Source organism: Nicotiana tomentosiformis, chromosome 2 (assembly GCF_000390325.3).
Source record: "Nicotiana tomentosiformis chromosome 2, ASM39032v3, whole genome shotgun sequence".
Taxonomy (NCBI): domain Eukaryota; kingdom Viridiplantae; phylum Streptophyta; class Magnoliopsida; order Solanales; family Solanaceae; genus Nicotiana; species Nicotiana tomentosiformis.
In genome coordinates, this window is record NC_090813.1 from 140831532 (window position 1) to 140903620 (window position 72089).

Genomic DNA, 72089 nt, shown 5'->3' on the forward strand with positions numbered 1-72089 from the left:
TTGATGTGCTCCAAAGTCAAATAAGCATTTTGCGATCTTTTATGGAAAGCAAAATCTATGATGCTAAGTACTAACATGTTTTCTCTTCGCTCAATTAGAAATTTTGACTTAGGTGAGTTAAAGTCAAATGCTGCTATTTTATTTTATATTTGCCTTCTCTTTAGTGTTGTCTGTGCATTTGAAGAATTTATAGCTTGGCCTATTTAAATTTTTCTACTTAGCTATCTTCACCACGCCGTCTCTTCTTTTTATCTTTAGCATTCATAATTAATTTTACCTTTGAGAAATAACTTTAAACTCTAAACTTTTTGCACGATAACAAGTATTCTCAGTGATTCTTCAAAATTCATAGGTCTTAAACAGTTCTTTCTCAACATTTGATGAGTATCTATCAAAACTAGGGCAATTGAAACACGCTCTTGAAGAAGATGTTCATTTCATCTTGGTGGAGCTTAAGAAATCTAGCAGACCATTTACTTTTTAGTGCAAATAATCTTTATGTATCACTGAACATATTGTGTAAACACGTTTCATCATTTTACTTTCTCATTCAAATATTACAGTGTACTTTATATTAAAAGAGCACATAAATTGGAACGGAAGGTGGTCTCAATCAAGATATTTGGGAAGAAGGAAGATGAATAATTTTTCTAGCAATAGTTGGCTAGAAAAATAGATTTGAACAGACTAGTTATAGACTAGTTAAGAAAACTAGATTTGAACAGAGTTAATCATGAGGAGCATCGTTTATAAGAAATTATTAAATTAGATATAACCAATAACATTTATGTACTTAATAAAATAATAAAAATATAACTACAAATAATATTTTGTATACTATAAGTTCTATTTTTAACTCAAAACGTTTTGAAACTTGTATACAGTTAATAGTTATTATATTTTTTTTATTACAAGCTACATAATGATTAATTTGGGATAGACGTGCAACACATGTATCCAGAAATTAGTAAGTATAATAGATAAAGAAAAGATTTAGAGGAGGGTAAGTGAAAGGATCGTAAATGAAAAAATTAAAAAATCTCCATCGAACACTAAAATATGTCATGAGTTCTTTATTCCTCCACTTATTAGTAGAATGACGATCTTGTGCATAAACCCTTGTCATCCAAAGGGGAGTGAAGAACATCAATTCATTATCATACACCAAAATTTGAGATACATATATTGTTGAGGAGTAAAGCCAAAGGTCTATATAATACTTAAATGACATGATGGAAATTGTTTTTGAAGGGGGTATAGGAAGAGGCTTAATGAAGAAGAGAAGTTGACTCACGTCTAAGGGGATGAAACAAAAGTGACGAATTACATAATTAAAATATTTATAATGATATGTAGTTCAAGAAAACTGTGTACAGTCAAAACCGATTGACTCAGTCGTGCGGACTGGTCGAGACGATGATGTTTCGATCAAAGGGTATCTACATGACAAGCTCGGTCGAGGTCCGAAGCAAGGGCGTCGAGCTTCGAGCTATAAGACCGATCAATGGCAAGCTCGGTATCATTATCGAGCTCATATCCAAATCGAACTACGAGGCAAGGCGGAGATTATCGAAGATGCCTAAACCGACCAACACTCACCCCGAATATCGAGACCCCAAGTCAGAATCGAGCTCGAACCAAGACCGAGGGCTCGATCCAATACCGAGCTCGAGCCAGTATCGAGCTCGCAGACAAGAGCCGTTGCAACCACACTATGGGAGAGAATCTTGGCAGAAATCAAGGAAAAGACAATTTATCGTGGGATCTCCACTACATATTTTTATTATTATAGAAAAAGTAGAATCCCTCTAATATAAAAGGGGGGATGTTAACACATTTACGGCGGACATTTTGCCTGATTGATGAACATTTCCTTTTCTCTATTTCATATTTCATTCCATTTTGCCAAGAAAAGAGATTTTTACATTTCGCTCTATAATTTATATCAAGTTATATCACGTGTCCTTAGAACCATATACAAATTCAACTCTATTCGATTTTTGGGTAAACAGTTTGGCGCCCACCGTGGGGCTAAGGCTAACAGTGATTGTTTGATATAAATCTACAGTACACACCAGCTCACAACTTCAAATCAGCAATGGCTTTACCTATCGACCACGAAGCCGACCTTCAAGATGAAACCAACAACTTGGCACCTGGGGCCGGAAGGCCACTCGATGATGGCACTGAGGTTGAATCGAAGCACCCAAAATTCGAGCCGAAGTACCGTTGGATGCCAATTCACAAATAGCTCTAGAGGCGCATCAGCGTTCCGAACCGGAAAGAAGCATTCAGGGCGGTACTCGATCTGTAGCTCGAGACACCCATAACGTAGAGGAGATCAGAGTCAGCTTACGGATAATCTTTGAGATGTTACAAGTCCAACAAGTAGCGATAGCTCAGTTGCAGAGTCAAACTCAGGCACAAAGCAGACCAGAGCCCAATCCGCTTCGAGAAATTACCCACAGAACGGAACCAGCCATAGTGAAGTCAAATGAGCAAGAATCAGGGACTACTCCCGAAATCACTAAAATGCTCGAGGAACTCACAAAACGAGTCGAAGCCAACGATAAAAAAGTAGAAACATATAATTCTAGGGTCGATCAGATCCCGGTAGCTCCACCAATGATAAAAGGGCTAGATTCGAAAAAATTCATTCAAAAGCCTTTTCCCTCGAGTGCAGCCCCAAAACCAATCCCCAAAAAATTCCGTATGCCCGAAATATCCAAATATAACGGAACGACCGACCCCAACGAGCACGTCACTTCTTACACATGTGCCATCAAGGGCAATGATTTGGAAGATGATGAGATCGAATCTGTATTACTAAAAAAATTCGGTGAAACCCTATCAAAGGGGGCAATGGTATGGTATCATAATTTACCATCTAACTCTATTGATCCTTTTGCTATGCTTGCAGATTGCTTCGTAAAAGCACATGCCGGAGCCATTAAGGTCAAAACCAGAAAGTCGGACCTGTTCAAGGTAATACAAAAAGATAACGAGATGCTGAGGGAGTTCGTATCTCGTTTTCAAATGGAACGAATGGATCTACCACCAGTCACAAACGATTGGGCTGTTCAAGCTTTCACTCAAGGTCTAAACAAGAGGAGCTCGATGGCTTCACGGCGGCTGAAACAAAATCTGACCGAATACCCAACTATTACTTGGACCGATGTGCACAATCGATATCAATCCAAAATAAGACTCGAAGATGACCAGTTGATTTCTAGGTCCGTTACGAAAAGAACTACCAAGCAAAAATCAACCAGAGATCAATACCAGCCATATAGCGGAAACGATACCACTGATGAGTATCCGAGGCCTCTTTAAAATCAACCTCGTATACTGGGGGGCTTTATCATTGAATGCATCTGTGATGATTATCAAGTTCGATGCAAAGGAAGTTACTTCGTTATTTCATGACAAACAATGTCTCAACATGAAACGTTGTAAGAGCCAAATGATCAAAACGAACCATGCTTATATAGTTGGCCCGAGCCCTGACGCAAAACAGGAACACATGTATAATGACTTGCAAAGACAATCTTTTTTACCGATATTCTATGTTTAAGATTTATTATGCAAACAGGATCGAGTTCGAATCATTCACTCGACTGCTAAGCCTACGGGCTACTTTTATTTCGAGTTCGAGCAAGCGCTCACTCGACCATTACGCCTACGGGCTACTTTGACCATTACGCCTACGGGCTACATTGCATCGAGTTCGAGCAAGCACTCACTCGACCATTAAGCCTACGGGCTACTTTGACTATTACACCTACGGGCTACATTGCATCAAGTTCGAATCATTCACTCGACTGCTAAGCCTACGGGCTACTTTACATCGAGTTTGAATCATTCACTCGACTACTAAGCCCACATGCTACTTTTATTTCGAGTTCGAGCAAGCACTCACTCGACCATCATGCCTACGGGCGACATTGTATCGAGTTCGAATCATTCACTCGACTGCTAAGCCTACGGGCTACTTTTATTTCGAGTTCGAGCAAGCGCTCACTCGATCATTAAACCTACGGGCTACTTTGACCATTATGCCTACGGGCTACATTGCATCGAGTTCGAATCATTCACTCGACTGCTAAGCCTACGGGCTACTTTTATTTCGAGTTCGAGCACGCACTCACTCGATAATTAAGCCTACAAACTACTTTGACTATTACGCCTATGGGCTACATTGCATCGAGTTCGAATCATTCACTCGACTACTAAGCCTACGGGCTACTTTTATATCGAGTTCGAATCATTCACTCGACTACTAAGCCCACGGGCTATTTTTATTTCGAGTTCGAGTAAGCACTCACTCGACCATTACACCTGCGAACTACATTACTTCGAGTTCAAATTATTCACTAAACCTACAGGCTACTTTTATTTCGAGTTCGAGCAAGCACTCACTCGACCATTACGCCTACGGGCTACTTTACTTCGAGTAAAATTACTCATTTCTTCGAATTCAAATGAACACTTGACTATTTAAGGCTGAAGGATGTTCGAGCCCGATAAAGTAAAGGGGACTACCCACAAGGCCTGAAGGCAACATAGATTAAAATTCAAACTATCTATTTAGCTTGAAAGGCCATTTTGCTTCAAAAGTAAGAAAGATTTATATTTACAAATTTTTTGTACAGAGGCGGCTACTCTGCCAAAAGGAAGTTCTTTATACAAAAGCCAAAAGCGGTATCCAAAGAACGCAACAAACAACCTAAGGCCCTAAATGACTCAATATTCATCGGAGGCTGTATTTTCGGCATCGTCCTCATCTTCAGACTCCCCCGAGTCATCGGAGTCCTCCTCAGGAAGGGCAAACCTTCGAGCTTTGTTCTCCTCCGCCCTGGCAACTTCAATCTCAATCCCAATATCAAAGCCTTGAGCTCTGACCTCCTCGAGAGCTTCTCTCCGAGCTTGCCATTTTGCATGTTCGACCATGCTCTCAGCTTTGGCTTGGTTAACCTCGACATCAATCCTGAACTGAGCCACTTTGGCATCAGCTCTTTTATTGGCTTCGATCACCTCAGATCTGGCCACTTCAAGTTCTTTAGCCAAATCTGCTTTATCTGAAGTGGCCAAATCCAACCGATGCTGAAGCTCTTTCATCTTTTCGATCTGCCCCGAAGCATTTTCTTTCGCAAATCGAAGCTGGGCATTAGACAACTCCAACTGAGCTTGAATGGCTTCCTTTTTCGATGCAAGGATATCCATACACTTTTAAATTCTTCTGCCTCGGCCATTAGCGCATCTACCTGTGAGTTAAGCCATCCAATCTGCTCGATCCTCTGCCGAACCTGAAGAATCGGATCGTTAATGGTTATCACTTTTTCATCTTCACTATCATGGAACATTCGGAATACCTGCTCAGCCATCTCCTCATGCTCTTCCCAAGCCGGTGTCAAATCTGCTCGAAGTTTTTCACTAAGGAGCTTGTACGAGTCGCTCCTCTCAGTGAGGCTCCGAACCTCGGCATCATGCTCCTACCGGATTCGAAGAAAGGCCTCGTGATGCAACACCGGAGCCTACAAACAAAAGGAGAAACATTAGAATTACCTACAACTCTATGTGTAAAAGAAGCGATCTCTTTTTGTGAAACAGTTTTAGACATTTTTGCTATTTAAAATTCCGTGAACAAAGAACAGGAGTATTTGGTGTTTTAAGAAAGAATTTGCAGTAAAACTAAAAGATTTGCAGGCAGAAAACTCAGAAAAGATGAAAAGGAACTTAGAAAATTTGGAGGATTGAAGACGTAAAAGTGATGAATGGCGGAAGGAAAGGCTATTTATAGATTGAAGCAATGGCAGTTCAATATCAGCGGTGGCCAGCCACCGTCTGATACACATTAAATGCCTCGGTAAAACTGAGCCGATGGGATAGCTATCACATACGTCATGGTCGGGATCGATGTAAACGTCAGCATATATTTGATCGAGCTGTTGGGAAATCATATCGTTTCTCGCCACATCCCTTTCCGAGAAACGAGGGGACTATCTGTGTACGGTCAAAACCGACTGACTCAGTCGTGCGGACTGGTCGAGACGATGATATTTCGATTAAAGGGTATCTGCATGACAAGCTCGGTCGAGGTCCGAAGTAAGGGCGTCGAGCTTCGAGCTATAAGACCGATCAATGACAAGCTCGGTATCATTATCGAGCTCATATCCAAATCAAACTACGAGGTAAGGCGGAGATTATCGAAGATGCCTAGACCGACCAACACTCACCCCGAATATCGAGACCCCAAGTCAGAATCGAGCTCGAACCAAGACTGAGGGCTCGATCCAATACCGAGCTCGAGCCAGTATCGAGCTCGCAGACAAGAGCCGTTGCAACCACACTATGGGAGAGAATCTTGGCAGAAATCAAGGAAAAGACAATTTATCGTGGGATCTCCACTACTTATTTTTATTATTATAGAAAAAGTAGGATCCCTCTAATATAAAAGGGGGGATATTAACACATTTACGGCGGACATTTTGCCTGATTGATGAATATTTCCTTTTCTCTGTTTCATATTTCATTCCATTTTGCCGAGAAAAGAGATTTTTACATTTCGCTCTACAATTTGTATCAAGTTATATCACGTGTCCTTAGAACAATACACAAATTCAACTCTATCCGATTTTTGGGTAAACAAAAACATTAAAAGAATAAACCTAATTAATGATGCATTTTGAAGATGAAACGCCAAAGAAGAAGCATGAGTCCTATTAGGAACGGTTAGATTGGCAGTATCTTTGATAGTGACTTTTAACCTAGGATGTGATTATTATAGTAGTGAACAGGTGCAATTATATAGAGAATTAATGAGATGACTTTTGGATTTTTTGAAATAGCATATATAAATCATAAAAAGGGGGGAAACGCAAAAAAAAAAATGAGGTAAAAGATATTTGAATTGCTTGTATTTATGGTAATAACATATGTTGATGTACTTGCTTGTTGCTTGTAGTAACTCTTTTTTCCCAAGTTGCGCAAGATAATCAGGTACAAAATATCCGCAATTAGGTGGAGAATTTCGGCAAAAATCACGACACGTATCAAGAAAAGGTCGATTAATTAGCCCATCATGAGAGTCCTTACTATATTTAGAATTGCATCAAGAGTAGCACTCCCCTACTATATAAAGGGGGTCTGATCATTTGTAAAATGGACCTTAGACAGTATAAAAGCAATAGAATACTCTTTTCTCAAGGTTCTCAATACTCTGTTACTTCGCTTATATTTTCTTTTGTTGTTTCATTTGGTTCGAGGACCCAAGCTACATATCTCATGTGGTTTGCTTTTATTTTTCTTTACAGTCAATTTCAATATCAGTTTGCATATTTTCTCAGTTTATGCCAAGTAAAATCACGTGTCCTTAAAATCACATATAAATTCAATTGTTATCTGCTTTTAGGGTAAACAAATATACATTTAGATTTCTCTATAACATCATCCTTATATAACACTCATTCACTACAAAAGCTAATTTTTACTCGGAAAATCGATTTTTTAAGTTATATTTTATACTCTCTATAACAGTTTTTTTACCTATAACAACAACGATTATATTTATAGCAGAACAATTTTTGTAAAATTATCCCTCTGAAATAGCCATGTAGAATCTTTAAGATTACTAATAATAATTTTAAAAATCTTCACACAATCTTTTCCAATGAACAAAGTTTTCATCTTGTATAATACATAAGATTTGAAGATTTGCACATAATATCTTTTTTATTGGACAAATGTCAAAAAATATTTCGATAGAAAATTCAACTATTAAGCTCTTAAATTGCTTTCAAGAAAAAGTTATCGGCTATCCTTTTGCTGAAAGTTTGGACATATATCTTCGCCTATTCAATCGTTATATCGCTAGTATGAGAAATGAAATCTTCGAAACAAGCTACAACTATAAAGTTCTTCCATTAGTCTTGAAAGAATTTATTTTTCTAGTAGTTTTAAAATGTGTGCCTTTGAGTTTAAATCTTTGTATCTTTAGTTATGAATTTATTAATAATATATTAATTTTCTCAAATATTTAATTAGTACAATATGCATAATTTTTTACGATTTTAAATTTGAATAATTATTTTATTTTTATATGTAACACTAAAAAAGAAAAAAATTAATTTTTGAATAATTTTTGTCTATAATATCCAAAAATTATTTAAATGTCAAATTTTGTTATAGGTGTATAACAGTCATTCACTATTTTGACTATACTAGGGTGTGCATAATGTGGTATATACCAAATTACCAAACCGAAACCGAAAATTTAAATATTTGGTATTCGGTATTAAATATTGTACGTGGTATAAATTTTAAAAAACATTAGTACTTGGTATTTAGGAAAAACTATCAGATCAATGATATTGCATACTAACGTACACAATACACATCTTTAGTTACATTCTTATGTGAGTGCTTGATCAATCTCAGATGGAATATTATGGTGATGAGAAATTAATTTGAATTTTGAATTGTCTATAATTTTCCTTTTTCTCAATGTAAGAGATATGATCTAATTCGAGTCATTATCGCTAGTTCAACTTGAACATTTATTTTGCATTATTTTCCGAATTCCTATGTCAATTTTTGAATTAAGGGTAGTCTAAAAATTCATGCATAATCACAAAATGCCTTTCCTCTAAATCACTCTAAAAAATTGATAGTTCCAAAAGGTACTTTCTTTGATTTATTAGTGTTGTCCCAATTTTTTTTGCATCTTAAAGATGAAAAAGAATTACAATTTTTTTAGTCAAAGCAAATAAATTGAAATTATCGAACCGAATAAATTGGGGAAAAAGCATAAATAGCCAATATTTAAGAAAAGTTTTCAAAGACCTAGCAGCAATAGATATTTTACATACATGACAACTAAATAATTATATTACCTAGAAGAAAAATCACTCAGTCCCATTAAAATAGGGATGCTAGTTAATAATTCCTAATGTTGATGATATATGTAATTTTTCGTTATCATGACAACCACAACATTGGTTAAGAAGTGCTCTTTTTAGGGGTGTGGCGGAGTTGTTGAAGTGCAACAGTCAGATGATTGTTGTGTAGAGATGGAGGTTCACGGTGGAGAAGTGACTATGAAGGTTTAGGGTACGATAGAGAAGAAGGAGAATCAATGTTAGAGCGGTTGCTAGGGTTTTGAAATGAAAAAAGTGATACTTATTATTTATGAATGATAGAGAGAAATAAGATATCAAGAATTTAGACATAATCCCTTGTTTTCGGGAACAATTAGGAAATGAATGAGTTACTATTAAATTCTTGTATTTCATTTAAGTATGTTACATTTATAAAAAAACCTGCTATTATTGGAATAATCCATATATAGTAACATTAATATAAATACTATTCTTTAAGAGTCTTATCGTGTAAAAAACTGTAAATTAATTTAAATTGAATTTAAAATTGAAAGGAGAAAAACTGAAACACCTTGAATTTAATTAAATATGATATTAGTATAACAATTTAAGAAATCAAATATTGAACCGTAATATCAAAAAAATCGTACCGAATCTACGGACGAACACCCACTTTTTATTACTAAAGTAAATATACAACATAAGTTTTCGCCATAACAAGCAATAGAATCAAAACGTGAAAAATAGAGTGCCAGTTTACTCATTATATTAGTATGTGCGATTTTGTCTTCAAGGCATCAAAATATCATTTTGTACGATCTTTTCTAAACCATACATGCACGTGATTAAACAGCTGAAATTCAACTATTTCTAAAACGGAAAAGGTCCAAATATGCCCTTATCCTATACCAAATTGAGCACATTTACCTTTCGTTAATACTTTAGTTCAAATATGCCCTTACTGTCACATAATTGGTCCATATATGCCCTTAGAGTTACACAGTTGGCCCATATATGCCCTTTTCGAAAAAGAATCCACCCAAACTAATTAGTTCTTTCGTTAATTGTATTAAAGTGTATTACAAACACTATTTTCTTTTTATTAGTACTTTTTTCTTTACCTTTCTCTTTCTTTCTTCTTTTTTCATTTCTTCTCTTTTTTTTTTTCCTTTTTCTTTCTCCCTTATCCGTTTCCTCCATTACTGATGTCTTCTCCATTTTCGTCACCAATTTCACTTGACAAAATTCATGAATTCCAATTACTAAGAAAATTCTCTCTTTCCTTTTTATTAGAACTTTTTTTCTTTACCTATCTCTTTTCTTTCTTATTTTTTCTTTTCTTCTCTTTTTTTTTTCCTTTTTTTTCTCCCTTATCCGATTTCCTCCATTACTTATGTCTTCTCTATTTTGGTCACCAATTTCACTTGACAAAACTCATTAATTCCAATTACTAAAAAAATTCTCGCATAAGAATATTTTAATAGATCATATGTTTTTCAATTTTTTTTAATTTTTACGAACATATATTTAGTTCTAAAAAATTTAACAAAGTAAGATTGAAATAATATTTATGTAATAAAAAATTTAAAAAATCCAACAAAACCGAACAATCCAAACCGATATAATTGATTTAGTTTGGTTTTGATAAAAACCGAACCAACTCGTTCCATGTACACCCCTAATTTACACAGTTAATTAAAAAAATAGAAAATGTCCAGCTGAAAAAAGATGAAAAAAGACTAACAACTCAAATTTATAACACTACAACTTGAACTCTAGGCTTTTAATCATTAAATTATCTTTCTGAAAATAGTTTAAATATTTTGGTCTTTTGAGTATTGTTAAAGGTTGAGATGTTTTTATTATTTTAAAGTTTAAACCATAATTTTTGGAACAACTTAATTTCGTATATTTAAAGGGCTAGTGAAATTGGAACTTGATTACCTTATGAGAGAATTTTCTTAGTAATTGGAATTCATAAATTTTGTCAAGTGAAATTGGTGACGAAAATGGAGAAGACATCAGTAATAGAGGAAACGGATAAGGGAGAAAGAAAAAGGAAAAAAAAAAGAGAAGAAAAGAAAAAGTAAGAAAGAAAAGAGAAAGGTAAAGAAAAAAGTACTAATAAAAAGAAAATAATGTTTGTAATACACTTTAATACAATTAACGAAAGAGCTAATTAGTTTGGGTGAATTCCGTTTCGAAAAGGGCATATATGGGCCAACTGTGTAACTCTAAGGGCATATATGTACCAACTATGTGACGGTAAGAGCATATTTGAGGTAAAGTATTAACGAATGACAAATGTGCTCAATTTCATATATTACAAGGACATATTTGGACCTTTGCCCTTTCTAAAATTATACGTGAGTCCATTTACTGTAACGTAAATCAAGAGAATGGAGGAGGAATGATATATACATATAGGAAGGCTTTTGAATACAGTTCTCGTATCTGTTCATTTCTTTATCCTTCTTACTCCTTAAAATTGATACAAATTCTCGAATTTGTTCATCTCTTTCTCCTTATTCCTTAAAATTAATTAATCTCTATAATTGATATAACATTAGAGTATTGCACCAATAAACTAATACTAACTCATTCTGTTTCATTATAGACTAGATACAGAATTTAAGAAAGAATAATTTTTGAAACCAAAGGCTTTAAATATGTCATGATATTTGTATGGATATAAAATTATTAAAGGGTAAAATAAATTTTTTACCGTTAAATTATTTTTAAATACGAAAAAAGGTCATTCTTTTTTTAAGTAGATTAAAAGGTAAATAATGTCACATAAATTAGAATGGAGAAAGTATTTAGTATACAAGCATGAAATAAGCCTGTTCAATGTTCATCGGTTGGATCGGGAAAGTGTTGGATTACTATTTCGGATTTCCTATATTGCAATCCAAATCCGAATTGAATTAATTAGCATCGGATTGGCCTGGTTCAGATTTTTGCTTACGATTCTTTGTTTCTTGGCTCGATATTGATCCTGGCCGATCTTGATCTTGGCCGATCTCGATCTTGATCGATTTTTGGATCCCGAGATCGATAGCATATTCTTCATACTATGGCTCGATATTACAATGATGAAACTTGAACTATCATGTTCCAATCTCGATTAATCATACGAAGGGCAAAACTCGGTTTTGACCGTATACAGATAGTCCCCTCGTTTCTCAGAAAAAAGATGATGAGAAACTATATGAATTTCTGAACTTCGACTTGGTGGATGATGATGTCAGCGACGAGCCCGATTGTGATATATGCGACAAACGTCCCGTCGGTCCGGTTACCAAGGCATTAAATGCATGTCAGCTAATGGTCGGCCATTACCAGTTTTGAACCGTCATTGTAAAACCAATAAATATCTCCTTTCTTAATCATCCCAAACTTTTATTTTCGAAACTTTTCCATTCCTATCTTCATAGTTTTTCGCCTTCTCCAAAGCTCCCTATTTCAAGGTTTTCAAATTTCGTTGCTTGTTCTTCTTAAAATACCAAATACTTCAATCTCCATTCTCCTTCATTCACAAAAACTAAATGGCAAAAATATCTAAAACTGTTCCGTAGAAAGAGGCTGCTTCCTCATCTCGGCCGCCCGACGAGAAACCAGTGGTGGAGCCATGCCTTGAGGAACTTATTCCAGGGGTGTGTGTTACTGATTCTGATTTTAAGGTCAAGAAATCATCATCGGTTGCTGGTCTATGCAAGCCGATTTCGAGATATATATGCTCGATACCCAAAAGTCTTCTTGATATGGTGAAGAAAGATTGCAACTGGAAAAACAAATAAGTTGTGATACCGGCACCGGAGGAAGCGATCACTACCCACGTGGAAGGGTATCTGAGTGTTTACACTTATCCTTTCATGTTGGGTCCCCTCGATCCAATCATCATCAATTTCTAGAAGAAATACCAGGTGATCCTCGGCCAAATTCACCCTTCTTTCTGGAGGATCGTGATATTGCTCCGTTTCTTCGTGAGTAAAATCGATAGGCTCCATTTCACCCTCGACCACCTCGTAAGATTATACAGGCCTCAAATCTATCGAGGTAGGTTGATAAAGCTTCAACACCGGGCCACCAATGCGTTCATCTCGAGTATAGATGAAGACAAAGATCGGGGCTGGATGGGCCGGTTTGTTCGGGTGAAGACTTCGAACCTAATCCTGGCCGAGAGCATGTCATTTCTTGAGAAATAGAATATGAAACGTAAGTATGATCCCATTTTTAATTTTCGTTTGCATTTTTTACTTCTTCATCCTTTCTCATCAGCATTTTTCTTGATGCAGCCATTACTTGGATGTCGGGTGTGGTTCCCTATCTCGAGAACTAGGTGAGGAGCCTGGTTTCGATATCAACATACGCCGAGCGCACGTGGCGCAATTTGTCAAAGGGCTGGTGGGAGGCTCGTACTCATGGTAGGCCTTCTTCTTGGATTACCAATTTGCCTATCGTTCGAGCATTTTCTCAAGCATGAATTTACTTACTTTCTCCTTTTGTAGGTCTCGGAAAGGATGCGGCTATGAGACCCCCGTCTGGTGATGAAGAAGCTTTACTGCCTATCTCGAAACTGGCGAAGGTGATTAAAAGAAAAAGGGCCTCGGACTCCGAGGGTCAAAAACCCAAGAAAAGAGCGGCCCGTAAACCCAAGGGAAACAAAATCCCACTGACTATGGAGTCGGTCCAAAGACTAAGGGATGAAAAAGAAGAAGAAGAAGAAGAAGAAGGTCTGGTGGCCCGTGCACGAGCTAACACTGATATTCAGAAGACTTCGGAACTGGTGGGAGTCGATACTTCTCCGTCTAGGCTCAACGAGGTCGAAGAGGAGACTCTGGCCCAAGTTCCCGAGCCGAGGGGAACCGAAGATACTTTACCTCGGGGTGAAGAGAGCATTGAAGAGGCGGTGGATGCCGATACAGAAACTGGGCTTGAAGCTCGTCGAGAGGGAGGCAGTACCCTAAAAAACCTACTTGGGGTAATAGAGATCGGGGATTCCCCCTCGTTTCCTTCATTTTCCCAGTCGATGATACGTGACGCTCAAGACGTGGAGACTTGTCACGGGGAGGGGGCCCACGAAGAGGAAGATCCTTTCCGTGGTTGTTTTGTCGGGGTAGAAGATGTCACCGGTTTGAGTGACTTGGTGGCTCCGAAGAAGAGCTCGGGCGAGGCGGGAGTTTCTTGTCTTTTCAACGAAACTCAGCAGGCCCTGAATCGGGTAAGTTCATTTTCTCTTTGTCAATTTTCATACTTGTATTTTTCTTTCCTTGTATAATTCCTTCTTTCTATTTTTGTAGGCCTTTGTGCTTCATCACGAGGTGTTTCTCCGATCCCGAGAGGAGATGAGCTGGTACGAAGCCGAAATCCGAGCGCTTACTGAGGAGAGAGATGCCTTCAAGCTTCTCAGTGAGCAGAGAGAAGTAGAAGTAGAAGAACTTCGGGCTGAGCTAGAAGTAGCTCGGAGAGAACAAGCCGATTTGTCCGAGCAGGTAAAAAGAATTTTTGAAGTTAATGACACTGACTCGGGCGTGATGGCTAACAGTTTGGTCCCACAGGTCCAGTAAAAGCTTGATGTGATCAGGCAGCTTCGTGTTGAAGTGGACGCGGTGAAAGCGGAGGTCGAGGAGTGGAAAAAGAACATGGACCGCCTTGCCTCAGAAAAGGTGGCTGCCCGGGCTCAACTAGCCTCGGCTGAGACCCAACTCCGAGTCTTGAAAGAGAAAGCCTTGGTGCAAGCCAAGAAAATCGAAGAGTTCCAATCTCGGTTGGGCTCAGAAACTTCTGATCAAGAGAGACTGTCCACAGAACTTGCAGAGGCCAAATCGGAGGTCGAAATAGACACGGTTAATGCTGATGCAATGGTGGTAGTCTACCGGTACGATGATGAAGATGCTCAGGTTCGAGCAAAGGAGGTTGTCGAGGCTGCTCAGGCTCAAGCAAACTGGGTTGCTGAGTATGCTAAATGTCATTCTCGGAGGGAGACTCTTGAGGAGATCCATGCTCGTGGCTTCGATCTTATAGCCGAGATCGAGAATGCTAAGAAGCTTGAAGCCGAAGCCAGAGTGTTGGCCTTTTCTGATGATGATGATACCGGGAGTATGAGCGGATTTGAAGGCGAAGGAGGCCTTGAGGGAAAATATACTGCTCCCAGAGAGGACTAAGTCCTTTAGTATTATTTGTGTTTCATTTAAGACCGTTTCGATCTTTTGTAGAAAAACTTGATCGGGCTATGCTGCCCTTGTAAATAATTTTTGACACATATATATAAAACTTTCTTCCTTTCTGCCTTATAAAATTATGAAGTTGTATTCTAAGATCCGAGGTTTAAACAATTTGATTGGAACTGAATTAGTATAGCCCTTAGACATTATGGTCGAGTGAGTGCTTGCTCGAATTCGAAGTAAGGTAACCCTCATATTTTTTATCTGAGTAAGGACGGTCTCTCGAACTCGAGACAAAAGACAGACCTTAGGCTTTTGTAAAAGGATTGTTTAAGGCTTTGTCCCCTTTTCGGCTTGAAAGAGTTTCTTATCATTTGTATTTGCGAGACTTGTAATGCCTTGGCATGAAATAAGGAATTGTTCGAGAGTTCGAACAATTTTGTACTCATTATAATTTTTGAGGCTTTGGTATTTATCAAAGCCTTTTATGATTTTGCCGGGGGTAGCCTTTTTAACTGGTTCATGAAAGATTTCGAAGGCCTATTTTGTTATGAAATTCGGACGTCTCTGATCCATGTTAATTCGGCCGTAGACTCTTTTTTGGGATTTGCCTCTTGGGCTTATTTTCCCGTTTTACTTCGAGCTTGCCCGAAGTGTCAGTCCCCGAGTGGGGTGGTCGTGTCCTATAAAATCGATGGTTGCCTAAGAGGTCTTATGATCTTCGGAGTTTATATAATTCAAACTTCTTAATTTTTCGGACGGCAGTCCCCGAGCGGTGGGGTAATTATCTGAACTCTGGTTATAGTCGGCCCTTAAGCCTGTTTATATAATAGGTCGAGAGTATGGAATTATAACGGAAAATACTTCTCTTAATAAATGATTATACATGCGTACATGTTTTGTGCCAGGGCTCGAGCAAACTATGCGGGCACTATTCGTTTGACCATTTGGCCCTTACATTTTTTTTCTATCGAGACCCTGCTACCGTAAAATAACTTTCTCGTATCAAAGTTGACATTCGAGGGCGATGACCCCCAGTGTTCGAGGTTGATTATAAAGAAACCTCGGATACTGTTGAATTGTTCTAAGTTAGCACGATTAATGGTTGCCTCATTAAAAACCTCGCCGGAAAACCCATTTGGGACAAAATCGGTCTAAGGAAAAAAGAGTGCAACACGTGCTTTTAGACCTAAAGGCTTCGTGTCGAAGAATCCCTCATTGTTCGTGGTCGAACACCTGTAAGGGTTGGTTTTAAAATATAAATGAATACGGAAAGGGTTGTACCTTAGCAGTAGTATCGTTTTAGGTGCGATACGTTCCAATTGTTCGGCAGTTGTTCGCCATTTATCGTGCCGAGCTTGTAGGATCGTTTTTCGAAGATTTCCAAAACCTAGTACGATTCTCCCAGTTCGGACCCAGTTTACCTTCATTCGGATTTCGGGTGTTGAAGGTGACTTTTCTTAGCACCAAATCCCCGATGTTAAAATGTCGAAGATTGGCTCTTCGATTGTAGTATCTTTCGATCCGCTATTTTTGGGCGGCCAATCGGACGAGAGTGGCTTCGCGTCTTTCGTCCAACAATTCTAATCTCGTATGCATGGCTTCATTATTTGACTCTTCCGTTGCATATCAAAACCTGATGCTAGGTTCTCTGACCTCGGCCGGGATCAGAGCTTCGGCGCCGTAAACTAACGAGAACGGTGTTGCTCCGATACTGGATTTCGATATTGTGCGGTATGCCCATAGAACCTCGGGTAGTATTTCTCTCCATTTTCCTTTGGCGTTGGTCAATCTCTTCTTAAGATTTTGGATGATGGTTTTGTCTGTCGATTCGGCTTGTCCGTTACCGCTAGGATGATAAGGTGTTGATAGGATCCTTTTGATATTGTGATCCTCAAGAAATTTAGTTACTTTGCTGCCGATGATTTGTTTTCCATTATCACATACAATCTCGGAGGGCATCCTGAATCGACATATGATGTGGTCCCAAATGAATTCTATGACTTCTTTTTCTCTGACTTTCTCAAAAGCCTGTGCTTCAACCCATTTATAGAAATAATCAGTCATAAATAAAATAAATTAAACTTTACCTTGGGCCGACGGGAGAGGGCCAACGATGTCCATTCCCCATTTCATGAAGGGCCATGGGAAGAGGACTGAGTGGAGTAGTTCCCTGGGTTAATGAATCTTGGGCGCATGCCTTTGGCATTTGTCGCATTTTCGAACAAACTCCCTTGCATACTTCTCCATATCGGTCCAATAATACCCTGCTCTAATTACTTTTTGGACCAGCGATTCGGCACCAGAATGATTTCCACAAGGGCCCTTGTGAATTTCTCGTAGGATGTAGTTTGTATCTCCTGGTCCTAAACATATTGCCAATTGTCCATCGAACGTCCTTCTAAACAACGTTCCGTCTTCAGACAAAGTGAACCATGCTGCCTTTGTGCACAGAGTTCTCGATTCCTTTGTATCTCCTGGTCCTAAATATATTTCCAATTATCCATCGAATGTCCTTCTAAACAGTGTTCCGTCTTCGAACAAAGTGAACAGTACTGCCTTTGTGCACAAAGTTCTCAATTCCTTTGGATCCGATGGAAGTTTTCCGTTCTTTAAGTACTCTATATACTTGTTTCTCCAATCCCAGGTTAAACTCATGTAGTTTATCTTGGCGTGCCCTTCTTCGATTACCGATCTCATGATTTGTACGACAGTCCCCGAGTTGAGTTCGTCGTCCTCGATCGACAAACCTAAGTTTACAAAAGGGTCGGCCTTGTTGTTCTGCTCTCGAGGTACATGTTGCAAGGTCCATTCCTTAAATCTATGCAGAGTCACCTGTAGTTTATCCAGGTACCTCTGCATTCAGTCTTCTCGGACTTCAAAAGTCCCGTTAACTTGGTTTACCATGAGGAGGGAATCACACTTAGCTTCTATGACCTCTGCTCCCAAGCTTTTAGCTAGTTCGAGACCTGCAATCATGGCCTCATACTCGACCTCATTGTTAGTCAATTTTGGAGTTATGATAGACTGTCTTACTATATTACCTATGGGTGATTTTAGCACGATGCCTAGTCCGGACCCCTTCGTGTTTGAAGCATCGTCCGTAAAGAGGGTCCACACTCCCGAAGATGTACCCGATTTTATCAGTAGTTCTTTTTTAACCTCGGGTACGAGGGCCGGCGTAAAGTCAACCACGAAGTTTGCCAAGATTTGAGACTTGATGGCTATTCGGGGTCGATACTCAATATCGTACCCGCTGATTTCTACGGCCTATTTGGCCAATCGACCCGAAAGCTCGGGTGTATGCAAAACATTTCAAAGAGGATAAGTTGTTATAACACATATTGGATGACATTGGAAATACGGTTTTAGTTTCCTAGAGGCGCTTATTAAAGAAAGCGCTAATTTTTCTAAGTGTGGATATCTAGTTTCGGCCTCACCCAAGGTTCGACTAACATAATAGATAGGGAATTACATACCTTGTTCTTCTCGGACCAGGACTCCACTTACCGCTATCTCCGAGACTGCCAAGTACAGGTAAAGTTGTTCGTCCGCTTTCGGGGTGTGAAGTAGTGGCGGGCTCGATAAATACTGCTTTAGTTCCTCTAAGGCCTGTTAGCATTCCAGAGCCCATGCAAAATTGCTCTTCTTATTAAGAAATGAGAAGAATCGGTGGCTCTTATATGAGGATCTCGAAATGAATTGTCCTAGGGCGGCTATCTGCCCCGTCAGCCTCTGCATGACCTTTATATTATCCACTATCGTTATATCATCAATAGCTTTGATTTTATCGGGGTTGATGTCGATTCGCCGGTTGGACACCATGAAACCAAGAAACTTGCTTGAGCCAACTCCGAATGCACACTTTTCAGGGTTGAGCTTCATATTGTACTTCCTTAATATATCTAAAGTTTCCTGCAAATGCTTTAAATGGTCCTCTGCTTGCAGGGACTTAATTAACATGTCATCAATATAAACTTCCATTGATTTTCCTATTTGTTCTTCGAACATTTGGTTACTAGGCGTTGATAAGTTGCACTAATATTTTTTAGACCGAATGGCATTTCATTATAACAGTAGGTACCGTACTTAGTGATAAACGAGGTCTTTTCCTGATCCTCCAGGTTCATCTATATCTGGTTGTACTCGGAGTAGGCATCGAGAAAACTGAGAATCTCGTGTCCGACCGTGGCATCGATCATACGATCGATATTTGACAAAGGAAAAGAATCCTTGGGACATGCTTTATTCAGGTCTTTATAATCTATACACATTCTAAGTTTGTTTCCCTTCTTAGGGACTACCACTACGTTTGCTAACCATTCAGGGTACTTTACTTCCCGAATGGATCCTATTTTGAGAAGTTTGGTTACCTCGTCCTTGATGAAGGCATGTTTGACCTTGGATTGTGGCCTTCTTTTTTGCTTTACCAAGCGGAATTTAGGGTCCAGGCTTAGTTTGTGAGTGATAATTTCAGGTGGAATCCCTGTCATAACGAGATGGGACCAAGCAAAGCAATCCGTGTTAGCTTTAAGTAAATGAATAAGTTTTTACCTGAGCTCAGGGGTTAGCCCCGTGCCCAGGTATACCTTTCGTTCGGGTTGATGCTTGGCCAGTGTGATTTGTTCCAGTTCTTCGACCGTTGACTTGGTGGGATCGGAGTCATCGGGAACTACGAAGAATCGAGGGATCCAGTAGTCATCATCTTCGTCGATCCCTTGCTCCTGTAATTGGGTCGAGGCTGGTATATGTGGTTGCTATTTGGCCTCCTGTTTTCCTTCGATCCTTTCGTTGATGAGAGTGCTGATACTGGTATCACTTCATCATCTGAAAACATTTCCTTGGCGGCGGCTTGCTCCCCCTAAACTATTTTTGACTCCTTCCGACGTCAGGAACTTCAGAACTTGGTGAAGGGTCAAGGGCACTGGATCCAAGGCCTTCCGAGCAGGGCGTTATAACTTATGCCACCATCGATCACATGGAACTTTGTTTCTTGGATCATCCTGGCCATGTTCATTGGCAACGTAATTTCACCCTTAGTGGTTTTGCTCGTCGTGATGAAGCCGTTAAGTACTCGGGTTGCGGGCATAATTTGATCTTGTAGGCCGAGCTGTTCTATGACCCTCGACCGAATAATATTGGCCGAGCTACCTGGATCAATCAAAACACGTTTAACTTGAATTTTATTCATAAGTACATATATTACCAGTGCGTCATTGTGGGGTTGTAAGATCCCTTATGCATACTAGTCACTGAAAGATAAGGTCCCCTCCAGTACATAATCTCGAGTCCACTTTTCCATCGTGATCGACACCTTGGTGCGTTTGAATACGGGCCCCTGAGGAATATCGACCCCTCCAACAATCATGTGGATCACGTGTTGCGACTCTTCTTGCGCATTCTGTCTATTTGAATCTATGTTCTTGAAATGGTTTTTAGCCCGATCGCTTAAGAATTCTCAAAGATGCCCTTCGTTGAACAAACAGGCTACCTCCTCCCTCAGCTGTCTGCAATATTTTGTTCTATGACCATGGGTGCCATGATATTTTCACATTTGATTAGGATTTCTCTGGGTTGGATCAGTCTGTAGAGGTCGGGGCCACTTGGTATCTTTGATGCGCTTAATGGCCGATACAATAGCTGATGCATCAATGTTGAAGTTGTATTCCGATAGTCCTGGTGCTTCTTTGGGTTCGACATTTCTATCGAAACCTCTTTTACTCATGAGCCCTCGAGAGCTCTGTCCTCGATTATTTCTTCTATCAGTTCGACCGGGGTTAAGTCCAGGCCCGTTGTTTCTTCGATCTTTACCGTATGGCTGATATCAATCTGTGTTTGACCGTGGTTCCCGGTCAATATCCCTATTAGCTCTGTCGATGGTCCTGTTTGGATAAATAGACCCAGAAGGAGTCCCCAAATGGTCATCCTCGAAACTAATGTTTGACTGGTACCGATTATGCACGTCGGCCCAGGTTACGGCTGGATATTCGATCAAGTTTTGCTTCAACTGTTGTGAGCCTACCGAACTTTGTATGTTTAGGCCTTGATTGAATGCCTGAATGGCCCAATCGTCGGTGACCTGGGACAGATCCATGCGCTCCATTTGGAACCTAGATACGAACTCTCTGAGCATCTCGTTGTCTTTCTATTTTACTTTGAAGAGGTCCGATTTTCTAGTCTCGACCTTTATCGCTCCGGCGTGCGCTTTGACGAAGGAATATGCGAGCATGACAAAAGAATACATGGAGTTAGGTGGTAAATTATGGTACCATATCATCGCCCCTTTGATAAAGTTTCTTTGAATTTCTTCAGCAGTACGGACTCAATCTCATCGTCATCTAGGTCATTCCCCTTTATTGCGCATGTGTAAGAAGTGACATGCTCGTTGGGGTCGGTAGTTCCATTATACTTGAGAATTTCTGGCATGCGGAAATTTTTCGGAATGAGCTTAGGAGTTGCGCTCGGGGGGAAGGGCTTTTGTACGAACTTCTTTGAATCCAAATCCTTCAAAATCGGCGGTGCTCCCGGAATTCTATCAACTCGGGAGTTATATGTTTCCATTTTTTTGTCATTCGCTTCAATCTTCTTCTCCCCCGATTTGATTCGCTTTGTCAGCTCCTCGAATATTTTCAAGATAGCGGGGTCGGTTCCTGACTCATTCCTATTTGACCTCTCCAATGCTGGTTCAGCCCTGTGAATAATTTTCTGTAATGGCTCGGGTTCGACCCTACTCGGCGCGTGGTTCTGATTTTGAAGTTGTGTTATTGCAGCTTGTTGAGCATGCAGCATTTCGAATATTATTCGAAGGCTGATTCCGCCTTCTTCGCCGCCCTGTGAGTTCTGACCGGTTGATCGAACGCTTCTGCGGACATTGTTTTCAGGGTCGACGTCCAGATTTGCATTCAGGGCAACATGGGAACTGACGTCGATGGGGTCTGCAACTGGTACTCCCTTGGGGTCAACTGGAAGCACTTCGTTTCCTGGGGCGGCTACGTTGTCGTTTTGGCCATGAAAACCAAGGCCGTTATCGATGTGTGTGGGTACTGCTTGAGAGTTCGACATGCTGATCCTGGAATAAAAAATACTTAGAAGAACAAGTGTAAAGAAGTGTGTGTTATTAAAATTAGCACCAGGCAATCACTATTGTCCTTAGCCCCACGGTAGGCGCCAAATTGTTTACCCTAAAAGAAGATAACAATTAAATTTATATGTGATTTTAAGGACACGTGATTTTACTTGGCATAAACTGAGAAAATATGCGAACTGATATTGAAATTGATTGTAAAGAAAAATAAAAGTAAACCAAATGAGATATGTAGCTTGGGCCCTCAAACCAAATGAAATAACAAAAGAAATATAAGCGAAGTAAGAGAGTATTAAGAACCTTGAGAAAAGAGTATTCTATTGCTTTTTTACTGTCTGAGGTCCCTTTTACAAATGATCATACCCCCTTTATATAGTAGGGGAGCTACTCATGACACAATTCTATATATAGTAAGGACTCTCATGATGGGCTAATTAATCGGCCTCTTCTTGATACGTGTCGTGATTTCCGCCGAGATTCTCCCCCTAATTGCGACTGTAACGGCTCTTTGTTTCTTGGCTCGATCTTGATCCTGGCCGATCTTGATCTTGGTCGATTTCGATCTTGATCGGTCTCTGGGTCTCGAGCTCGACAGCATATTCTTTGTACCATGGCTCGATATTACAATAATGAACCTTAAATCATCATGTTCCAATTTCAATTAATCATACGAAGGGCAAAATTCGGTTTTGACCGTATACAATATTCGACTAATATTATGATTCGGATCATCATAGGTAAATTGTCTATATTTGACTAATATTATGATTTGTATAAGATTATTTTATTTTCTTTAAAAAAAAGAGAATATTGTGTTATGGATTAGTGAGGCAGCAACTACCCCGACATCTTCCTCATTGATGAATGGATAAGCAGATCTGACATTATTTTAAAAAAAGAAATTGATAAGGAAAGATCTTTGCTGACTCACCAAATAATAACTGGATAGAGTGACTGAATAAAAGAAGAAAAAGATGTAAGGGCTAGTGTGATTGGATAAGCATTCCCTACAAAATTTATGCTCCTAACATGACATCCGACTCCCCAAAGTCTCCACTCCAACTGTTTTTTTCTTTTTCTTTTTTCTCCCTATAAATAGAAACAATTTTTTGTTTTAGATCAATGCGGTATTTAATGTCCAAAATTGCGAGTTCACTTAAGAGTAATTGATAAGTATTAAATATTATAAAATATTATTAATTATTAAAATTAATTTTATATAATAAAAGTATTGAAACTTATAAAAAATGTGAATAAGCCTTTTACGTTAAAATGACCTTAATTTTATTGTTCAGTTAAAAATATAAAAGGTAAGTATTTATCCGAGTATAAAAAAAATTATAGTATCAAGTATAAAAAATTATTACATTTCTGCATATAATGTTACTTACCATAATAGGTTACTAACTAGTAGGAGTATTTATTTTAGGTTACCAATTCTACTGTATAAAGCTATTGCAATTATATTTGAGTAATTTAATTGTATAAAAAATATTTGTTACATGCATAAAGACTTAAACTCAAAAAATATATATTATCTTAAAGATTGGTTCAACGGATTAAGCCGAAATGAGTGCAGTGCAGTTAATACTCCTTTGTCCACTTATTACATCCGTATCTATATATAACCGCTTTCCATATTTCACATTATTGATATCAAAATTAAACCTCCTCCTACAAAATTCATATCATCTATACAATGATTTCCGCCTCTTTCCGCCAATCACCACCGCCAACGGCAGCCAATACGTTTTCCTCCGGCGAGAATTCTTTTCTATCACCTTCTTGCGTCAGATTCCGGCAATCCGGTTACTTCTCCGTTGCCGCCGCGACCTGCGGTTCTGTGGCCAGGTGCGTGCCAGCTGTTTCTGCTTCTCCGGCTTCGTTTTACGAAATTCTCGGAATTCCGATGGGAGCCACGAGCGAGGTGATCAAGGCTGCGTATCGGAGATTGGCTAGAGTTTGCCATCCTGACGTGGCTGCAGTTGATCAGAAGGACACGTCAGCAGATGAGTTCATGAAGATTCATGCTGCTTACTGCATTCTATCAGATCCTGAAAAGCGCGCGGAATATGATCGGCGCCTTTGGAACCAAAGACGCCGGAGCGTCGGTTTGTATTCCGGCTATACTAGCCGGAACTGGGAGACCGATCAGTGCTGGTAACAGTTCCGAATGCATTGCTGCAAATCTGAGGAAAGAAAAAACGGAAACTGGGAAATGGAAGTGGCTTGATTTTTACGTTTCTTCAAACTATTACTAGGACCTTTTAATTACTACGTTGTAATTATTTATATCAGATTTTTGTATAGTATGAGTGGACTCGATTACTGACATTTGATTTAATGCTCATAATTACATAGCCATCTAATGATATTTATATTTTCTTGGTAACGGATTCCAGTTACAGTGGGGAAAATTGAACAATTAGTTTCTAAACTGCATACATAATTTGTCACACGCTTTAAAGGTGCAAAGGTAACGAAAGGGACAGTTAATTTTGTAATCAAGGCTTCTTTTGGCTTAATTGATTTTGCTACACTCAGTAAGAACCCGGAATAGCAAGATAATCTTTGAGTTCTAATATTTGTGAGGCACCTGAAATTCATCAAATCAAATTCACTTTTCGGAAGGAGCTGTCAGTAGTCAGTACTATTGATAAAGGATGGACGACAATGTTTATATATACGGTTGAGTGTACATTGACCGCAAAAAGTTTGTAACGACTCATCCGGTCATTTTGAGCATTTACATCATGTTTAACTATTTGAAGGCTTGAACGGATTTGTGTGAATCATCGGTTTTGATTTTCAGGTTATTCAGAATCAATTTGGAAGAATGAATTTCATGATTGAATCGTTAAAGTTGGAAGAGTTGACCGAATTTGACTTTTTAGTATTTGACATCGGATTGGAGTTTTGATGGTTCTGTTAGGTCCGGATGGTGATTTTGGATTTGGGCGTATGCTCGGATATGCATTTGGATATTTCTAGAAGGTTTCGGCGCTAATTGGCAAAAATTGGAAATTTGAAGGTTTGGAAAGTTCATAAGTTTGACCGAAAATTGACTTTGAAGATGTCAGATTCGGATTGTGGTTCCGGGAATTGGAATAGCTTCATTATATTATTTGACACTTGAGTGTAAATTTTGGGTTCATTCTCGATTGATTTGATATGTTTCGGCACGAGATTTGGAAGTTGAAAATTTAAAGTTCATAAGTTTGAATTGAGATGCGATTTATCGTTTCGATGTTATTATGTGTGATTTGAGGTCTAGAGTAGGCCCGTGTTATGTTATGAGACTTGTTGGTATATTCAGACGGGGTCCCGAGTGGTCGAATGAGTTTCAGACGAGGTTTGGATCATTTTATTTCCTCTTGTTGCATTGCTAAAGATTTCTGGTGCTAGTGTAGCCGCATCTGCGGAGTATTGGTCGCAGAAGCAACTTCGCAGATTCAGGAGGTTCATCGCAGAAGCGGGAGAAGACTGGGCTTGGAGTCTTCGCAGATGCGGAATTCGAGTTGCATCTGCGACTTCGCAGAAGCGATTGTCATGGGCGCAAAAGCGAGGTCTTGCGTAGGAGCGAAGAGGAGCTCGCACCTGCGATGTCGCAGAAGCGGAAAAATTATTCCGCAGGTGCGAGGGGTCGGTTGGTTAGTTGTGGTCGCATAAGCATAAATGTTGTCGCAAAAGCTGCTATTTTCTTCGCAGATGCAAACAGTGCTGGGTAGAACCTATAATTTCGAGGGTTGGTCGTTTTATTCATATTCTTGAGGCTTGGAGCTCGGTTTTGGGCAACTTTGGAGAGGAATTTCACCACACAGATTGTGGTAAGCGTTCTTGGCTCGCTTGTGATTATATTTCATGAATTAATCTTCGTTTTTGACGTATGATTATTGATTTTAAAGAGAAAATTGGGGGGGGGGGATTCTAAAATTTGATAGAGTGAATTTTTGAGTTTTGGACATTGATTCAGAGTCGGATTTGAGTGAAACTAGTATGGTTGGACTTGTAATTGAATGGGTTATCAGATTTTTTGAATTTTGTTGGGTTCCGAGGTGCGGGCCTAGGTTTGACTTTTTGGTGGACTTTGGGCTTTTGATTAAAATACGACCTTTATTATTTGGAATTGTTTCCTTACGCATTATTTGATGTATTTAAGTTTCTTTTGGCTAGTTTCGAGTCGTTCGGAGGTTGATGCACGCGAGATAGCATTTCTAGAGTATTATCTGACTTGCTCGGTATTGGATTTGGCTTGTTCGAGTTAAGTAACACTTCTAAATTTAATGTTGAGGGTATGAATCCCTTAACATACGTGTTTTGTGTTTGGTGTGAGGTGACACACATGCTAGGTGACAGGCGTGTGGGCGTGCACCGTGTGAATTTTCACGCAGTTGTTTCTGTGGTACGGTGTAGTTACCTGATCTTGTGTTTATCCATGAGGTCTCTACGTGCTAGAGTGATTGAGTTGTGATCCATGTTGGATCTCATGTTTAGGCTATATGCTTATTCCGTTGGGACCCATTGAGGTCATATATGTTGTTGAGTTATTTGCTTAAATTGCAGTTACATACTCAGTCATACTCATTCATTTGCATATCATATCTGAGTCTCTGTTGCCATTTATTGATACATCATATCATCATTTTGGGCTGATTTTTATGACACTGTGATCTCGAGAAAATAGAGAGATTGATGACTGAGTGAGGTCGAGGACCTGTTTGTGAGTGATATTGATGGGATTGGGCTGCACGCCGCGGCATGTATTAATGATTCATGATGGGATCGGGTTGCACGTTACTGCAACAGGTATTATTGATTCATGCCATGATTGGCTTATTATAACGCTTGGGCTGGATTTGTCCCTCCGGAGTCTGCACACCCAAAGTGAGCGCAATTGCTATTGATTCTTAGGTTGGATCTGTCCTGGGCTGGATCTTCCTTATACAAAGTGTCGATTGCGAGTGCGAGTGTCGAGAGCGAGTGCTGAGTGATTGGGAGGACTGAGTGACTGCGAAAACCCAGTAACTGTGAGGACTGAGTGACTGGGAGGACTAAGTGAATTGATACTCTCAGAGTATGCATGTGGTTTTATCACTGTGATGCATTGCATTTGACATGCACACCTGATATGCTAGCATAAAGATGCATTTTCCTCATATTGTAAGGTATTACGTCGTTCATGACTTATTATACACATGACATATAGGCACAGAGATGTACTTTCCTCATGCCATCTGATAATAAAACATTTACATGTTGAAAGTTTTGGGAAAAATCACAGTTTTTCAAACTTACTCATATTTTGGTGATTTCGGTAAAGATTTGGGTTTTACTGTTATACTTGAAAAGCATGACTATTTTCCGCAACCGTGAATTAGTTGAGCATCATATCTCTGAGTTATTTCTTGTATCACTTTTATTATATTATTATGAGCTGTTGTTGGCTATTGGTATTGGATTCTGACCATTGTCCCAGCTCGTCACTACTTTTAACCTAAGGTTAGGTTTGTTACTTATTGAGCACAAGTGATCGATTGTGCTTATACTACACTTCTGCACCTTGCGTGCAGATTTGGATGTTGATGTTGTTGTGTATGGTGGGAGCTGGCATTGAAGATGTACCTGTGTTCCGGTCATAGCTGCCTCTTGTCTTTGGTAGCTTTAAAAATTATGAATCTGTTCATGTATATTTCAAGCAGATAATGTATTTATTTCATACCAACTTTGTAAACTCTAAATCTTAGAAGCTCATGATTTGTACTACCAGTCCTTGGGAAATTCTTTGTATAAAAGTTTAGTTGTATTATCATTATTTACCTTAATGAATCTCATTTGAATTGGTTTATTGTTAATTGGCTTACCTAGCAGGTTGGGGTTAGGTTCCATCACGACTAGTTAGATTTTGGTTCGTGACAAGTTGGTATCAAAGCTCCAGGTTCATAGGTTTTATGAGTCAAGAGCAAGTGTCTGGTAGAGTTTTGCGGATCGGTATGATGACGTCCATACCTATCTTCGAGAGGCTATAGTGCATTTAGGATAAACTTCCATTCTTTCTTTCCTTATCGTGCGTCATTGATTCAACTTGAAGCGTATCTCAATGAATTTTTTCCACTCACTCGTATGCGTATGTGAGCGCTCGGTATCAATTGTACATCGACGGCTTATGGATCCTATGGATGAGGTGCGAGATGTATTTTCTGTGTTTTGGTGATGGTCCAGTCTGGAAGACCTGAGGCCCGATTTGGACGGCAGCTTAAGCTCGGTAGTTTTAGTTATGTGAGCATGTACTTTTGGACTTATATGTATGGTAGTGTCCCTATGAGTGGAATTTATGGCTCAGTGAGTGGTTGGATGGCTATATGATAAAGTATGATGTGACTGCGGGATGTGTTCAGACTGTTTGAATGCGACGAGAAGAGTTTGCTTGGGATGTAAGAAGGACTATTGAATGCTTGATCTCTGTCTTAATATGTTATATAGTCTTGACTTATGATCGTAATGTGGAATCTTTCATGTTGTTTAATTGTGAAACGAATTAGATCGTCACACCTTGTTGATGAGTTTAAAATCAGGAAGATTTAGTGACTGTGTAGTAGTTGTGGCAACTAGAGAGCGGGGTGTCATGAGGTTGTGTGATCCCTATGTTATTTTCGTGGAGAGTTTTCTCTTACCGGTGGGTTATATGTGTAGCAACTTGAGTTTGGATCGCTTGAGGAAGTTGGCTTGACTGTTACGAGGATGAATGCGAGCTTAATAGATGATTTGCGGTATTATATGGTTTGTGTTACCTGAGCTTATGAAGGATCTAGTTGAATCTCACTGCGGTATTATGGCAGTAATAGAGTATGGGTATGGCGAGTTATTAGATGTTTTATTCTCTGGCTTTGAGCTAAGTGGGGAAGTCTGCTATTGACGATTTGATTGCATGGTTATGTGTTAAATACTAGTTTTGGTTTGAGGCATACTTGTGGATCGATTATTAGTTGCAGAGGTTGAGATCGAGGATGATTCGAGTAAGAAATTTCTGGATACGGGTTATATTGCACTTTATAGGTATATGGAAATCATGGAATGATTTGAGTTATTATTGATGACGGATGTAGTGTGCATGGAGTAGGAATTTACTCGATTATGTTAAGGTATGGATTACTTATTGAGATGTAGTGCGCATGGATTACTTTATGGGTGTGGATCGGTTATTCCTTGCTCAAGTCGTTCAGCCCGTTTGGGTGGTGCAATTGAGATTTGAGCAGTGTGGATAACTCTCGAGAAGGTTCTGATGGACTCAAGATTTATATGTGGCAATTGGGAATTTTTAGGATTTATATATGGCTAGAATCTGAGATTTACATTGGATGGTGTCGGGACTCGCGATATTTCTATATCATTTTGGATTCTACATTTAAGTATCATGAAGGTGAAAGAAACGGTATTAGATTTACAGAAGGTCTCTTCAGAGTAGGTATCTCGGATGTGGTACATTTGGGATGCTTAAGAAGGAATACGGCGGCTTATGGGCCTTAGGGAGGTGCGGTTTTATGCTAGGATTTTTTGTGGTGAGCTTTGGGTAAGGATCGTGGCTTTCTGGCAAGGAGAAGTGTCAACTTTAGGGTAATTCGAAAAGAACTAATAGAAAATAGGACAGCTCGGTAGTAGGTTGGATCAATACGGTAATGGTTATGATCGGTTCTTTGGGTACTTATGATGTGGTGAGTCTCTATAGGTATTTTGTGGCAATCCTCTTGGGTTTGGCGACCTGCGTGGATTTGTTGAGTTAGAGAGATGCAGTTCTGATGGCTTGGTTATGTGCAAATGGGTTTCGAAAAGTTCTCGATAGTTTCTACCACGGTTTGAGACGGATATTCCCTACCGGCATGAGGAGCATGTTGTGTGTTATGATTTTCTTCTATATGGGATCAAACGGAAGGTTTCTGACTGATCATGTATGTATTATACTAGTAACTCAGAGTTGATTATGAGATTCTTGTGCTTTTCATGTGATGGCATGATAGTTAGATGCGGTGTGCTGTGTGGGATTGAGATTTGCATGTGCAAGATCATAGTTCAGTTTTGAAGGGAAGGTCATGAATTCTTAGACAACATAGAAGGTTTCAGATGAGTAGATGAATGCTATTACTACTTGGTATTGCCTGAGAAGGGTGCACAATTCAGAAGGCGCATTATGTTTTGACTTACGAATGCTTCACTCATATTGCGGTACCTGCCGGGTTGATCAATTACAGATATTCAGATTTTGCTATGTAGCATGGAATAATTATAGAAGTATTTTTCGTGGGGATGATTATGTATGAGTGATGTGTTAGTCATTCGAATGGTGGATTTGGGATTGGCTATGGTGATTAATATGTTCTATGGATTTGGAGACTGGAGTTCTCAGAAGCAGATTTTTTCGGGGTTGCAGACTGTGAAGATCTGGCCAAATTTAGATAGATGGTAGTATGTTTGTGGACTTTAGGAGGGCCATTTATCCATTTGGGGATGACCGGAGTTGATTTGGGGGACCACTGGTAAGTCCAATAAGGATGTGTATTTTACACCAGGCCGGATTTGTTGACTCAGAACTGTTAATGTTGAGGGGTGTGTCATTCGTCTAGAGTTGAGCTTGTTCGTGTTTTGATATGTTCTATGTGCTACTCTTCTATGCTACAAGGGGTTGTGATTTGTTGGTTATATGCAGACACGATGCAGTTCATTTTGGGCCTTATGGCAGAATTCGAACGCGATATGATTGGGGTGTGTAATGGTTGATTGCGCCTTGGTCATGGTCTTCTCCATGGTTATGGTCATGAACTTCATGTACTTGATATAAAATTTCGTGTGGTTGTTAATTTTGAGCATTGTGGCTTGAGGTATTTCATTGGAACGGTGTTTGGATGGGGTCACGCATTGCCGCGAAGTTACGTTTGGATATGATCCTTTGTGTTAGACTCGTATGTCTTGGCCCTACTATGTGTGATGGGTTGGTAGCATTGAGTTTGTGGTGGTACTTGTTGAGCTTGCGGGATGATTCTCTCATTTGAGTCATTTTCCATTTTTTGGTGCATTTGAATTGTTGCGCATTGGTGCACGGATTGCACAGTTTGTGGCTTATGGTTGTGTTGTTATGGAAGGTTAGTAGATTGGTTGTATTTGATGAGATAGGTCATTGGACCTAGAATAGATACTATCATATTTGATTGTGATATATTTGAAAGGATAAAATCGAAAGTCGACTTAGGAATTGGCTTTGGTTCTGATTGGACTAGAGAGGGCTCCATGACTTGTTGATCTGATGAGTGGTTATGAGTTTTTGCATGTTTCCTTCATCATCGATAGTGTACAAAGGTTATGAACAATGTTTTGTTTGATATGAGGTTTGTTACCGGTGTCGGGTTGGTTATCGAGCAACTATTACGGTCGGAAGCTATTGCTATGAGTATTTGAGTTATGTAGTATACCATGTGATTACATCTTGGGTTATGGTTATGGCTTGATACAGCTTGTTCAGACTTATGCAGTGTGTAGATGCGAGGTTCAGGTCTTATAGAAAATTTTGGATATTGGAAATTAGATTCTGAGGTTTACGGGTTAAGGTTGAAGTAATGATCTTCGGTTATGTTATCTTGTCGGGCCTATATGGAATAGGGTGGCATAAGATCACCCCCGGGTATATGCATGGTAAGGTTACACGATGATTTGATGGCTTTGGAACGACTCTGGGTACGTTCGAGGACGAACATATGCTTACGTGGGGGGGGGGGGGAATGTAATAACCCAGTCGGTCGTTTTGAACATTTGCATCTCGTTTAGCTATTTGAGGCCTTGAGCAGCATCGTGTGATGTATTATGACTTGTGTGAATCGTCAGTTTTGATTTTCAACTTATTCGGAATCAATATGGAAGAATGAATTTTATGATTGAAGCTTTAAAGTTGGAAGAGTTGACAAAGATTGACTTTTTAGTATTTGACATCATATTGGAGTTTTGATAGTTTCGTTAGGTCCTGATGGTGATTTTGGACTCGGGCGTATGCCCGGATTTGCATTTGGATATTTCTAGAAGGTTTTGGCGCTAATTGGTGAAAGTTGGAAATTTGAAGGTTTGGAAAGTTCATAAGTTTAACCGAGAGTTGACTTTCAAGATATCGGATTCATATTGTTGTTCCAGGAATGGGAATAGCTTCGTTATGCCATTTGAGACTTGTTTGCAAATTTTGGGTTCATTCCGTATTGATTTTATATGTTTTGGCACGAGATTTGGATGTTGAAAATCTAAAGTTCATTAAGTTTGAATTATGGCGCGATTCGTCGTTTCGATGTTGTTATGTGTGATTTGAGGTCTCGAGTAGGCACGTGTTATGTTATTGGACTTGTTAGTATATTCGGACGGGGTCCCGAGTGGCTCGGATGCATTTCGGACGAGGTTCGGATCATTGTTTTCCTATTATTGCATTGTCGAAGAATTCTGGGGTTGGTTTAGCTGCTTCTGCGGGGTATTGGTCGCAGAAAAGACTTCGCAGATGCGGGAGGTTCATTGCATAAGCGGGAGAAAACTGGGCTTGAGGTCTTCGTAGATGCGGAATTTGAATCGCATCTGCGACTTCGCAGAAGAAATTGTCATGGGCGCAGAAGCGAGGTCTTGCACATGGGCGAAGAGTATCTCGCACCTACGATGTCGTTGAAGCGGAAAAATTATTCCGCAGGTGCGAGGGGTTGGCTGGTTAGTTGTTGTCGCAGAGCGTAAATGTTGTCGCATAAGCGATACCGTAAAAGCGACTATTTTCTTCACAGATGCGAACAGTGCTGCCCAGAACCTATAATTTCGAGGGTTGGTCATTTTATTCACATTCTTGAGAATTGGAGCTCCGTTTTGGGTGACTTTGGAGAAGAATTTCTCCACACGGATTGGGGTAAGCATTCTTGACTCGCTTGTGATTATATTTCATGAATTAATCTTCATTTTCGGCGTATAATTATTGATTTTAAAGAGAAAATTAGGGGGGGGGGGGTTGTCTAAAGTTTCAAATAGTGAATTTTTGAGTTTTGATTATCGATTCAAAGTTGAATTTGAGTGAAACTAGTATGGTTGGACTCGTAATTGAATGGGTTGATTCTTTGGGTTGGATGTGCCCTGTAAAGTGCCGAGTGCGAATGCCGAGTAATTGGGAGGACTGAATGACTGTGAGGACTGAGTGACTGTGAGGAATGCGTGACTGTGAGGACTGAGTGAATTGATACACTAAAAGTATGCATATGTTTTTATCACTATGATGCATTGCATTTTACATGCACACCTGTCATGCTGGCATAAAGATGTATTTTCCTCATATTGTACGGTATTACTTCGTTCATGACTTCTTATACACATTGACATGTAGGCACAGAGATATACTTTCCTCATGCCATCTGATAATGAAGCATTTTCCTGTTGAAAGTTTTGGGAAAAATCACAGTTTTTCAAACTTACTCATATTTTGGTGATTTCGGTAAAGATTTGGGTTTTACTGTTATACTTGAAAAGCATGACTATTTTTCGCAACCGTGAACTAGTTGAGCATCATATCTCTGAGTTATTTCTTGTACTACTTTTATTATATTATTATGAGCTGTTGTTGGCTACTGGTATTGGATTCTGGCCTTTGTCCCATCTCGTCACTACTTTCAACCTAATGTTAGGTTTGTTACTTATTGAGTACATGTGGTCGGTTGTACTTATACTACATTTCTGTACCTTGCGTGCAGATTTGGATGTTGATGTTGTTGTGTATGGCGGGAGCTAGCATTGAAGATGTACCTGCATTCCGATCATAGCTGCCTCTTATCTTTGTTAGCTTTAAAAATTATGAATCTATTCGTGTACATTTCAAGCAGATAATGTATTTATTTCATACCAACTTTGTAAACTTTAAATCTTAGAAGCTCATGATTTATACTACCAGTCCTTAAAAAATTCTTTGTAGAAAAGTTCAGTTGTATTATCATTAGTTCCCTTAATGAATCTCATTTGAATTGGTTTACCTAGCTGGTTGAGGTTAGGTGGCATCACGACTAGTTGGATTTTGGTCGTGATAAACTTTAACATGAGTAAACTGAGATCTACTTGTCGGCATCTCATTAGCAAACACATGTTTGATTAGTTTCATAGTCAACTTTAACTTTAATTTATTGCACAAAAGTTAGTTACTGAATATTATTTGTAGCGGAAATTTTACTCAACTTTGTTAAGTATAAAGTCACTAAGCTATCTTTTGTAACCAAAAAGTCACTCAAAATATCACAGAAAGTAAAGAAAAGGAAACAAAACAAACATTTTCTATTTCTTTATGAAAAAAGAAATATTTTCTATGATGTTTAGGCAAATTTGAATTACATTGAAATCACTTTCGACTTCCTAGACCTAAACATAAGAAAATTATTATTTACCTTTCACAGGGAGCACCGTACCGATGACATCGACAAAAGAACAAGGTCAACTAGGTGATTAACTTAACGACATGTATCATATACCGTACTTGCTCAGTTTTTTTCATCGTAGTGTTGCATGAATCGGCTTAGCCATGCTAATATGGCAAATTTGCTCCACTTGGGGGACTTATCCCATAAACCTCAGCTTAGCCTTAGAATGTGTCCCTACACCAGCACGTGTAGTTCTATGGTGTCGTTTCGAACCGATCTCGGTGGTCTCCACTAGTAACTCCTAAAATATTTGATATTCTAAAAATAGATTCATAACCTAAACCCTCAAATGATCTTATTTTATCAAATCATAACTCATGGCCAAACTAAACCATTTGAATAAAATGAAATACATAATATTGTTCATGTTAAAGACTTTAGCAATTTAACATCCATCTTTTAAAGATATAACAAATGCTATCCATAAATCTAGTTTCAAAATAAATACTCTTCATAAAAATATATTTTTAGCACTCAAATATGTTTTATTCTTATCAATACATAAGTTTTAATGAAACTTATAACATTTCCCTCAAGCAGCATTTATCAAGTCTTTGAAAATAAGATTTTCCTTTATAAAATAACAAGATCTCTTATATGCAACACAACTCAAAATATATGGTGACATCCTTCCCTGATTGTCCCAACAAGTGCAGATGCACATTTACAAACAAGCTTACGTATTAACTCAAAGCATGATTTTAAGGAAATCTCTCAAGAAGAGTAATTTTTAATCAACTTACCTAACTTTCGCTTTGATATCAATTATATACTTCTTATTCCCTTAGGTATTTCAATATTGATAAAAATGCTAAAACTTCATCAACAACTTGATATCTATAGTTAGATATTCTAACTACATTAAAATACATCCAAACAATATTATCAATATCCATTTAGGACTCACAAGTTGGTTACAAACTTATAACCATCCCAATCGTCAACTAGTGTGATGATCCAAAAATGTCATCTTTAATTTAAACGTTCATTTATGTATTCTATGAAGAGGTTGAGAGTTTACCTGCTATGAGTTACGTATCACCTGAATAGTTAATGTTAATGGCGTTCCTTTTCTAGTAATATATTGCTTATGATGTCACTGTTAGCATTATTTTCATGTTGTGTTACGTTGATTGAATTATATATGTGTTATTAGTATTGGTTTCTGGGATTCTATGGCAGGTGTATAGACTCAGTTACAAAGGAAACTCTAGCGAAATTTTTGAAAATTTTGAGAGTTAGTAAAAATTCGGGAAATTGAAATGGGTGAAAGAAGAGATAAGTTATGTTATGTGTTTAGGGACGGACTCTACTTCTTATTTGAGGACTATTAATATTATGGATATCAATTGTATATGATAATAAGTGTACGAGGCATATTATAAGTGATGTGGGGTCTAAGGAGAGGCCTAAGTCAAAGTCAAGATGAAAATTTTCATAATAGACTAAAGTTCCAAATGAGTACACACAAGATCAAATTTGGACAAGAATATCTAAACATATATAAGGATTTATGTGATGATAAACCTATCAAATAAAAGATTTTCGAGTCTAGTTTCTAACTTTTCAAACCGTTCATCATTTGGACACTCCTACAAGAAGTTATGACAAAATTACCAAAGGTTGGAAAAATGTGATTCTGCGGTCAGATGTGCGACCACAGAATCATTATGTTCTCGCAAAACCCATTGTGCGGCCGCAAAAAAGGTCGCAGACCTGTCCAGTGCATCCTAGTTTTTAGCATCAATTTTGCAGTCCATTGTGCGACCCGCATACCCATTGTGCGGTCCATTGTGTGACCGCATACCTGCATTCGGAGGGTTCATTTTTCTATTTTCATAACCCGACCCCATTTTGATAAATAGGCTTTGGGGCTTATTTTGGGATAATTATCTGATGAATTTAGAGAGAAGTGAGAGATTTCTAGAGAGAGGAAGAAGCTCAAGTGCTTTGTTCATCAAAAATCTTGTTCAAGCTTTGAAATCCAACTAGGAAATATCACAAGATCTTCACCCAAGAGGTAAGGTTCTAACCCCTAGTCTTCAATTTCGAGTTTGGATAAAGATGGCTGATTATGAGTGTGATTCTTGGATGTGAGAGTATTAGTTATACATGCTTGTACCAATAAGGTTGTGGGAAGATTGTTGAGTTCAAATGGATAAAGTTTGGGTTGAAAATAGTAGAAATCTTCAAAAACTTTAATTGAGGATTTGAAAGGCAATCCGAAGTCGGAATTCGATAATTTTTGTATGGTTGAACTCGTATCGGAACGGGTGTTTGTGACTAGATTTGAATCTTTCGGACACGAATTCGCGAGGCAAAGGTTTATTGGAATCTTAAAATTGGTTGCAAAACTAAGTAAGTATCGTGGTTAACCTTGACTTGAGGGAATAGAGCCCTTGAATTAATTGTTATGTGAAATTCATGTGAATGACGTATAAGCGAGGTGACGAGTGTCTATACGTTGTCAAATTAATTGTTTGCAAAATTATTTAAAAATCATAAATTATTTTAAATCATGAATTAATTATTATATTAATTATTTCTCTCATATTCCTTGTCTCATATTATGTCTTGAATCCACGCTATAATTGCCACATATTTATTTGAATTATGTGTCTTAATTGCTACTTGATATTTAGTACATAAAATATTAAATTTGCCTATTTGCTCCCCGATTTCCACAATTAATTGCTACTTGTCATTACTTATTTTCCAAATAAATTATAATCATTGTATGTCTTGTTGCCTAATAATTTCTTATTTAATGTGATATTTATCAGAATATTTAATTTGCATTTAAGAATTTATAAATTATATTTTGGAGTGGGTTGCACGCCACAACAGATTTATTTTAAGTTTATATTATTGGAGCGGGTTGCACGCCGCAATGGATTTATTGAAAGTTTATATTGTTGGAGCGAGTTGCACGCCGCAATAGAATTTAATTGAAAGATTATATTGTTGGATTGGGTTTCACGCCGCAACGAAATTTATGTTAAGTTTATATTGTTGGAGCGGGTTGCACGCCACAACGAGAATTAATTGAGGGATTATGACTGCTGAATTGACTTCAATTATTGAAATGATTTAACAGTTTTACTTCTATTCCTATTATTATTATTATTATTATTATTGCGTACAGGTTAATGTAAGTGACATGCCTTAGCCTCGTCACTAATTCGTTGAGGTTAGGATCGGCACTTACTGGGTACATGGGGTCGGTTGTACTCATACTACACTCTGCACTTCTTGTGCAGATACCGGAGTTGGTCTCAGCGACGCATAGTAGATTTGTTCGGATTCAGCTATTTGCATGAGAATTGAGGTATAACTGCATGAGGTTCGCAGGAGTCCCCTTTTACTTTACTTTAGTTGTGTGCTTTCTTTCAGACAACCTTATTTTATTCAGACCCTTGTTTGTATTATTCTAGAAGTTCGTGCACTTGTGACTCCAGTTCTGAGATGGTATTTAGACATCGCTATTATTATTATTATTATAGATTATTCACTTTATTTCAGACTTTATTTCCACATTTGTTCCTTTGTTATTAATTAATTTAAAACTGTTTTAAAATGGCTAATATTATTCTAATATTGGTTTGCCTAGTAAGTGAAATGTTAGGTTCCATCACGGTCCCGAAGGTGGGAAATTTTGGGTCGTGACAATTAGGTTCACCCATTAGCCTATTAAATTATATTCTTATAAAGTAAAACTCATTTGGATTCATTAACTATACCACATTAATTATCCAACATCACCAAATCTCTATTTATTATCTTTCCTAATGAAACCCTAGTCCACAAATATCTATTTCAAGAACTAGTATTATTTCTTAATCAAATAGTGATTTTTACTTGAACTCGTTTACCATTTAAGTTATTGTAACAACACAACCGGTCGTTTTGAGCATTTGTACTCAGTTCGACAGTTTGAGGTCATGAGTATGGTATAATATAACTTGCGTGTATCATTGATTCTAGTTTTCAAGTAGTTCAGGATTGATTTAGAATGATGATTCTCACTTGAGATGCTTGAAGTTGAAAAAATTAACCAATTTTGACTTTTGGTATATTTGACCTCAGATCAGAGTGTTGATAGTTTCGATAGGTCCGGATGGTGAGTTTGGACTTGCACGTATGCCCGGATTTGCATTTGGATATTTCTAGAAGGTTGCGATACTATTTGGCGAAAGTTAGAAATTTGAAGGTTTGGAATGTTCATAAGTTTGACCGGGAGTTAACTTTGATGATATCGAGTTCGCATTTTAGTTTCGAGAGTTGGAATAGCTTCGTTATGTTATTTAAAACTTGTGTGAAAAATTTAAGGTCATTCCAAGTTGATTTGATATGGTTTGGCACGAGTTTTGAAAGTTAAAAGTTCAAAAGTTTATTAAATTTGATTTGAGGTGTGATTCATAGTTTTGATGTTTTTATGTGTGATTTGAGACCCCGAGTACATCCGTATTGTATTTTGGGACTTGTTGGTATGTTTAGACGGGGTCCCTAGGGGCTCGAGTGTGTTTCGGGGTGCTTTCGGATCATTACTGATTGGCTTGGAGTTGCTGGTTTCTGTTGTTTTCTAAGCTCTTCGTTGTTCTTCGCGGTCGTGAAGATGTGGTCACGATTGTGAAGATATGGTCGTGACCGCGTAGTGATTCATGGAACTGGGGGATTTACTTAATCGTGTTCGCGACGTGTCGATTTCGTTTGCGGAGAGTTAGGGATAATCTTCTTCGCGTTCGCTCATGTGGAATCACGGTCACGTAATGTTGAGCTGGGAGCTAGAGTTGGAGTTGGAGGCTTTCTTCATCACATTCGCGTAGAGAGTCGCATTCGTGAAGTTCTGTGTCAGTTATAAGTCACGTTTGTGTGGTGTGTGCCGCGAACGCGAAGAGTAATTTGAGGGCAATGGAGTTGGTGCTTCACGGATCTGTGATCTCGAAGAGTTCACCTCGTAGTGTTTATAAGGTACTATATTTCGAAGGTTTTGGTCATTTTATCATATTTTGAGTTGCGGATCTCGGATTTGGCCGATGTTGGAAGTGTTTTTCACCACACGGATTGGGGTAAGTATCTTTGACTCGGTTTTGATTATATTCCATGATTCTATCTTCGATTTTGGTATTTTATTAATGTTTTCAAAAGAGAAATTGAGGGTTTTGTCTAAACTTCCCTAAAGTGAAATTTTGAGCTTTGAATATTGATTCAGAGTCGGATTTGAGTGAAATTAGTATGATTGGGCTCGAAATCGAATGAGTTAACATAATTTGTGAGTTTTGTCGGGTTCCGAAGTGCGGGTTCGAGTTTGACTTTTTGGTTGACTTTGAGTATTTGATTAAAAATTCAACCTTTATCATTTGGGTTTCCTTCATACGACATTATTTGATTATTTTGAGTTGCTTTTGGCTAGTTTCGAGTCGTTCGGGGGCCAATTTGAGCGGGATGGCGCTTCTAGTGTGTCGATTTTGCTTGTTTGAAGTAAGTGTCGTGCCTAACTTTGTTGGAGAATTTTTTTCTACTATTGATATTGTTTGCTACATGCGGGGGTGATGCATATATGAGGTGACGAATGTATATGCATGTGTCAGGGTTAATCATGCTTGGGGGTAGATTATATGATTATTTGTGCCTTGTTGGAGTATGCGACCTTCTTCCTTCATGTTTTACTTGACTTCTTGATTAATATTAATATGAAGTTAAATGCTAGAAACCATGATTTAGCTTATTATAACTTGATTAAAATTTGACGGGCGTTTTGTGATACTATTGATGTGCTAAATTCGGTCATCACTATACTTAATCATAAATACATCGCTACAACTGTTATTCTTGAGATATTTGGATTCTATACTTGCGTTGAAGATCGCTTTTGAGATTTGTTGAGATACTTGAACAATAAGGTTCTTGAGGCTAATTGAATTGTTATTGGTTTATTAAGTTATAATTGGCTTGAAAGTTGTGATTGATGTTCAATTGGAATATTCGCCTAATCACTCTCCTTGATGTTATTCATGCTTCCTACCTTATTTATTATTAATATACATGTGCTTGGTGAGGAAGAGCTTAAAGCACGAAGGGTGACACTGTACCATTGCATATACATTATCGTGTGAGGAAGAGAGTAAAGCACGAAGGGTGATATTGTGCCATTACATATACATTATCATGTGAGAAAGAGGGTAAAGCACGAAGTGTGATGGCGTTCCATTTCATATACATTATCGTGTGGGGAAGAGAGTAAATCACGGAGGGCGATGCCTTTCCATTTCATTTACATTATCATGTGAGGACGAGAATAAAAGCACGAAGGGTGACATCGTGCTATTATTTTTATATTAGCATGTGTTCATGGTACGAAGGGTGTTTCCGTGCAGATGAGGACAAGAGACATGCATTATATTGTGATATCTTTCCCTTGTATATACAATTATGCCTTTCTCTTGAGTTGATAATGTTGCACCTATATTTTCTATGTGACCTGTCGTTGTTGCTTTATATTTGTCCTCTACCTTAATTTTTGTTGTATTATTCATGCCTTCTATTTATTTAGTTTATAAAGATCATGTTTTTCTTCTTGTTTGTTATATCTATATCTATGCCATTTCTCATTTGTTGCACTTTCGTATAAGCCTTCTACCATTTTATTTATCCATGCCTTGTATTTGTCTAGCTTATAAAGATCATATTTTCCTACTTGGTTGTTATATCTACATCTATGCCATTTCTCATTTGTTGTATTTTCGTATAAGCCTTCTACCATGTTTGTTAGTGAAATTTATGTTCTCCTATCTTAATTACTATCATTACCTTTATGCTTCCCACCTAGTCTGTTACCGTTGTCCAAATGCACTACCTTGTTTGTTATTGCTTCCTGCGTACTTCCCACTTTGTTGTTACCTTTGTTGGCATTTCTTTCACTTGGTTGGTATTGTTATACATATGCTTGGTGAGCAAGAGATAATTATACCAAGGGTGTTGCCGTGCCATTTGATTTGAAATACATTCATATATTTGGTGAGGTTGAGATAAATGCACGAAGGGCGTTGCCATGTCATTTGATTTGATATCTTGAGTATATTTCTCACACTATGAAATTCTGGGTTTACTACTGTAGTCTTGGTCATCGCTCTAAGGAAAATATTGGTTGAGATATTGAGAATTATTGACCGTAATTTCTTCTAGTAATCATTTACTACTTCGCATAATTATTCTTGTACTCTTCTCTGTTATGTTCTAGTATTGTTTTTATAGAACATTCTACTGCACAGGTTATATCAGTGAGTATCTTTTAACTAAAAAGCCCCGTTACTACTTCATCGAGGTTAGTCAAGATACTTACTTGGTACATGGGGTCGATTGTACTCATACTACACTTCTGCACCTTACGTGCAGATCTTGGAGCTGAGATGCGGTGGATGATGAGAGTTGATTCTGAAGATGTACGTGCCTTTCGGATATAGCTACCACTTGTCCACGAGTAGTTTTAGAGTTGAATTCTGTTTATGTACATAAGTTGAATTTATTTCATATCAATTTCTATAAAAATACAGTCTTAGTAGCTCATGACTTGTACTACAAGTCCTTGGGATATTGTATGGAATCTAGATATATCATTTATTGATCACTTTTATTTTTTTAGAATTGTGTTAACTGTTAATTGGCTGACCTAGCGGGTTTGGTTAGGTTCCATCATGACTAGTGAATTTTGGGACGTGACAGTTATCAAGTCTATTAAAATCATTAGAAACTCAAAATAATTTCATTTGTATCAATCCATCACTACTCACCTTCTTTTTCACCCAAAATTTTATTTTTAAGACCCACTGCTAGGGTTCCTATAATTGTAACGATCCGACCGGTCTTTCTGCTTTCTAGATCCTCATTTCTCCAATTAAGACTCCATGTTCGGGTTTGGAAGGGTCCAAGTAGAAATCGGAATACTTAGTTCCTTAATAATGGCTTATAATAGTTAAGTTTAACTTGAGTCAACGTTTTGAGTAAACGATCTCAAAATCAGGATTTAATGGTGTTACGACCCAAAATCTCACCCGTCGTGATGGCGCCTATGTGAATACTAGGCAAGCCGATAATCTCAATAAACCACCATATCTTTAGAGTTTGAAAATATAATATCTAAATTTAGCGGAAGAAAACCTCACAAATACATATATGAACACTCCCAAAACCCGGTGTCACTGAGTACATGAGCATCTAATATGAATACAAGTCCGAAAAATATGGTCTATAATAGTCTGAGATAAAATACAGTAAACAAGGAGATAGGGAAGGAGAGACAAGGTCTGCGAAACAAGGTAGCTAGCTCTGAATCTCCGAAAAATCAACTGTGCGAAAGAATCAACACCCGCTAGGACCGGGAACACCTGGATCTGCATATGAAGTGCAGGGTATAGTATGAGTACAACTAACTCAGTAAGAAATAATAATAAATAAGGAATTGAAGATAGTGATGAGCTACATAGTTATAGTTCATTTTCACTAATTCCAACAGAGAACAGACATGCTTTCAAATCCAGCAGTTTAAGTTAATTCAATTTATACAGTTCAAGTTCATGTAATCCGAATATAAAATCTTTCTGCGAATTTCACAAGAATGACAAATAGCAACTAAGTGCAACACCAAATGAAAAGCAAGTACAGCCTCTCAGGGAAACAACCACTCCACTCGTCACAACAACTCAACCACTCGGCTCTCAGCCCTCAGCACTCACACTCAATGGGTACCCACGCTCACTGGGGAGTGTACAGACTCCGTAGGGGATCCTACATCCCAAGCATCATAATCCGCACGGATAACTCACGCACTGCACAGACAACTCACCAACAGGCCCTCGGCCTTACTTAGTTCTCAACCTCTCTAGTCTCTCGGGCTCTCAAAAATCACAAAGATCAGCCCAAACAAAGATAGCATAGTGTATCAACAAATATCAAGAAAGACTAAAGTATGATACGCAAGTAAAATCATGACTGAGTACAAGTCAACAATTAGCAAATAATTCAAAAAGTACGCAACCTATGTGGGTCCCAACAGTACTATCACATAGCCTAAGCATGATTTCTAACATGATTTACAGTCAAATTCTTTCAACACATAGAGAGCATATAGCTAACAAGTTATTCAATTATACAGTTTCACGGGACAGACCAAGTCACAATCCCCTCGGTGCATGCCCACACGCCCGTCACCTAGCATGTGCATCACCTCCAAAATAATCACATGGCACAAACATTCAGGGTTTCATACCCTCAGGACCAGATTTATAACTATTACTTACCTCAAGCTGTAAAATTCTTTATTCTGCTAGTTCTTTGCCTCGTGAATTGACCTCCAAACGCCTCGAATCTAGCCACAAATAATTCGATTCAGTCAATAAAATTTATTGGAATTAATTCCATAAGAAAATATTAATTTCCCATAAAAATCCAAAATTTAGCTCAAATATCGCCTGTGGGGCCCACGTCTCAAAACCCAACAAAAGTTACAAAATCCGGAATCTCATTCAAGCATAAGTCTGACCATACCAATTTTACCAAAAGCCGACCTCAACTCGACCTCCAAATCTTCAAACTTATTTTCAAATCCCTAAGTTCAAACCCCCGATTTACACCTCAAAAACATATAATCTAGTCGGATTATTCGATGATAATTCAATATTATGGAGTAAAAATGATCACAAGGGACTTACCTCAACTTTACCCGTGAAATAGTTGCTCAAAAATCGCCTAAACCCAAGCTTGAAATGCCCAAAAATGGCAAAAGCTCGGAACCCCTCTGTTTTTGTACTGCTCAGGGGTTTTCGCACCCGCGTTGATTTCTTCACACCTGCGGTATTCGCACCCATGGAGAAATTATCGTGCCTGCGATGATTTCTTCGCACCTACGGTCTTCGCACCCGTGGCAAAACTCTCACGTCTGCGGTGTCCGCGCTTGCATTGATATCTTCGCACTTGCGGTCTTCACACTCGCAGCAAAAGTTTTGGCACCCTCAGTGCCTGGACAGCCCATGCATTTTCGCTTCTGCGACTAATGCCTCGCATCTGCGAGCTCGCACCTGCGGCCCTTTTTCGCGCAGGTGCGATCACACCAGATGCCGAGCTGGTTCAACTCCTACTCCAAATCCAAATTTGATCTGTTAAGCATTCGAAACCCACCCGAGGCCTCCAGGGACCTCAACCAAATATACCAACAAGTCCTAAAATATTATACGAACTTAGTCGAGCCTTCAAATCACATCCAACAACAATAAAATCATGAATCACAATAGATTCAAGTCTAATGAACTTTGAAACTTCCAATTTCTACAAACGACGCCGAACCCTATCAAATCACGTCCGATTGACCTCAAATTTTGCACACAAGTCAAAATTGACATAACGAAGGTATTCCAATTTTCATAATTAGATTCCGATCCCAATATCAAAAAGTCAACCCCCGGTGAAACTTCCCAAAAATTCAACCTTCGCCATTTCAAGCCTAATTCCACTACGGACCTCCAAAATAATTTTCAGACACGCTCCTAAGTCCAAAATCACCATACGGAGCTATTGGAATTATCTGAATTTAAATCCGATGTCATTTACACATAAATCCACTTCCGGTCAACTTTTCGAACTTAAATTCCAACATGAAATTCATTCTTCCAAGCTAACTCTGAAATACCTTAAAACCAAAACCGACAATTCACATAAGTCATAATACATCGTAGGAAGTTATTCAAGGCTTCAAATAGTTGAAAGGAGGGTAAATGCTCAAAATGACCGGTCGGGTCGTTACAATCTCCCCCCACTTAAATATACGTTCGTCCTCGAACATGCCAAGAGTTGTTCCTAAGCCTTTAAATCATTGTTCCTCCTTACCATGCACATACCTGGGGGTGATCCCAGACCACTCTATTCCATAGACCTGACAACACAACACAATTGAAGATCATTACGTTAACCTTAGTCCGTAAAACTTAGAACTCAAATTTCCACATCCAGAATTTCTAACAAGACCCGAGTCTCACATATACACACCTTATAAGTTTGAACAAGCAGTATCAAGCCATAATCATAACCTCATATATAATCACATAACATACTACGCAGCTCGCATATTCGCAGCACTATTCCCGATCACAGTAATTACTCCAAACTAACTAAGTACAAGTATTAAACTTCATATCAAGCCAAACCTCGTTCCAAAACCTTTGTACACTGCCAATGATGAAAGAAATAATCAAAACTCAAAACCATCCATCAGATCAACTAGCCACAGAGCTCTTTCGCCCCGACCAGAACCATAATCACCTTCTAAGCAGACTTTCAATATTATCCTCCCGAATATACTGTAATCAAGCCTGACAGTACCCATTCTAGGTCCAATAACCTTATATTATTAAACACAACTATCCCACAGACACGTCACATCAATATAACTCAAGCCACAATTGCACAATCTGTGTACCCAAATATGGGAGATGTCTCAAGGAAGAGAACCGTATTGCAAGTTCAACAAGCACCACCACTACCGCAATGTTACAACCAACTCCTCAAATTTCGTGAAGAGGATAACCGTAGGCGCATATGCACAATTGTAGAGGAAGGAAATTAATAAATCAGATAAATTATCATGGAAATAGAATTCCCATACACGACATGGACAACTCATGAGCCAATAATATAAATCGCCTAGCATGGTCACAGGCCTCCAGTCCTAGCATATCATACAGGAGGAATTAAATAAGTACACATGTATATAATAATTAAATAAGATTCTCATGCTCCTGGACTAGTATAAATAACATGCCATAGCGTAAGCATGTGCAAAGTCTGCTATCACACTTCAAATTGGTAAGTTAACGCGGAAATAGTAACTACCCCATTTATTTAGGGGAATTAGCCTCTTTGTAACCTCAAATGTAGCCCAAATAGTTCTCAAAAAAGGTACGAACACGAGAAACGTTATAACTTTATGCTTAACAGTCAACTCTAGGCATATCAAAGTCTAAGCATTCTTTCGAGTATGAATACTTTCCCTGATGCTCGCACATTGGCTCAAACCTCAAACATATGCACACTTATAGCGCGTAACTATCATAAATAATTAACGCAACTAGTGCCTCCACTGAGTTAAAATAAAATACTCACCTCAAACAGGCCGCAACCCTAAACAATATACTTCTGAGAACTCCCAGTCTCCAAATTCATCAAACACATGAATCACCGTAAGGGATCCCAACTCCAGCACTAGAATGACTAAAACATCTTCCATTCATAATCTTCCCATGAGGAATACTTTCATAATTCTTCCGTGCCACATAGCAATAATTTGAATATCAGCAGTCTATCAACCAGGTGAGTACTGCAATACCAATGAACATCTGTAAGTCAAAACACAATGCGCCTTTTGAAATGCGCACCCTTCTCAAGGGTTACCGAGCAGTTATAACATTCATCTAATTATCTAAAATTGACCATTTTGTCCAAAATTCGTGATCTTCCTTTCAAGAATGAACTACCACCTTGTACATATAAATCTTAATCTCGCGCCACACACCACATCTATCATGCCATCATGTGACAAGCACGAGAATCTCATTATCAACTTTGGGTAACCAACAATTTACATACCCGGTCATTCAGTAACCTTCATCTTGCTTCCTTTCAGGAGGAATTCATAATACACAGCACGTTCCCTACACCGGTAGAATATATCTGGTTTAACCCATGGTAGTAACCATTAAGAACACTTTGAAATCTATTTGCACATAACCAAGCTATTAGAACTGAATCCCTCTAACTCGACCAAGCCACGCAGGTCACCAAACCCAAGAATATCGCCACCAAAAATTTCTGTAAAGTCTCACAACATCATAATTACCCCATAAATACCACAACCGTAACACTCACTCTGAAAATACCTTATGTGAATTTAAAATTATTCATCTTTCCTTTTTTATACTGAAATATAGAATCCATAGTCAAACAAAATTACCGCAAGTCCCGACACCTTCAAATGCAAATCTCAGACCCATGTAATTCTCAAACCCATTAGAATTTCTCAAGAGTCACCCACTTTGCTCAAATCTAAATTGCACCGCCCAAACAGGCCGAAAGACACAAGCCCTATTAGCACAACAACCCCCAAAGAAGTAACCATGCCTTAACACCACCAATCAAATTTATACTTTGTGCACACTACGTTCTTCAAAATAACAATTTAATCATTCCATGATTTCTGTATTTCTATAAAGTACCATATAACCCGTATTCAGGAATTTCCTTACTCGAGTCATCCTCGATCTCCATCTCTACAAGTCATAACTGATCCATAAGTATGTCTCCGACCAAAACTAAAATTTAACACATAACCATGAAATCAAATTGTCAATAGCAGGCTCCCCCACTTAGCTTTAAGCTGCAATTATATAAAATTAGAACTCACAAGGATTTCTCCTTCTCAATTACGAAGATCTTGCACCGTTAACCCGCCAGACTTCTCGAAGTCTTTTGTTAAGCTTTTCATGAACATTCTGAATCACCAGCCACAGTCACACACTCGACCTCTTACCGGGTAGCAAGTAATATTCCTCGTAAAAGTTTTATCAACATCACGACACCGCTAACTGCTCACAGGAGATAACCCACTTGTGGAATTCCTTACCGACATCTTCCAACGACGCTGCATTGGGTGCAACGACTACGTAATCAGTAGATTCTCCTGATCTCGTACTTGCCCAACATTTGTATAAGTCTTCACTTTCCCTATTGACATCAACTGAAAGTTCAACAATACCTTTCGAACTCGAGTCATATTGCGCCTGAAACGATAATCAGATCTTCATATCCCTCTTCATTTCAAACAAACTTCTTTCTACCATATTCAATCTTTCTCCGTACAGTAACCATCACTCCAAATAAAGTTTGTAGGCCAAATCACATTCTATCACGATTCCAAACCTTTCTACACTTTCTCAAGGTACGCGACTACCCTACCACAGAATCCATATGCTAATCTTCCACTCTTACTTCGGTTAAACCATCTCCTTTAAGTAACTTCTCAACCTCTACTTCTCCTACTTGACCTGCTAGTACTTCAACAGCCGCGAAACACTTTCTGTCATGTCTTCCCTCACACTTTGCTGCCCAACTGTTACATCAAATCAAAATGCATCTCCGTCTCACCTAAACCAATAAAATGTTACCGATTTTAAGCCTCTTCGGAGATCATCTTTCTCGAGCCATCAACATTAGAAATAGCCACTCACAACCACAATTACTACATAATCACTTACTCTTCTTGAGTCCAAACTCATTGAAAATACATGAGAATTTAATTTGTCCCACAATTTAACAACTTAAAATATCCTTCAATACACTCACAACTCGAGACTATACGTCAAATCAAGACAGAAATCAAGTACCCAATAGCAAACTCTTGAGTCACAAGTACTTTATTCGTCACATTCAACCCATCTGAACACATCCCTTAATCACATCATACTTATCACATAGCCATTCAACCGCTGATCGGGCCATATTTTCAACTCATAGGAAACTACCGCACATATGAGTCCAAATGTACAAGTTCACACAAATAAGGCTACCGAGCTTAAGCTGCGGTCTAATCCTGGCCCTAAGTCCTCCAGACTAGCCCATCACCAAAACACAGAATACACATCTCAAACATCGTTCATGGAATCACAAGTCGGCGATGCACAGCTGATACAAAGCGCTCATGTACATGTACGAATGCGTGGAAGGAATTCAAAGAGTTATGTTTCAAGCTGAATCAATTCCGTACGATAGAATACAACAAAGGGAAATTTATCCTAATGGTTCGGCAGCCTCTCGAAGATAAGTACAGACGTCTCCGTACCGATCCGCAAGACTCTACTAAACATGTTCATGACTCGTAAGACCTATGTAACCTAGAGCTATGATACCAACTTGTCACGACCCAAAATCTCACCCATCGTGATGGCGCCTATCTCAATACTAGGAAAGCTGACAATCTAAATAAACCACCATATCCTTTAAGTTTGAAAACATAATATCTAAATTTAGCGGAAGAAAAACTCACAAATACATATATGAATATTCCCAAAATCCAGTGTCACTAAGTACATGAGCATCTAATATGGATATAAATCTGGAAAATATGGTCTATAATAGTTTGAGACAAAATACAATAAACAAGGAGATAGGGAAAGAGAGACAAGGTCTGCGAAACACGACATCTACCTCTGAATCTCCAAAAAATTAACTATGCGAAAGAATCAACACCCACTAGGACCGGGAACACCTGGATCTGCACACGAAGTGCAGGGTGTAGTATGAGTACAACCAACTCAGTAAGTAACAATAATAAATAAGGAATTGAAGATAGTGATGAGCTACATAGTTATAGTTTATTTTTAGTAATTCCAACAGAGAACAAATATGCTTTCAAATTCAGCAGTTTAAGTTAATTCAATTTATACAGTTCAAGTTCATGTAATCCGAATATAAAATCTTTCTACGAATTACACAACAATGACAAATAGCATCTAAGTGCAACAACAAATGAAAATCAAGTACAGCCTCTCAGGGCAACAGTCACTCCACTCGTCACAACAACTCAAGCACTCGGCTCTCAACCCTCAGCACTCACACTCAATGGGTACCCACACTCATTGGCGGTGTACAGACTCCGGAGGGGCTCCTACACCCAAGCGCCATAATTCGCACGGACAACTCACGTGCCATACTATCCTTACCTCACCGACAGGCCCTTAGCCTTACTCAGTTCTCAACCTCTCTAGTCTCTCGGGCTCTCAAAAATCACAAAGATCAGCTCAAACAAAGATAGCATAGTGTATCAACAAATATCAAGAAAGACTGAGGTATGATATGCAAGTAAAATCATGACTGAGTACAAGATAATAATTAGCAAATAATTCAACAAGTACGCGACCTCTGTGGGTCCCAAAAGTACTATCACATAGCCTAAGCATGATATCTAATATGATTTACAGTCAAATTTCTTCAACACATAGAGAGCATATAGCTAACAACAAGTTGTTCAATTTTACAGTTTCACGGGACGGACCAAGTCACAATCTCCTCGGTGCACACCCACACGCCCATCACCTAGCATGTGCGTCACCTCCAAAATAATTATATGGCATAAAAATTCGGGATTTCATACCCTCAGGACCAGATTTATAACTGTTACTTACCTCATGCTGTGAAATTCTTTATTCCTCTAGGTCTTTACCTCGTGAATTGGACTCTAAACCCCTCGAATCTAGCCATAAATACTTGTGTACAAAATTTGAGGTCAATCGAACGTGATTTGATAGGGTGTAACGTCGTTTGTAGAGATTGGAAGTTTCAAAGCTCATTAGGCTTGAATCTATGTGTGATTCATATTTTTCATGTTGTTGGATGTGATTTGAAGGCTCGACTAAGTTCGTATAATATTTTAGAACTTGTTGGTATATTTAGTTGAGGTCCCTGGAGTCCTCAGGTGAGTTTCAGATGCTTAACGGATCAAATTTGGATTTGGAGGAGGAGCTGAAGCAGCTGGTGAGATCGTACCTACGTGAAAAAGAGTCGCAGGTGCGAGCTCGCGGATGCGAGGCATTAGTCGCAGAAGCGGAAATGCATGGGTTGGCCAGGCACCGCTGGTGCGAAATATTTTACCGCGGGTGCGAAGACCACAGGCGCGAAGAAATTATCGCAGGCGCGGACACCGCAGGCATGAGAGTTTTGCCGCGGGTGCGAAGACCGCAGGCGCGTACATTGCAGGCGCGAGAGTTTTTCCACGGGTGCGAATACCGCAGGTGCGAAGAAATCATCGCTGGTGCGAAAACCTCTGGGCAGTACAAAAACAGAGGGGTTCCGAGCTTTTGCCATTTTTGGGCATTTCAAGCTTGGGTTGGGCAATGTTTGAGCAACGTTTTCACGGAAAAACTTGAGGTAAGTCCCTTGTGATAATTTCTACTCCATAATATTAAATTATCATCGAATAATCCGACTAGATTACATGTTTTTGAGGTGTAAATTGGGGATTTGAACTTAGGGATTTAAAAATAAGATTTGAAGATTTGGAGGTCGAGTTGAGGTCAGATTTTGGTAAAATTTGTATGGTTTGACTCGTGGTTGAATGGGCTTCCGGATTTTGTAACTTTTATCGGGTTCCGATACGTGGGCCCCACGAGCGATTTTTGATCTAAATTTCGAATTTTTATAGGAAATTAGTATTTTCTTATGGAATTAATTCTAATAAATTTTATTGACTGAATCTAGAATTTATGTATTTTAATTGTTGGCCCGTAGTAAGTGTCGATGTTGACCCCTCGTCACTACTTCTTCGAGGTTAGACTGGATACTTACTGGGTACATGTTGTTTATGTACTCACGCTACACTTCTGCACTAATCGTGCAGGATCTGAGGTAGGTGCATTTGGCATTCATTCATACGTGCACCCGTGTTATCCCGAGGTATAGTGATGAGCTTCTCTCTGAGTTCGTTCTGCAAAACTTGATGTCTCTTTTGTTTATTACTTTCTATCTATCTTATTTCAGACAGTAGCATAGGTGATTTGTATATTCTACTAGTTGCTCATACACTGGTGACACCGGGTCTTGGGAACATGCCAGTAGACACTTTATGGTTTTGAGTAACTATTTCACCGTATTTTCTCTTCATTAGTTTACGCTTTACTTTACTAAATTTTTCATTTCTAATTTACTTAATAAATAAATATCAGCTATTTTGAAATTATTAAAAAGAATAAATACGTAGTTAGTTCATCGTTGGCTTGCCTAGCGGCGACGTTGGGCGCCATCACAGCCTATAGGGGAAATTGGATCGTGACAATAATACTCTATTAAAACTTTAAATAAACTTCATAAACATGTTACTCATACTTTAATATATCATATATATGAAGCCCAAGTAAATGAATTACCTCTTGGAGGCAGAAGCGGATCCAGGATTTAAAATCTATGGGTTCAACTTTTAAAAATTTTAGCATTGAACCTATTATATTTTTAAAGTTATGGGTTCATCTCTACTATTTTTGTAATTTTAATAATTTTTTACATATAAAATTTTACTCCGCGTCGAAAGTTATGGGTTCAATTGAACCCGCGGAGTATATGCTACATCCGCCCAGGAAGAATCTCATTTTTCTTTTCCTTTGTTCTTGAAGGATTTGAAAAAAAATCTAATAAACTCCCATGGTTGAATCTTATTAATACTAGTGTTAATCAACTTTAATAAGAATAAATCATGAATAAAAACTCACCTTGATTGATATAAAACTCCCTTATGCTCAAATTCCACTCAAAATCTCTCTAAGGATTTTGAAGATGTTGAACGAAATGGCTAAAATCGGACAAAAAGGATTACCATTACCACGCTTGGCCTGGGCCCTTAGGCATATGCCTCATTCGCCCCTACTGCAATCAGCCACGGTTTGAACCGTGAGACGCGGTTGAGGCCATGGTCCCAATCGTTGGACACGGTTTGGCTCGGCCTAGGTAGCTGCTTTGCTACTCTTTAGTAAAAAGGTCATAGCTTTTTGTAGGAATATCCTAGTGATAACGGTTTGAATCTTTAGAAACTAGGCTCGAAGAGATTTCATTTGATAGGTGGTTCACCATATATCTCTTTATACATTGAGAGTTGTGCTTATTTGACATGGATCTCGCGCAAGCTCATTTGAAACTTTAGTGTGTCGTATAGTTTCCAATTTAACTTGACCTGAGGGCTCCACTTAGACCCTATATCCCTTCAAATATACCCCGTACACTTATTATCAAAATCAAGAGATATCTTTCTTACTAATAGTACTTGTTCACACGTAAATTAATGTAAATATCACGCGTCGGTCTTCTAAATAGCCTTGAAGCACTTCAAAATTTTCTGGAGTGCTACAAAAGATATAAATTTTTGCTCTCTATTTCCATAAGAAATATTTGAAAAATATTCACCTCACAATATTATTAATTAGTAAAATATACAATACAGTGGCTCGTTATTGAGTTACTCTCAATCTTGATATTCCTATAGATGAATATAAATTTAATTATTCATTAGTGAAAGAATTTTGAGGGTCAATAATGTTAATTAAAAAATTTGACACTTGATATGCATAGGAACTGTTAGTAAGTTTTGAGCATTAAGCGTTAGGTGTGTTTAGGGTTCACAGTCGGGTGACTGAGACGTATGTCTCATAGAATTAAGCCCTTGTGTGACTCTCCGGGTGTTTTAATAGTGATCCGCTCATGGGCAAGCCCAAATAAATCCTAAAAAGCCTTGAACACTGAGAGATGTAGCTTCTAAATAATAAGAGCCCGTTTGGACATAAGAAATTTTTTCTTTTTTTCCAAAAAAAATTACTTTTTTCGAAATCATCATTTGTTCATAAAATTTCTAATTTTCACTTGAAGATGCATTTTGGAAATTTTCGAAAATTTGAAAAACTCCAAAAAGGTTATTTTTCAAAATTTTAACTCAAATCACTCACAAAACTTCAAAAACAACCCAAAATAATATTCATGTTCAAACACAACTCTAAATTTCAAATATCATTTTTACTTGAAATTTTTTTTCCCTATTTTGGAATTTTACAATTCTTATGTCTAAACGCCCACTAAATATCTTGTGCTTTTTCCTTCATATTTCATTTTCTTTTCTATTTTTAATTTTTGTGTTTCAACTTGCAAGTATGAAATTACAGTCGTAGTGGATAAGGTTTTTGGTACTTAAAATTTAAAAATAGCTTTAGACAAATTATAGTTGGACATACAAAGTCATCCCTCGTGCTCCTACCACCTAGGGTTATGGTGAAGTAGATAGGATCCGGTTTTTTCACTCTTAGATTTCATATTAGAGTTTTTAGGAATGTTAAAATTTCTCATAGAAAGTGTTTAATTTCTCCTTTAACGGGCGTTACACTCTTCTAATGGAAAATCTAAAAGGCGCGAGGTCATTTGCATCTACACCCAGTTTTGGGGTCACCGTTGAACTTACCTAGTTTACACAAAAATTTGCAAGTCCACCCACTATAAGATCAACTTCAAACTTATCAAGTCTTAAGTTGAAGAAAAAAAGTCTGAAGTGTAATGCACTTAAGGCTAATTAAATTTACAGTACAAATATTACACTTAAGATGCACTTAAGGTCAAATATGTCTAAAGTACAACAAATATTTTTATGCACTTACGGCCAAATAGGTCCAAAGTGAAAAATTACACTTAAGTTGCACTTAAGGTCAAATAAGTATGAACTGCAACCAATATTTTCATGCACTAAAGGACAAATAGGTTTGAAGTACAAGTTGCCCAGAAACAGAAATTCATTTTTCGAATTTCAACAATCTAATACATGATTTAACACCTAAATCTACTCCAAATGATCACAAATTTAAAATACAACCTCCAAATATCATAAATAACAAACTACAATCATTAAATTGTCAAAATAATAATAAATCTAATAAACTCATTTGCAATTAAGAAGAAGAAGGAGGAGAATGAAAATGAAAATGCCAGAAGTTGTCTATATTTTGGGTACTACTTAATTTTTTTAAAAAGATTGGGCATAAATTTATCGGCGCGACCAAATAGTATGCCCGCGAAACTTTTACAAAGAAATGAGAAATCGCATGTGCTCCTAGTCATCATCGCTCTTCCTATTTCAGGATAAGAAAACGGAAAATAGCGGCAGGAATTTATGATTGGATAAAATAGAAGAAAAGACATGATGAAAGGAATTATAATACTTTAAAACATAAAGAAGTTAGAAATTAAGGACTACAAAAAATCAATCTACATCTTTCGACAAATATCTTCTGTTGTGTTATTTTTTTATTATCAAAGATTAAACTAATCAATCATAAAGAAGCAATTATATGTGATTTGGAATTCTTTAACCAAATTCTAGTGCTCTTTTTTCTCTGGGGCCGCAGCTGTTTGTTCCTCGTTTTGGAAAAGCTTTCATAATGGACTTTGCTACTGTCCATGTTCTTAATACTACAATATTATCTTTTGACCCATATTTTATTACTTTATGAACAACATGATTAGGATTTAGGAATGTCCATTTTAATCCATTTCTAATTTCTGACGCCTAATTATGATGCACAACAAGAATAAATATACAGTAAAGGTTAATGATAGGGTAAAATTGATCTATATTAAATGATCGAATGATTGCGTGACACGTGAAACCGAAAATAGACGGAAGATAAATCGAGTAAGAACCAAGACCGGAGACAGCAACAGCAATTGGTGTCAAATAGATCCCGAAGGGAACATAATCAACGGGAGCAAGTCGAATGTTTGTCACCAGATGATATTTAATGAAGAATATTTCCTAGTAATTAATAGGTAGCTGTTGCAGATAATTTTGACATTCATGGCATGCAGTTACACATTCATCAATGGCCCCCTCTATTGTCATTTAAGAGGGGCTTGATCCTATGATCTTGTTTCCTAGGTATAGCTATAAATAGTGACTTCAACAACTATTGTGACAAACACGGAATCTTGGGCAAAACTTATGCTACATCCCATTCTCAAGCTAAAGAATCTAACTTTACTTTCTCGTTTTATATTACTAGTATCTTTGTCCTCAGAGGCATCGCTCCCAGAGCCAGACTTGTCATTTCCTTTGATTTTTACGCTAAGTCTTGTCTTTAATCTTATTTATTTATCATTTTTGGATCAAATCGATTCGCTTGTCTATAAACCACGTAACAAATTCAACTGTAACGTTTTACAGGTAAACTGTTTGGCGCCCACTGTGGGTCTTAGACAATTGCGTAATTAAGTTGATCTTTGCGTTTATTACTAACTCGTTTGATTCTTTGTTTTATAGCAAAAATAAAAAAAATAGCAGCTCACAGTGTCAATATCGCACACAACGTTAAGGCGCACGAAAATCTGCCTCAACATGAGGATTCAACCAGTGACACCCGCAACGAGGGGGACATGGCATCTCCGGTCTATGTCGGACAATATCCCCGACATGTGTGGGAGCCAACTCCCGATGATGTGGAGGACGTACACGTTGTCGAAACGGTAAGGATCTTGAGAGAGCAACAGAAAGCCATCATGGGCCATTTATCAAGGCAGGACCAATTCATGACGGAATTGAAGCAGGCATTATAAAGTGCTTCCAACAACGCAATTCGAAAAGGCCCAGTTCCTCCCAGCGCTCCTGAAAATCAAAAGGCTCTAAGAGTGGATAACAACAACCCAAGGGGTGAGGTCGGTTTCGACGGAGCCAGGGTTACCAGCAGTGGATCTGGTAACAAAAACGGTAATGATCCCTTTAAAACCAAACTCATGAGATTCATGATGGAGGTGAAAGAGTGGATGGATCAGAACGCGAAAGAGTTTCACGCTAGAATGGACCAGATTCTGGGCGCACCACCAGTGTTAAAGGTCCCAGATTCGAAGAAGTATACCCAATTTCCATTTAAGTCGGGTGCAACACCATAATTGATTCTGAAAGAGTTCAAGATATCGGGCATACCAAAGTACGATGGGACTTCAGATCGTCATGGGAACATCACAACTCATACAACGGAGGTGAAATAAAAACAAATTGGCCCAGCATGAGATTGAGTCGGTTCAAGTGGAGAAATTCGGAGAAACCCTCACAAAAAGAGGCCTTGACATAGCATTCACTCCTACCCGAGCACTCAATATATTCTTTTGAAATGCTCGCAGATTCTTTAAGGCCCATGCCGGGGCAAGGAAGGTTCAAGAAAGAAAGGATATTGTTACCGGTTGAATGGGCAACAGAGGTATTCACTAAGAGTTTGAAACCGAGGAGCTCTGATGCCTCCCGAAAGTTGAAGGAAAGCCTGCTCGAATTCCATGCAACAAAATGGGCGGATATCCATAACCGATGTGAATCAAAGATAAGGATAGAGGATGATCAGATCGGGTTCCTGATAACAACCAAAGGGCGGGACCAAGACAAGAGCCGAGAAAAGGTCAAGGATCATTTTGATACAGATCGTCGATCATCCAAAGGCCACTTTTTGCTTTACGAGAGAACCGAGCGATGCAGCAGTAAAGGGGTTCCGGTCCTCGGATAGGTTCGCTCCCGAAAGAAGAACTGTCTGTGGCCAAAACAATAGATCGTTGTAAGACAAAGAGGTATCGAGGACCTGAGATTCCACAAATCCCAGGTTGTCAGATTACAATTTCAACATTAGCATCGTGGAGTTAGTATCGGCGATGAGGAATATCAAAGAGGCACAATTCTCGAGGCCAATGACATATGATCCCAGCCAGAGGGATCCTAACCTATGGTGTAAGTATCATGGAACTCATGGTCACATAACTGGGGACTGCCGGCATCTGCGCAAAGAGGTGGCAACGCTATTGAAGAACGGTCATCTCAAGGAGTTCTTGAGAGACCGAGCCAAGAACAATTAAGGTCGCAGCCATGACAACGTAGATCCCTCGAAGATAAGGGAAGACTCTCCTTGGTTGACTATATACATGATTTCCAGAGGGAATAAAATCAATGGTGTAACCTACTCGGCTGCCAAAAAGACAAAAGTATCGGTGACCTATAGCAAGAAACTCCAGGAAGTCGCGGAAGACAACATCACCTTCACAGAGGAAGACGCCGATGGACTTTTTCTGCCGCATAACGACGCCTTGGTAATTTCTCTTAATGTTATAGATTTCAAGATTAAATATGTATTAGTTGACCCAAGAAGCTCAACCAACATAATTCAATGGAGAGTGCTGGAACAAAAAAAATTAAATCGGATGTATCATCCCGGCAACAAAGCTCCTCGTCGGATTCAAGTTGGCAAGTGTGACAACCCAATGGGAGATCCTTCTGCCCACGAACGCCGAAGGGGATACAAAAAATACCTTATTTGAAGTGGTGAACGGTGACATGGGCTACAATATAATTCTCAGTAGACCATGGTTATATGAAATGAAGGTTGTACCATCAACATATCACCAACTGCTGAAATTCCCGACCCTAGAGGGAATCAAGCAAATAAGAGGAGATTAACTGGTAGCAAGATAAATGAATGCAGTATCAATTACCAGCAGTAAAGGGAAGGAACCCAGCAAATAGCAATTACAGGAACCGACGCTCGCTCCCGAGCTGAGTGAAGATAATAAAGGCGAGGAGTCATCGAAACCCCACCATGTACCGAGATACTTTCAGGTACCGAAAGAGACAGACGCGACCAAATACACGGCAGAAGAACTCGAACAAGTGGCTTTGCTCGAAGAATTCTTGGAGAGAAAATTTCACCTAAGAACATGACTAAATCCCTAACTCAGGTCAGGATTTATTAATTTCCTTAAAGCTAACGTTGATTATTTTGCATGATCGCACTCGGATATGATAGGTATCCCGCTAGAGGTGGTCGTGCACAAGCTAAGCTTGGACCTGAATTTCCCACCAGTAAGGAAAAAGAAATGCCCAATAGCCAAATTCCTTTGTTAAGGAAGAGGCAACTCGACTACTTGACATCGGTTCAATCCGGGAGGTAATGTATCCCGAATAGTTAGCTAATGTAGTTGTAGTTCCGAAAAAGAATAACAAGTTTTGAATGTGCTTAGATTATTAAGACTTCAATAAGGCATGCCATAAAGACTTGTTCCCACTGCCAAACATCGATCAAATGATTGATGCAACAGCCGGGCACGAGTTAATGAGTTTCCTCGATGCTTATTCCGGGTACAACCAAATTAAGATGAACTTGAAGGATCATGAAAAGACTTCGTTGATAACGAACTTCGGCACATATTGTTATAATGTGATACCCTTCGCGCTTAAAAATGCCAGTTCCACTTATCAGAGGCTCTTGAACAAGATGTTCGAGAAACAAATAGGTAAAATGATGGAGGTGTATATAGATGATATGTTGGTCAAGTCTTTGAATGTAGGTGATCATTTAAAGCACTTCTAGAAGCCTTTGATATCTTGAGGAAACACAACATGAAGCTCAACCTAGAAAAATGTGCATTCGGGGTTGGCTCCGGTAAGTTCTTAGGATTCTTGGTTTCACAAAGGGGGATCGAGGTTAATCCCGATAAGATCAAAGCCATCGAGGACATCCCAGACCAGTTAACAAGCGTGAAATAAGTCAAAAGGTTAACCGAAAGATTGGCTGCTCTAAGCAGGTTTATCTCTTGTCCCTCAAAAAAATGTCATCATTTCTTCTCTCTTCTGAAGAAGAAGAACAATTTCAAATGGACTCCATAATGTCAACATGCCTTAAAAGACCTGAAACGTTATCTATCAAGCCCCTCGCTACTATCAAAACTGGAGGAAGGTGAACAATTGCTAATATATTTAGCAGTCTCAAAGGTAGCGGTAAGTGTCGTGCTAGTCCAAGAGGACGAAGGTACACAAATTCATGTCTATTATGTTAGAAAAATTTTGTCAGGAACAGAGACTCATTATACACACTTCGAAAACCTGGCTCTTGCTCTCGTAGTCGCCTCTCAAAAGCTTAGGCCTTATTTTCAATGCCACCCGATAGTCATTGTGACGACCTTCCCTTTGCGGAATGTTCTTCACAAGCCTCAACTGTCATGTCGACTGGCTAAATGGGCGGTTGAAATCAACGAGTTCGATATTAAATATAAGCCTAGGAATGCCATCAAATTGCAAGTTTTGGCCGACTTTGTGGATGATTTCAGTCCCGAATTATTACCCCAACTACTAAAGAAAAGGGTAATGGTGTCGAAAATAATATCAGAAGTTTGGACCTTGTTCACGGACGGTGCTTCTAATGTGAAAGGGTCCGGGATCGGGGTGGTACTAATCACACCTTCTGGGGAGACCTTGAGGCAGACCATAAAAACTGTTCTTTTAACTAACAAAGAAGACGATTATGAGGCTTTGATTGCAGGACTCAAACTGGCCGAGGGACTTGGATCCGAGGTCATAAAGATCAAATGTGATTCCCAGCTGGTAGTAAACCAAGTGTATCGGATTTTTGACACAAAGGAGGAACGCATGCAACAATATGTGATTAAATTTCAAACTTTTCCCGCACGGTTCAGGGAGTGGTCAATCACACATATCCCGAGAGAAGAAAACGTAGAAGTCGATGAATTGACCAATTTGGGGTCTTCCAGGGAGATGAAAGGATCTAACTCCAGTATTGTCGTTCAACTTATGCATTGTACTGGATGTGGATGGCTATTATGAAGTAAATACAACCAACCTAGTCTGGTACTAGAGGAATGAGTTCATCGATTATCTTCGACATGGCAAGCTACCCGAAGACCCGAAGGCGTCCCGGGTACTACGCACCAAAGCGGCTCGCTACAGCCTCTAGGGTGGACAATTGTATAAAATATCTTTCCAAGGCCCGTTAGCCCAATGTTTGGGAGCTTCGGAGGCGGACTACGTAATGAGAGAGGTCCATGAAGTAATTTTTGGGAACCACTCCGGCTTAGATTCGTTGGCGCTAAAACTAATTTGTGCAGGATACTACTGGCCCCGAGCGGAAAAAGGCCCAAAGGCATTCATTCAGAAATAGGGGATGGATATAGCCGGGCCGCTGCATCCAGGTCTCGGAAAGGTAAGATTCCTTTTAACTTTAGCCAATTACTTCACTAAATGGGTTGAAGCAGGACCTTACCAAAAGATAGGTGAGCGTGATGTGGTCGACTTCCTATGGGAAAATATAATTTGTCAGTTCAGAATACCAAAGGAGATTTCTTGTGATAACGGGCCATAGTTCATAGGCTCCAAAGTCACAAAGTTACTTGAATACCTGAAGATCCAAAGGATTAAGTCCTCGCCATACCATCCGAGTGATAATGGGCAGACATAATTGACTAATAAGGTGATCATTACAAACCTCAAAAAAGGTTAGAAGCGGATAAAGGATAGTGGTCCAAAGAGTTATCGGTGTGCTATGAGCGTACCGGACGATGGCAAAATCAAGCATAGGATAGACACACTTCTCTACCATATACGGTGCAGAAGCTATGATCCCCGTGGAAGTAGGAGAACTAACCCTACGATTCTTCCGCAGACAAAGAAGCAAATAATGAGGCATCGCTGGTAAAGCCGGAATTACTTGAAAAATGCAGGGACTTGGCACATATAAGAATGATAGCTCAAAAGCAGGGGATGGAAAGGTACCAGAAACAGAGGGCTAATATTTGCTACTTTAAAGTAGGAGACTTGATTTTGAAGAAAGTGACTCACAACACTCGAGAAATCAACACCAGGAAGCTGGATCTGGCGTGGAAAGGCCCCTACCGGATTTCAGCTATCATCGGTAAAGGATCATATGAGCTGGAGAATCAAGATAGAGTCAAATTGCCTAACAATTGGAACGCGACTCACCTCAAAAGGTACTACTGCTGATGGATCCTACTAATACTGAAAGTATGTACTGCACTCTTTTCCCTTCGATCAGTTTTTGTCCCAATAGATTTTTTGGCAAGAATTTTAACGAGGCAGCAACAGAAAGCATACTACGAAGGAAACGTCATCAGCAAAGTTAAGACCTTTAAATGACAAAGCACTAAAACAACAAGCCATTATGGGATAGTTAGATAATCTTTGGCTCGATGGCAAAGTTCCTAATGGGAAGCAAAGCTTGCCATCAAACCAAATATTATTCAACCGTTCACAAGAGTTTTTCCTCAAAGGAGCAAGACTTCCAATGTTCCAATTTGCATATTTCGCATTCGAACACTGAGAGAATAGTATGTGAATATGGCAACATGATTGCCACGAAAATCGGGACTATGAGACCCGGGAACAATAATATCTCATCGAGACCGGGGACTGCACTGCCAGCCCTGTAGAAACAAGTTGTACAAGTTAGCCACATGAATTGGTAATTTCTTTTATCAACAAACTAATGCTTATGTACTTTTGTATATAGAAGGTATAAAATGAAGTCATTTTATTTTTATCTTGTTTCTTGTCCAAATGATGAATTGATTTTATCATTTCAAAGTTAACTAAAAGCTTCAAATGCTAGTGTCGGAATGAACAGGAGATGTCCTCTTCAAGAGCACCATAAACATAAGAGAGCCCTCTCTTATGAAACCCTCATAGTAAAGGGTTGGTTCCGGATGAATTTATGCCTGGAACCCAAAAGCTATCAGAAGAAAACACACCTGAAGCCTTATATAATTCAATTCAAAAAGAATGGACTTTGCGCAATACTTAAACAAAAATTCTTTATTTATAAAATATGCCAAACGGCATAAGTGCAAAGGTACAAATAGAAAACAACAAAAGGAAAAAGGAAAAATCTAAACTTCATCTCCACCGAAACTCGAGGAAAGAGAAGCATTTATGCCCCCGGGAGAAGTAGGCGGATCTGTCTCCGGTGCAGGATCTTGGACTTCAACATCATTCTTTTCAAGTTCCTCCTCGGTTCCCGAATACTCAGAACTGGCACTCAAAGAATCAGTTGTGTCAAGCTTAGTTGGGAGACGTTCTCGAGCAGTTAACTCCAACGCTCGGGCCTTGGCGATTTCATCATCAATATCAATGACGCCCCATTTGGCTTCCTCCAAAGTTTTTCCTCCTCATATTATACGTAGAGTATGTATTTTCAAAGACGAGAGAATCCCCTTGGTGTTGGAGCTTTGCCTTAAGTCTGTCAACCTCGGCCAAAAGGCCATCCCGCTCGGATCTTGTGGCACCAAGGCTAAGATCAAGATCACAGATTATATATATGTGAACCCAGTATTTCTCTATGATCTTCTTATACCTCTCTTCTATCCGGACCCGTTTTACCTCGGTAGCAGAAACCTCTTCGGCTTTGGAGTTTAAGGCCGCCTCCAAATTATTCACTTATTTAATGGAGGCAGACTCACGCTCGGCAGCAGCAAGCACAAGATCTTGGACCTGATCCCATTTAGCCTTAGCTTCTTTAAACTGTACGTTTAGCTTAGAGGATTCTTGTCTAAGGGCCATCACTTCCTGCTCACTTAGCTATAATCGGGCCTCAAGCTTAGTCGTCTCAACAGCCTTTGCCTCCAACACCAGGAGGCGAGAAACGATTTGGTCCCTTTCGGCCAAGAGTTGATCCCGATCGTACATATGTCCCTCTTTATCAAGGATCAATCTCTGAAGGCCCTTGGAAACAAGGAAGTTGGCCTGCACAACGTATATCAAATTGAGAAACCCTATTATAACAGATGAATAAAAAACAAGCAATCAGAGAACAAGTACGATACCGCTGCCACATTGTACATGGCATTATTCAACATACACTAACCTGAAAGGGAGTGTATTTTATTCTTATCTTATTCTTAAGCTAGCAGCTTCAGATAGTTGGCAAGCTCCACCGGCCTGGACAGCAGACGTCACACCTTTAAAACCGAGAGAATGACACTCCTTCTCCCTCAATGAACTGGAGAAAAGGTGAATAATTGTGCGCCAAATTCCCGTTATCAGGATATTGGGGAGGAGAAGCAGCCTCCATTTGGACATCAGGGATCGGTACAGGAGATGTAGCAATTGTTGGTGATAAAGGTGCAGTCGGTGTGAATGGGGGTAAAATTGATGGTGTTGTAAGTTGAGAAGCAGCTGCGACAAAGGCAGTGTTGATTATTGGTTGCTCATCAACCAAAGGCAGAAGAGGCCCGATTTCTGACCTCATAGGACCGGAATCAGCAACTGGGACCGAAAAGTGATAATCGGCATTCTCTACTAACTACATTTCTCCCCAAAGCGCTCGGACCTCACACTCGGTTGGGGTTCTAAGCTCTCCAAATTGAGTATTTTTTTAGCTGATGAAGATCGTTGTCTCCTTTGCAGGAAAGCCTCTCCATCACTAGCTTCCACGTCATCGTCAATGACCACAATGGTTGTAGCTGGCTCGGGCGTGGGCTTTTTTTTTTTATCCCCAGTCGAGAAAGAACGTTGCCTTTTTTATTGCATGTTCCCTAGCTGGGGACTCTGAGAGGAAGCACCTGCACCGGAGGTAGATCCGAGGGCACCGTTCCGAGTGCGAGCCTCCTGCAACAACCTCGTAGCCTCCACGAGATCGGCCAAAACCTCGACTTCAGGGTAGGTAACAAAACCCTGCGGGAGTCCTGAATCAAACAAAAAGGTAAGGTTAGCAAGTTTTCTTATGTATATATAGAAGCGAAAAGTAGAAAGAATCAATTTACCATGGTTCTTGGCCTTCCACCCGTATTTGGGGGACAATTATTTCCACCGACGAGTCTCTGGTGTAGTAATATCCAGAATCTTCTCAACCCATTGGTCTAGGCCTTCAATCATTGGTGGTGTCCACCGAGTAGATGAAATAACGAAAACAAAAGGATTAGCAATGACAGGGAACAACATTTTACGGAGAAAGAGATAGATTACAAACTTACGTGAACGAAAAAGATGGAGTTGTGATCGGGATAATATCCCTGGTTGCAATGATGATAAACAGCTGCATCCACTCACAGTCAATGTCATCATTCATGCTGGTAAGCAGAGCATGGTGGACATGCTTGCTGAAATTTATTACTCCCCCACGAAAGATTTTGGGGGAGTAGAGGTTTATCATGTGTGCTAGAGTTAGGGTTTTCCCCGTCTCCATGCACAACCGGCGCAGACAAGCCACCGTTCTCCAGACAAAAGGGCCTACTTGAGCCAATCAGACCTGGTACCTGTGGCATAACTCCAAGATCATGGGATCAAGTCCCCCACTCAAAGAAAACAAACCCAAAGTGAAGGGGTATATATAGACATACGTAAAACACTTCTTGGTGAAGGTCACCCGCTCCACCAAGTCAGGGGTAATGATGTTTAGGTCATAGCAGTTACAGTCCTCCTTAACAATAGGAATACTGGAAAGGCGAATAAAAGAAGGATACCTGCTAATAGCCCAAGTTTGAGGATTTATAGAAGGGAACTTCTCTTGGAAGTTATTAACAGTGCTCAAGTGCTTGGTATGATGGTGCTTACCGTAGGAGGATCAGTATCGACATCAACCTCTTTATCTTTACTTTTCTTCGGACCCCCGTCGAAGAGAAGACCACAGTTTTTAGAGGATTCAGTAAAGGAAGCCATGATAATAAGGAGTTTATGGGTTAAGAGCAAAGTAAGTTGGAAAGAGATAAAAGCAGAAGAAGGTTAAGAACAAAGAAGGTAATAAACTTATGAGGGCTTTGGAAGTGAAAGAGGTAAGATGTTGAGTATAAGTAAGGGTATAGTCGACAAAAATCATGGTCATGATTACCTCGAGAAACGGCAAAAATATTACTGAATCGTGAGGCAACACATGTTCAGGGTATTAAATGTGAGGAGATGTGTGTTTTATCAAGCATCAGAGACTGTTTAGAAGGTTTCAGAAAATTTTCCGCCATGAAGGGAATCTTCACCAACTTTCCGATAACACAAAGATTTGCCACCAGAAAGTAGGGGGCTATCTGTATAGGGTAAAACGTTCTATATTAAATGATCGAATGATTGTGTGACATGTGGGACCGGAGGCATACGGAAGATGAATCGAGTAAGAACCAAGACCTGGGACAACAACTGCAGTTGGTGTCGGATAAATCCCGAAGGGAACATAATCGGGAACATAATCAACGTGAGAAAATCGAATGTTTGTCACTAGATAACTGTCACGACCCGAAATTTTCTACCGACGGGACTGTGATGGCGCCTAACATTTCACTTGCTAGGCAAGCCAACGTTAGAAAATTTTTAAACCAATTCCTTATTTCCATTCAGTAAATAACAATAATTAACTAAGATGAAATATAATAAGTGTGGAATATCATAAAACTGTATTAATTACTACCACCCGGATCTGAAGTCACAATTCACGAGCATTCTAGAATTTACAATAAGTAATAGTCTGAAAGAAATACAACTGTCTGAATGAAAGAAAACAGTAAGACATAAAGGATAGACGGGGACTTCAAGGTCTGTGAACGCCGACAAATCTACCTTGAGTATCCGGACAGCGGACCAGTAGCAAATCTCGATCAACATGAGCCGGTATCAAAATCTGCACAGAAAATACAGAGTGCAGCATCAGTACAACCGACCATATGTACTGGTAAGTGTCGAGCCTAACCTCGGCGAAGTAGTGATGAGGCTAGGACAAGACACCCACATATAAGCTGAACAGTATAATCATGCTAGTGGCAACGACAGTAAATAAAGCAATAACGCAGAAATAATGGGAAGGGAACATACAGTGGGGGAATACAACATAAAGAGTGAGTATAATGAAAAGACATAATTAAACAGAAAATCCTTAAACGAATTGTGCAATTAAAACAGCAAGGAAAGCTGCACGACATCACCCTTCGTGCTTTACACTCTTCCTCACAATATAATTAAATTATGCACTGCATCACCCTTCGTGCTTTACACTCTTCCTCACAATATAATTAAATTATGCACGGCATCACCCTTCATGCTTTACACTCTTCCTCACAATTCACAAAATCAATAACAACGGATAGAGAGAAGTTTCACAAGAAATCAATATTTCATCAATGATTACTTTCATAATTTTATCGACCTTGGTGGAACCGGATACAAATCTTCCAACATTTCAACAACAACAATAAGCATGGATAACAAGATTTAAGACTACAATTTTACAAGAAATAAAATTTCACTCGCATGCTATGATTCGACCACAACGTATAGATGCTCGTCACCTCAACTATACGTCGTATTCAACAACAAAACACGTAGCAAATACTCACATAATACCTATTCCCTCAAGCCAAAGTTAGACATAATACTTACCTCGCTCCGAAGGCCACTTAATTCTCAATCACAGCTTTTCCTTTGGAATTCACCTCTAAACCACTCGTATCTATTCAAAAATGACTCATTAATATCAAATATTTCTAAAGGAATCGATTATATTTCATAAATTAAATTTCCAAAACTTTCCTCAAAAAAGTCAAAAAATCGACCCCGGGCCCACTTGGTCAAAAAACTATGTTCGGACCAAAATTCTCTTACCCATTCACCCCGAGCCCGAATATGTAATTAGTTTTGGAATCCGACCCCGAATTGAGATCTAAATTTCCAAATTCCTGAAATCCCTAATTTCTACCCTAACCCTTAATTCTACCATAAAACTCTAGATTTTAGGTTGAATTCTAGTAAAATGAAGTAAAAGATTGAAAGAAACGAGTTAAGCAATACTTACCTATGATTTGGGAAAGAAAATGTCTTTGAAAAATCGCCCTAGGTCTCCTATCCTTTTGAAAACGAGAAGAAAAATGGCTGGAGTCCGAATTAAATGCTCACTACCTAGCGACCTGCGCACCTACGGTGCTTTGGTCGCACCTGCGCATCCGCATGTGCGGACGGGATGTGCACTTCTGCGGAAAAGGACTGGGCCAACTGGGGTCGCACCTGCGGACAAGGTTCCGCTTCTGCGTTCCAGCTCCTGCGGAGAAAAGTCCACATCTGCAGAAAAATGAAATCCAGGACTGGGTCGCATCTGCGGGGCTTTCGCTCACACCTGCGACCAAAGGCTCGCAGGTGCGGGCACACCAGATTTGGTGCACCAGTAGCCTTGTTAAGGTTTGAACTCTACTCGCGCATCGCCCGAATGGCACCCGAGCCCTCGTGACGCCAAATCAAAAATGCACGCAAGTCTAAAAACACCATACGGACCTGCTCGCGTGATCAAATCGCCAAAATAACACTTAGAACTCTAAATTTAGCACCAAATCAAATGAAATTCTCAAGAACACTTTAAAATTTCTATTTTCTCAACTGGACGTCTGAATCACGTCAAATCAACTCTGTTTCTCACCCAATTTCACAGACATGTCTTAAATATCATAATGAACCTATACCGGGCTCCAGAACCAAAATACGGACCCGATACTAACAATGCCAAATATCAATCAATTCTAAAAACAAATAATTTCCAAACTTTTAATTTTCATCAAAAATTCATAACTTGAGTTAGGGACCTCCGAATTCGATTTCGGGTATACACCCAGGTCCCATAATTCGATACGGACCCACCGGGACCGTCAAAATACGGATCTGGGCCCGTTTACCAAAATTATTGACCGAAATCAACTAAAATTAATTTTTAAGGTAAAAAATTTTATTTTCATTAGTTTTCAACAAAAAGTTTTTCGGAAACCTGCTCAGACTGCGCACGCAAATCGAGGAGGATAAAAATGAGATTTTTAAGGCTTAAGAGCGCAAATTCGAGTTCTAAAACATAAGATGACATTTTGGGTCATCACAATAATATTTAATGAAGAATATTCCCTATTATTAAATAGATAGTCGCTGCAGAGAATTTTGGCATTCATGGTCTGCCGTTACACATTCATCAATGGCGTCATCTATTGTCATTTAAGAGGGGCTTGATCCTAGAATCTTGTTTCCTAGGTATATCTATAAATAGTGGCTTCAACAACTATTGTGAAAAACACAGAATCTTGGGTCAAACTTATGCTACATCTCATTCTCAAGCTAAAGAATATAACTTTAATTTTTTGATCAAATTGGTTCGCTTGTCTATAAACCACGTAACAAATTCAATTGTACTATTTTAGGGGTAAACAGTTAAAATTTTAAGTTCTACGTATTGACGATTCAAAGTTAGTAGCTCGAAAAATAAGGTGTATTACTTTTTATAATAATTTAAAATACATGAATATTAGTAAAAGTATTCTTGATAAATTCGATTTATACAAATTAAATTGAAAATTGAAAAAAAGAGTTTTAGAAAGATCTTTTGATTGTGAATCGGACAGAGCATGTGAACACCAATCACAATGTTTTCAATTAATTCGAAGTAACAGTGAATGCTTGCTGATCTAGTTACCTTGGAAACATCTGCATCTGGCCTGTTCATGCATCTGCTGTTCAATAAACTTCACATCCGAAATATTGGTAATTAAATATTCATTTATTGACTGGACTAGGATGAGTTTATCTTAGTATTGAACTTAACTTTTAAGTCACTGGACCTTTCACTAGGGGACTACAGCGAAAGGCTCATTCTAGTTTTGTTAGTTTCTGCCTTAAAAAATATAGGCATTGGATTTGCTCAAATAAAACACTAGTCCTCGTTCTGCCTAATAAAATTATGACAGCATTGGAGTAAAAAGATCAAGAGCAAACTTCATTCATCCGCTAGAAACTAATATTAGCCATTAGCCACAAAATTACAGTATGCATTTTATAGCTCAAAACTAATTAAAAAGTTAGCCACCGACCCAACTATCACGGAAACACAGTTCCGTCCTTCATCCAAAAACCTGTCTTTTCCAATTCCAACTCAAGTTCCAAAATAGAAAAATGAAATCTAAGATAAGAAGTAGGAATTTGAGTTCTTCAATGCCGTCGTATTATACATACCTAAAGCCAGGAGCGTTGGCACAATTCAGGAACTCCAAAATCACTGCTAAATTATGACCAAACGATGCTCAATCACCAATTGCAATGTACCAACAAATACCTAATTCAGAACAGACCTCTTAGCACCAACCACAGATTGCTTAATTTCTTGTTTCAATTTGAAGATTGCGAACTACCGTCACTATATAAATTGTGTCACTTCTTCTTGTTTCTTTTTCTCTTCCTATAACAAAAAAAAAAATCAGAAATCCCAAAAAAAAAAAAAAAAGGGTAAAGAGCAAAGCAAACCTCGCCCATTGATATTCTTGGATATGGATAGAGGTAGATGATAAGTTTAAAGAGAGAAAGAGAGAGAGAGAGAGACTAGATTGTTTCTCTCTTTTTAAGTTTTTTTATTTATTTTTGTGAAAGTGTGTGTACTGTTTGGCGTTTTTCTCAAGAAAGTTCAAAATAGAAGTGGTGAGCATGGGCTACATAGAGATCAACGAGGCACTTACTAGTTTTCGTCATCTAAAAAAGCACAACTGGCGTGGCTTTTATATAGGTGACACATGTGACGGACATATACTTTGCTATTTTAGGTGGGTTTTTAGTTTATGTGGCTTTAGGATTAATGTAAGTAGTGCAGTTACGTTAAATTGGTGCAACGAAGAAATTAATGTGCTTAGTAGATTGTATTTACATCAATGAAGTGTTCTGTTTTGCTTTATTTATGCTTATTTGTCTTGCTTGTGAATTAGTTTCAGTTTTAATGAGGTAACGTGTTGTTCGACGATTGTTTCAATTACACAATTGTGTTTACTAATTGTGTTCAATCACTATACAATATATATATATATATATATATATATATATATATATATATACAAAATAAACTGTCACTATACAAAATATATATAAAAATAGACTGTCATTATACAAAAAATATACAAAATAGACTGTCACTATACAAAAATATACAAAATAGACTGTTATTGTACAATTTATATACAATAGGTTATCACTCTACAAAAAATATACAAAATAGACTGTCACTATACAAAATATATACTAAATAGACTGTCACTTTTAAAACATATATAAAATAGACTGTCACTATACAACAAATATATAAAATAGACTGTCCATATACCAAAAATATATAAAATAGATATTTCGGGCTATTAGATGTAATATGTTTGGGCCGGAGGGCCATTTTCTATCAATGGACAAAAATATGGACTATTAAAATTTTGAGGGGCTATAGAGGGTAGTTTTCTCAAAGATCAACGTATTTAAATATATTCAGAAGATGTATGAAAGTTATTTCTAAAAGAAACTATTTTACGCTCCAAATAATAATTATACCATTCCTTTTATGGCGAGAGAAGAATATTAGTTGGACGTATAAATTGGAATAGTTAATGTATTTAATATATTGCATTGGAATATTTTGTTCTTTAGATGGTGTGGGAAATGAGACAATCGTCCCAATTATGAATTTCTTTATTTCTTTTTTTGAAGGATATTTTCCCTTTTCTCAGTTTTGTTCCATAGAGGAAATATTTGTTTCTACTTTTGACTATGGTATTTTATTTGTTAAAATTTAACTATTTCAATTAAGTGTCTACGTCTTTTGCTCAACTTGCTACATCGTAAAGTTATTACAAATGAGTTAGATTCTAGAGACGGGTTTAAGAATTTGTGAAAACTTATTGCCTGTTTGGCCAAGCTGAAAAAATCAACTTATTTTAAGAAATATTTTTGAAAAAAGTACATTTGAAGAGAAATAGTTTATTTTTGGCTAATCACTTTTAAAAGTACTTTTAAGTAATAATTTTTATTTGGCCAAACTTTTCAAAAAGTGCTTTTAAGTATCAAATTACAAATAAGGACATGAATAGATTTACTTAATATTTAATATTATAAATAAATAAATAATCTTAAAAATTTATTATTACAGACAACAATTAAATCTTTTCATATTATTTAAGTAAAATATGAAAATAAAAGTAAAAAATACTTTAATTCTTTTAATATTATTTAAATACATTAAAAATCATTCGACAAATATAAAAGCATTCTCCCCTAAAGTCACTATATATTAGAAGGCTATCCTAAAAATAAGAAGAAATACTTATACGTTAATATCCTAAGTATTAGGTTTAACGGTTATTT

The 72089-nt window shown here is 38.6% G+C and overlaps 2 protein-coding genes and 1 long non-coding RNA gene across 3 annotated transcripts; 2 read left to right on the forward strand and 1 right to left on the reverse strand.

The window, feature by feature from the left end:
• The first annotated feature begins 9068 nt into the window (after positions 1-9068).
• LOC138905736 (uncharacterized) lies at positions 9069-15043 on the forward strand. Its single transcript, XM_070194258.1, has 5 exons — positions 9069-9101; positions 12455-12584; positions 13388-14100; positions 14180-14371; positions 14468-15043. Exons 1-5 carry the CDS (start codon positions 9069-9071, stop codon positions 15041-15043), a joined length of 1644 nt encoding a protein of 547 aa, XP_070050359.1.
• An 8783-nt stretch (positions 15044-23826) lies between these two features.
• Positions 23827-24291, forward strand: LOC104110538 (chaperone protein dnaJ 11, chloroplastic-like). Its single transcript, XM_009620063.4, has one exon. The coding sequence runs from the start codon at positions 23827-23829 to the stop codon at positions 24289-24291; it is 465 nt and encodes a 154-aa protein (XP_009618358.1).
• A 45381-nt stretch (positions 24292-69672) lies between these two features.
• On the reverse strand, positions 69673-70592 carry LOC138905458 (uncharacterized). Its single transcript, XR_011413551.1, has 2 exons — positions 70221-70592; positions 69673-70155 (listed from the first exon to the last, which is right to left on the reverse strand). It is a non-coding gene; the product is annotated as an uncharacterized lncRNA (long non-coding RNA).
• Between the last annotated feature and the right edge of the window lie 1497 nt (positions 70593-72089).

What these genes read in the sequence shown, in the direction of transcription:
- LOC104110538 (XM_009620063.4), top strand. Translation starts at nt 23,827, where the DNA reads ATGATTTCCGCCTCTTTCCGCCAATCACCACCGCCAACGGCAGCCAAT.
- LOC138905736 (XM_070194258.1), top strand. Translation starts at nt 9,069, where the DNA reads ATGGAGGTTCACGGTGGAGAAGTGACTATGAAG. An exon ending in CTCAGCAGGCCCTGAATCGG is followed by an intron (nt 14,101 to 14,179) that starts GTAAGTTCATTT and finishes CTATTTTTGTAG; the next exon opens with GCCTTTGTGCTTCATCACGA. An exon ending in AAGCCGATTTGTCCGAGCAG is followed by an intron (nt 14,372 to 14,467) that starts GTAAAAAGAATT and finishes GTGATCAGGCAG; the next exon opens with CTTCGTGTTGAAGTGGACGC.